This window comes from Pistacia vera, unplaced genomic scaffold (genome assembly GCF_008641045.1).
Source record: "Pistacia vera cultivar Batoury unplaced genomic scaffold, PisVer_v2 Contig124, whole genome shotgun sequence".
NCBI classification, from domain to species: Eukaryota; Viridiplantae; Streptophyta; class Magnoliopsida; order Sapindales; family Anacardiaceae; genus Pistacia; species Pistacia vera.
In genome coordinates this window covers 1,153,259-1,225,347 of record NW_022195293.1, presented here as the reverse complement: position 1 = coordinate 1,225,347, position 72,089 = coordinate 1,153,259, and the positions used below count along the sequence as shown (strand labels likewise).

At 38.3% G+C, this 72,089-nt stretch overlaps 3 protein-coding genes and 1 long non-coding RNA gene across 6 annotated transcripts; 2 read left to right on the top strand and 2 right to left on the bottom strand.

Moving 5' to 3' along the window:
- Positions 1-19,446: 19,446 nt before the first annotated feature.
- Positions 19,447-20,834, top strand: LOC116118431 (protein TPX2-like). 2 transcript variants are annotated; one of them, XM_031404426.1, is made up of 7 exons: positions 19,447-19,505; positions 19,608-19,664; positions 19,892-19,921; positions 19,994-20,095; positions 20,216-20,275; positions 20,350-20,444; positions 20,527-20,834. In XM_031404426.1, the coding sequence occupies exons 1-7, from the start codon at positions 19,473-19,475 to the stop codon at positions 20,654-20,656; spliced, it is 507 nt and encodes a 168-aa protein (XP_031260286.1). In that variant the 5' UTR covers positions 19,447-19,472; the 3' UTR covers positions 20,657-20,834. The 2 variants fall into 2 exon arrangements, with proteins under 2 accessions (XP_031260286.1, XP_031260293.1); XM_031404433.1 differs by lacking the exon at positions 19,892-19,921.
- Positions 20,835-30,535: 9,701 nt separating this feature from the next.
- LOC116118209 lies at positions 30,536-35,655 on the bottom strand. 2 transcript variants are annotated; one of them, XR_004126122.1, is made up of 5 exons: positions 35,369-35,655; positions 31,433-31,622; positions 30,933-31,078; positions 30,735-30,839; positions 30,536-30,573 (listed from the first exon to the last, which is right to left on the bottom strand). It is a non-coding gene; the product is annotated as an uncharacterized LOC116118209 (long non-coding RNA). The 2 variants fall into 2 exon arrangements; XR_004126123.1 differs by having other exon boundaries at positions 30,933-31,040.
- Positions 35,656-66,153: 30,498 nt separating this feature from the next.
- On the top strand, positions 66,154-68,260 carry LOC116118193 (alpha-ketoglutarate-dependent dioxygenase alkB homolog 6-like). The gene is made up of 7 exons (XM_031404165.1): positions 66,154-66,361; positions 66,447-66,507; positions 66,618-66,656; positions 67,089-67,201; positions 67,340-67,583; positions 67,664-67,710; positions 67,843-68,260. Exons 1-7 carry the CDS (start codon positions 66,254-66,256, stop codon positions 68,026-68,028), a joined length of 798 nt encoding a protein of 265 aa, XP_031260025.1. The 5' UTR covers positions 66,154-66,253; the 3' UTR covers positions 68,029-68,260.
- Positions 68,261-68,530: 270 nt separating this feature from the next.
- Positions 68,531-69,106, bottom strand: LOC116118185. Its single transcript, XM_031404155.1, has 2 exons — positions 69,004-69,106; positions 68,531-68,912 (listed from the first exon to the last, which is right to left on the bottom strand). Exons 1-2 carry the CDS (start codon positions 69,068-69,070, stop codon positions 68,632-68,634), a joined length of 348 nt encoding a protein of 115 aa, XP_031260015.1. The 5' UTR covers positions 69,071-69,106; the 3' UTR covers positions 68,531-68,631.
- Positions 69,107-72,089: the final 2,983 nt, after the last annotated feature.

The window sequence follows — 72,089 nt, the reverse complement described above, 5'->3', positions numbered from 1 at the left end:
TTAGCTTGATAATCTCCAAAATCTGGTTAACAACCAGCATGAGTCGCTATGGATGCTGAGCGTGGTTGATCCCATTTCTCTGGCCAACCGTAACCCAGTGGCAGAGTTCATACTCAGCCTCATTGTTGGTCGCTTGGAACTAAACGGAGGATGCCATGAATACGGGTCCCTTCGGACTTAAGAGAAGAAGACCTACCCGACCCGACCCTTTTCCTGTTCGAAATCCATCAATGTATAGGCTCCAGCTCGACATAATCTGAATAGTTTCCTGGTTGACTCGCTGGCTTGTTGCTCGAATTCCTCGATCGTGATATGAGAATTCTGAAATGAAATCGACAACAGCCTGCCCTTTGATGGGTCTTTCGCTCTCTATTTCAGATCGAACTAGCTTAGTTCCATGGCCCATTTGACAACTACCCGACGCCTCAGGCTTCTGAAGGACCTGTTTGAGTGGGTAATTGGTCATTATATGAATTGTATGGGCGTGGAAGTAGTCGCAACTTTCGGGAAGCGATCAGCAGGGCGTAAGCTAATCGCTCCATTTATGGATACAGCACTCGCATCCAGCAGACGCTTGCTCGTGTAATACTAGCCATTGAACCCTGTCCTCTCCCAACTAATGTTGCACTGACCGCGTACTGAGAGACAGACAGATCAGGAGAGAATTTCTTGTAGGAGAGGCTTGGACAGAAGTGGGCTTGTCGAGGTGCTCTTTAATGCTCTGGAATGCTTGTTCACACTCCGGAGTCCATTCAAACTTCTTATTGGCCTTGAGTAGTTGAAACGGCAAGCAGTGATCTGTTGCCCTTGATATGAAGCGATTGATGCCGCTATTCACCCATGAGACTCTGAACCTATTTCGGTTGGTCGGGCTCTTCATATCGAGGAGAGCTAGATTTTCTTGGGGTTGATCTCTATTCCCCTCTGGTTAACCATATACCCCAAAATTCCCGAAACTCCGAAGGAACATTTAAGGGGTTCGGCTTAATTCTGTACTTCTGGAGGATGTCGAACATCTCAGCAAGATACGCCATGTGATCTGAAGCACATGCAACTTGACTAGTATGTCATCAACATAGACTTCCATCGACTTCCCGATTTGCTCGGAAACATTCGGTTAACCAGCTGTTGGTAAGTTCCGCCACATCTTTTGGCTGAAGGGCATAACTATGTGCAATACAGCCCTCGATCTGTAACAAATAGGCATGCTCTTCGTCCGATGCATACACAAATTTGATTGATCCCAAGTATGCGCCATAAAACTCAGCAGCTCATGCTAGAGGTGGCTCCATGAGCTGGTCGATCCTTGTAGGGAAAAAATATCTTTTGGACATGCTTTGTTGAGGTGGGGTGAAGTCAACACAAGTCCACCACTTGCTGTTCGTTTCTTTACTAGAATCAGGTTGGCAACCAACTTGGATAGAGCGCTTCCTAGATGGACCCATTCTGAAGGAGATTATCTACCTCGACTTTCAAGGCAGCATATCACTCTAGATTCATGGTTCTTCTCTTCTGGGCGGATCGGCTTGGCTTCGCTGTCGATGTTCAGCATGGTAAATGACATTCGGGCTGATCCCACCATGTCGACATGCTCCATGTGAACACATCGATGTTTTCTCTGAGGAAGGTGGTCAGGTCATTGGCGAGCTGGGTTGAGATTGATTCCATCCTCACACTCGACTCGGCTCGTTCTGGCGATTGAGCTGAAGTTTATCTTTTCAATTCTCTGAATTTGTGTTGTGTTGGAACTAGAATCAAGTATTCATTTTTGTTCCGTTAATTTTTCTTTGATTAATTGTTGGGATGATTGTTGATGGCAAGCAACTAGTAACTCAAAGTTACAACATTAGACTAAAATCAAGTACACATTACTGCTTTTAATGAACATTTCATATTATATGTTTGATGCCGGCACTTATGAGATTATTCACAGAGAAGATTTACTGATAACAAAGGGTTAATTCTCATGTTTAAATTCAGAGGAAACTCAAGAATTTTCAAGCAGCTGTATATCACCTCAACATATTGTTTGTGTGAAAAGGAAGAAATTTGGCACTTCAACTGACGAGGACACTTAAAAATTTCCGAAAACACATGCATATGTGTTAAAAAACTCATGAATATGATGTAAAACATGAGACCTATCGCTAGAGCATTGAGTAAATCTACTGTGTTTGACAATTTAACCTCTGATCAAGTGCTGTATAAGAGGCTCTAAGGAATTTAGTTGAATTGATCCATAGAGCCTCATTCTTTAATACTATCAATGGATTCCATGGATGTTTTATTTTTATGTAAACATGATATTAGAGATGTAAGCATGTAAATGGAATAGGTAGATGTGGTTCCATATTACACTCTTCGTTATGTCTTTTTCATGATTATGATTTATTTCTTTCATTTACCTTAAAGCTTTGGATCACTGCAATTTGTGGATATTCATATGCTTGAGCTTGCTCATTGCAGTTTAGCTTATTCATCATCACCAGCAGAATGTTGTTCCTGTACTAGTACAAATCATTTACTAATTGTTGATGCGTGATTTTGACACCAACTAATTGCACGTGGGAAATGCTGAGCTGACTCAGAAGACACATTAGAATATGAGATATTGGGTTGAAATGAGTAAAAGATGGAGAACAATGTTTAAAGTGGTTCGGATGCTTAAACAAGTGAATTCTACGTCCACTGATATTGTATTAATATATGAGATCAGGTCACGTTCAGCGAGCTGACTTACAAGTGATTACAAGAGAGAGAGAGAGAGAGAGAGAGAGAGAGAGAGAGCATATATGCACTATTCCAGAGAGAAATTAGCTAACCCCATAACTGGGAGAGAAATCCTCTATTTATAGAGGGATGAATTAAGGTAATGATTACTAAATCTATGAGTGGGTCAGATTGCCATACAAATCATTCCTTGTGTCTCATTGTTCACATGTTCGAGTGATTTACTCGACTTGTGCAAGGATTGGACACGTGGACGGTCTCCAGCCTTTCATCAATCTGGCGCGCACTTACTACACTGGCAGGAGCATGCTGCTCAAGTCACCACGCGACGTGGCTGCTCCTGGATGGCTGCAGGACTTACCTAAGCTCTGACCGCTTACACTGACAGGGCTCTGCGTCAGCCCTACTTTTCAAACATAACAGAAGTCCCCTAGTTTTTACGGTTTGAGAATCGAACCTTGGAAACTACATATTATACCTTGATTTGATGTGTTTGAAGAGATACTGGTCGATCCGATCTGCTGACAAAGAGGTCGAGGAAACATTTCCATGCAGGCAACCTGAAATGGCCTTTACTCTAAGGGTCAGCGACTTATTCTTAGACCATATTCAGTGCCATAACGATTACTCTGGTCTTTATCCGAGGTTCACGACCTGATTGCAGTTAGCGAAATTTTTGCCGAAGGCAAGGGATCACGTTGCTTCGCAACTGATACACATCGATCGAAGAGTCACGTCACTTCGTGACTGACAAGAAGAAGAGTGTTCTTCATAACGACGTCTTCAGATGTTATCCGTTGCACTTTTGCAGCTGCTACATTTAATGAAATACCTTTTGCTTTGACAAACGTGTCCTATGCGCAATAAGTGTCAACCATGCGTATTAAATGCGAGCCTTGTTGAAATGACATTCCCTATCAGAGCATTAAATGCGAACGTGGGCGCATTTAATGTGGAGGGGGGAAACGTGCCGTCGCTTGAGTGTTTCAACGGAAAAGAACGACGATTTGGTTTTTCGAAGCGTGGCAGTCACTCATCTTCGCTGATCTGCGACACATGGTCGCGATCAACGGTGAGATGCGTTTTCCACCCAAACATCATTTGCCTTAGGGAAACCAAAGCGCCACTTCCTTCACTATAAAACCCCCAGGTTCACTTCAGGTAATGTCACAATACTCATCTTCTCAGAGAGAGCAAGAAACTTCCGTGAGCCTTGGTTCTTTGTCTATCAGACTGGTGTGCGCTTGATATTTGGAGCAAGAGGATTAATCTTCTCATTTCAAGAGGTAAGGATGGTCCCTCTGCCACTTTTATTATTATTTCTTGCTTTTGATAGTTGCCATGCGATGACAGTCTGCTGGTAGTTGATCGAAGATGAAATCTTCTCCTTGGGTTTGAGCCATTGATAGTGGCTCTACAACATTTTTTTTAGGGTTTTTCTAGGGTTTAAGGGAGCAAGTATTTACTTTTTCCTCCACGTCATCGTACGAAACAGTGTACGAGGACTAAGTGATTCCCTGCATGTCGCTTTTCTTTTCAGATCGTAGAAGAATGGACTCTCCAACGACTAGAATAGATGAGGGAACCAGCTCGTCAGTACGTGATGTTCTTGCAGGCCCCTTTCAGGAGATTTTATCGATGATTACTGCTGAGGAGATCTAGAAGATGGTAGACCAATACACTCTTAGCGTAGAGGTCTTCCAAGATAGGATACACACAACTCAGAATCCGCCAGAAGGGATGGCTGCGATCTCCGAGAACATTTTTAAAAGTGGGGGGTTGATCCCTTTTCGCCCTTTTGTCAGGCCGGTCCTAGATCATTTCGGGATCGCACCGCTACAGCTTACGTCAAACACGTATATGATAGTCGTGGCTATGTATATGTCGTTCGACGAAAATAGATAGGCGAGCTAACCGCGTTAGAGCTCGGTTGCTCGTACATCCTGAAAAAGAGTAAGGACAAGGATTCCTACTATCTCTATAAGCGACCTACATCGAAGCGGGAATACATAGTTACTTGAGCAATGTAGGGGCGTGTGAGACGAAGTTCTTTTTCTTTCGATATGATGGCATTTGCCAATTTCGGGAGCCGAGTAGGTTCTCATTTTCTTTTGAGGGATCATTACTTCGCATCCATATGCTAACAAAAAAGGGGTTTCTGAGATAGAGGTTCTCGAAGTTGTCCTGTATGCCCATAGGACTTCAGGAAGGTCATCGGCCCAATTTCCCTTGGCTACGCCAAGTTTGGCCTTCAGAATGTGCTTGATGGTCTTGTTGACAGCTTTAACTTGACCATTTGCTTACAGTTTTGTGACTGAGGCAAATTTTTTATGGATACCTAGCTCATCACAAAACTGCTTGAATTCCTCGTTATCGAACTACTTCCCATTATCAGATATGAGGAATCCCATAGCGGCACACAATGTTCTTGAAGACAAAGTCCTTGAGCTTTTTGGTGGTGATCAAGGCCAATGGCTCTGCTTCAACCCACTTGGTGAAGTAATCTACCACGACCACCGCATACTTGACCCACCCTTTATCAACTGGCATGGGACCAATGAGATCGATTCCTCACATGGAGAATGGCCAGGGGTCTGGTCATGGTTATCAGTTGGTGGGAAGGAGCTTGCGGTATGTTCACGAACCACTGGCACTTGTCACATCTTTTGGCAAAGTTGTAGGTGTCTTCTTGGATTAGAGGCCAGCAATACCCTTGACGAAAAACTTTGTTGGCGAGAGATCGTGCGGCTGTGTGATTACCGCAGATCCCTTCATATATCTCCCTCATGATATAGTCTACTTCTTCACCGGTTACACATTGGAGGTGAGGGGCGCTAAACCCTCGCTTGTATAGTTGGTCTTCTATAAGTGTGTAACGAGCAGCTCTGGTTCGCAGGGTCCTTGCTTCAACCTTGTCGTTGGGCAAGGTTTCATCTCAGATATACTGAATGATAAGGGTCATCCAGGAAACTGACTTTACTATATTCACGGCCTGTTCGGTCGAGATGACATTAGGGGTCTCTATGAACCGAACATGAATACTTTTCGGTGCATCTAAGTCCAGCGACGAGGCTATCCTTGCCAAGGCATCTGCCACGGAATTGCTATCTCTAGGAATCTATGTGATCGTGAAGTGCTTGAATGGCTCGAGCGCGACCCTAGCTTTCTTTAGGTAGTTGATCATATTTTCTTCCTTAGCTTGATAATCTCCCAAAATCTGGTTAACAACCAGCATGGAGTCGCTATGGATGCTGATCGTGGTTGATCCCATTTCTCTGGCCAACCGTAACCCAGTGAGCAGAGTTTCATACTCAGCCTCATTGTTGGTCGCTTGGAACCTAAACCGGAGGATGCCATGAATACGGGTCCCTTCGGGACTTAAGAGAAGAAGACCTAACCCGACCCGACCCTTTTCCTGTTCGATAATCCATCAATGTATAGGCTCCAGCTCGACATAATCTGAATAGTTTCCTGGTTGACTTCGCTGGCTTGTTGCTCGAATTCCTCGATCGGATGATATGAGAATTCTGAAATGAAATCGACAACAGCCTGCCCTTTGATGGTTGCTTTCGCTCTCTATTTCAGATCGAACTAGCTTAGTTCCATGGCCCATTTGAGCAACTTACCCGACGCCTCAGGCTTCTGAAGGACCTGTTTGAGTGGGTAATTGGTCATTATATGAATTGTATGGGCGTGGAAGTAAGGTCGCAACTTTCGGGAAGCGATCAGCAGGGCGTAAGCTAATCGCTCCATTTATGGATACAGCACTCGACATCCAGCAGACGCTTGCTCGTGTAATACACTAGCCATTGAACCCTGTCCTCTTCCCGAACTAATGTTGCACTGACCGCGTACTGAGAGACAGACAGATACAGGAGGAGAATTTCTTGTAGGAGAGGCTTGGACAGAAGATGTGGCTTGTCGAGGTGCTCTTTAATGCTCTGGAATGCTTGTTCACACTCCGGAGTCCATTCAAACTTCTTATTGGCCTTGAGTATGTTGAAGAACGGCAAGCAGTGATCTGTTGCCCTTGATATGAAGCGATTGAGTGCCGCTATTCACCCATTGAGACTCTGAACCTACTTTCGGTTGGTCGGGCTCTTCATATCGAGGAGAGCTTAGATTTTCTTGGGGTTGATCTCTATTCCCCTCTGGTTAACCATATACCCCAAAAATTTTCCCGAGGAAACTCCGAAGGAACATTTAAGGGGGTCGAGCTTAATTCTGTACTTCTGGAGGATGTCGAACATCTCAGCAAGATACGCCATGTGATCTGAAGCAACATGCAACTTGACTAGTATGTCATCAACATAGACTTCCATCGACTTCCCGATTTGCTCGGAAAACATTCGGTTAACCAGCTGTTGGTAAGTTCCGCCAACATTCTTTTGGCTGAAGGGCATAACTATGTAGCAATACAGCCCTCGATCTGTAACAAATGAGGCATGCTCTTCGTCCGATGCATACATCAAAATTTGATTGTATCCCAAGTATGCGTCCATAAAACTCAGCAGCTCATGCTTAGAGGTGGCATCCATGAGCTGGTCGATCCTTGGTAGGGAAAAAATATCTTTTGGACATGCTTTGTTGAGGTTGGGTGAAGTCAACACAAGTCCACCACTTGCTGTTCGGTTTCTTTACTAGAATCAGGTTGGCAACCCAACTTGGATAGAGCGCTTCCTAGATGGACCCATTCTGAAGGAGATTATCTACCTCGACTTTCAAGGCAGCATATCACTCTAGATTCATGGTTCTTCTCTTCTGGCGGATCGGCTTGGCTTCGCTGTCGATGTTCAAGGCATGGTAAATGACATTCGGGCTGATCCCGACCATGTCGACATGCGTCCATGTGAACACATCGATGTTTTCTCTGAGGAAGGTGGTCAGGTCATTGGCGAGCTGGGGGTTGAGATTGATTCCAATCCTCAACACTCGACTCGGCTCGTTCTGGTCGATTGACACTTCAGATAAATCCTCAATTGGCCCACTGGAAGGACATTCTTGGATACGAGGATCCATGTTATCCTCGGTTGGGCCAAATTGTGGTTCGATCCGACTGATCGCCATTGCCTGTTTGGGAATGCCACACGGGATGCCTTTCCCTTTGCACACCATCTGCATTGCCCTTACATAGCAGTCGCGAGATGTGCGCTGAGATGCACTAACTTCCCCTATCCTCGTTAAGGTGGGGAACTTCATCTTGAGATGGTAGATCGAAGTGACCGCCTTGAAGTTTCTCAGTAGAGGTTGCCCTAAGATGCCATTGAAAGCGGAGGGGCAGTCCACTACAAAAAATTCAGTGATCTTGGTCACCTCGTCAGAGTCACCCAACATGACTGGAAGTGAGATCGTTCCCTTGGGGATCAGGTGATCCTCTGTAAAACCATATAGGGGAATAGAGGCGGGCTTCAGGTCGGCCTCATCTAATTTCATTCTTTCGAAAGCTTGCTGGAACAAGATATTCACAACGCTTCCGTTGCCCATTAACATTCTGTGGACATTGCAGCGCCCTATCTGGGGTGTGATGACGAGAGCATCATCATGGGGATGATGCAATCAGACTGCATCTTTTTCGGAGAAGGTAATTTCCTCCTCTCTATGAACCTTTGGTGGTCGCTGCGTTGTGTTCATCACGCTGATAAGGTTGTGATGGGCTGCGCGAGCATATCTTTCCTGGGCACCTCACAAATTCCCTGCGAGATGCGGTCCTCCAAAGATTATTGCTGCATTGCAGATACCCTTGCGATCACGACGCTTCTTACCCGGTTCCTCTCGATTCTTCTCCCTCATGGGAGCAGAGTCATCAACATACTCTTTGAAATGCCCCTACTTAATAAGGTCTTCAATTGCCTACTTGAGAGCTCGACACTCATCGGTGTGATGTCCATTGTCCCGATGATAGCAATAGTATTTTTTACTGTTTCTGGCTGAAGGGGTCTTTTCATGGGCTAAGACTTCCCAAGCAGGCCAGCCTTTTTCGACTTATCGAGAATGGCCGAGACAGATGCATTCAGAGGGGTATATTGATTCTTGTCGCAATCGCGACGAGGAACTGGAGCATAAGACTTCTTGGGCTCAAACTGTTGTTTCTTTCCTTTCTGCTGATCGTCATTTGCCCATCTGCGATCAGTCCTCCTATTTTCCCCCTGATCAGGTGCACTACCTGAAGTGCCGGGGTCGTGGTGATGGAGGGCCACCACGGAGTTCTCAATATGGAGGTATTCTCCGTAAGACTGTAGAAGCGGGTGAGGGATACATCGTCTTCTGATTGCAGCTCTTTCAACAGATCTGTCTGCGGACGAACTCTCGCGATGATGAGAGTCCGAACGGACTCTTTGGGAGTGTGAGCTACTTTATGGAGCTCCCTGTGGAATCTATCAATGTAAGATTGGAGGGATTCATCCATCTCCTGCCTTATGTTGCTGAGGTAGCTCAAAGGTATTGAGAACTTCCTATTCGCTTGGAAGTGTCTCAGGAATGTCGAGCTCATCTGATTGCACGAGTTGATCAATCCCGCTGGGAGCAACCTAAACCATCGCTTGGCATGTGAAGTTAGAGTTACTGCCAAGCAACGACATTTTGCCAAGTCAAAAACTTGGTGAAGTTCCATCAGGTCATTAAATTCGTACAGATGATCCTGCGGATCAGAAATCCCATCAAACGTCCGCATGTCGGGCATTCTGAATCTCGATGGGAGAGGGGCGGCTAATACCATCGGAGAAAAGGGATACGCCTCTACAACTTGCCCTCGCTCATTTTGCTGAGCCTTTAGCTGATCCAGAGCTCGCTGCAGCTCCTCAATTTGAGGTAACGGAGCTACCTGTGGTCACTTTCCGTAACGTGGGTTCGACCCTCACGGTTATGGTTAAGGAATGACTGTAGGTCAGATTCCTCCTCGCCTCTGTCGGCAGTTTCGACCAATCTCGACACATGCTAGCTAGAGCCGTGTGATGGCGCTAAATGATTCGGGGAACCTTCACGACCTCTGCAGTGGTACGAACCGACCCGCGGAGTGTGGGAACTTCCCGCATGACGACGATTGGAATTGTTATTTTGGCGATAATAGGAATCTCCCCGCCTTGCACTTTTGTAGGAGTGCTCGTGCTCGTGTGACGTGGCATAAGGCGGCTTAGGTTGTGATATATCACTGAACCTTAACACCACAGGTATTCTACACGGGGCACAATCGGTGTTCGCTGGACCCTTAGAGCCTTTAGGCCCATTCTACGCCAATTGTTTTTCCTTTCTTTGACGTGCTACAGTGCGCGTGACACAAGCTATTGCCCTTTTCCATGCTTTCATACGACCTGCAGGAGTTTTTGGCAGTAGCACCGCATCATTTGATTCGAGTGGCGTGACTCGATCCAATCGGTCCAGCCTTCGGTTGACCGTTTGGAGAGTATTGTCGAACCTCTCCAGGTAGCTCATGACAGCTGGGTCAAGCCGTGAGCTCAAAAGGATATCCCCTACAGTATTTTGTAGGACTAAGGGCACCTCGGGAGAAGTGTCCTCTTGTGCATGGGGGATCTCTTCATCTCTATGATTGGTTCGCTTAGATTCAAATCAGCAAGCCATTTGCTGTTGTGGGACCGATTAGTCAGAGATTCTCCTGATGAAGGACGAATACTAAATCAGGCCCTCCTTCTAGTGCCAAATTGTTGATGCTTGATTTTGACACCAACTAAACGCACGTGGGAAATGCTGAGCTGACTCAGAAGACACACGTGTATGGGGGTATTGAACTGAATAAAAGATGGAGAACAATGTTTAAAGTGGTTCGGATGCTTAAACAAGCGAATCTTATGTACACTGATATTGTATTAATATATGAGATCAGGTCATGTTCAGCGAGCTAACTTACAAGTGATTACAAGAGAGGGAGAGAGAGAGAGATAGCATATATGCGCTATTCCAGAGAGAAATTAACTAATCCCACAAATGGGAGAGGAACCCTCTATTTATAGAGGGATGAGTTAAGGTAATGATTACTAAATATGTGAGTGGGTTAGATTGCCGTGCAAATCCTTTCTTGTGTTTTGTTGTTCACCTGCTCGAGTGATTTACTCGACTTGTACAGGGATTAGACACGTGGACTATCTCCAGCCTTTCATCAATCTGGCGCGCACCTACTGCACTAGCAGGAGCATACCGCTCACGTCAGCAAGCGACGTGGCTACGCCTAGATGGCTGTAGGACTTACCTAAGCTCTAACCGCTTACGCTGACAAGGCTATGCGTCAACCCTACTTTTTCAGGCATAACACTAATTATAAGCAATTTGACTATTGGATTCATTAGAAAATGAGATAACTTGAATAAAAAAGTTCAAGGAGCTTCACAATAATTCTTCTCTGGAAACCGGAGAGCATATATAGATAATATTTGAACATAACTTGCGTAGACAGACTGCACTCATGCACATTAATTTATGTCTAATATTGACAAATGTGCAGTCAATTTAAGAAAAACTCACTAGAGACAACTACAGTTTTTGGCGATCTCAAGTGTTGTTTGGAGTAGGAGCTCATGAGTTGGAGGATCACTTAACAGGTTTAGTTCCTTGTACCGCCCCTTTGATACTAGAGAAATGTGATAATGCTAAGAATATTGCTGATAATCAAACTGATGAATTGGTTGCAAAACAAAAGATTAATCCAGCCTATACTTTATGGAAACGAACTACTAAATTTCTTGTAAGTTGGCTGTTAGCGTCTATCTCTGAGAATATGTTTAGAGTTGTTTCTAAGTGCCAATATGCTGCTACTATTTGGTTTGCACTAGAAAGGGAATTCATATATAACTGACTCTAAAGCACGTGCACTTCACCTAAAAAATTTGCTTCAAAACACTAGTACAGACAGCCTCAGTATCAGTGATTACATTCGGAAAATGAAAGGGGTAGCTGATAGTTTATCGGCTAGTGGCCAAATTGTCTCCGAAGAGTATTTACTTCAATTTGTTTTAAATGGGCTAGGACCTGAGTACGACGCGGTGGTTGTTAATCTTACATCGCGATTAAAGTCCAAAACTGATTCAGTTTCATTGCAGGAAGCACAATATCTCTTACAGAAGTATGAAATAAGATTGGAAAATATAATTCGGTTGAGTTTCATAGCAACTCTGCTCATACTGCAGCTACTGTCAATGTTAACTCCACTACTACACTTAATAGTAATCAGTATATGGCTGCTAATCACATCAATACACCGCCCAACTATGGTCCATCATTAAACGCACTGGGAAATCACAATCTACAAGATGTCTATCCTATTGCTGCTGCACAGATAGGACAATCCAGTTCTGGTGTTCAAATTGGTCAACAAGGTTTTTTAGAGTTTAACACTAACTTTGGACCTAGTTATGGTAACCTTAGTTATTTTAGACCTACTCAATTCAACAATTATGGCAGAGGTCATGAAAGAAATAATGGCAAAGGTAAACCTGTCTGTCAAGTGTGCAATAAAACTGGCATATTGCTGGTCAGTGTTATCACAGGTACAACTTAGCCTATAGTGGCTATATGCAAAGTTATGGACCATAAGGTTTCTATAATAACTATAGTGGCCATGCACAAAGCCCTGGATCTTAAAACCTTTATAATAATATCAGTATGCAACCACCTGGAGTCATCAATTCTTCAACCATGTATAATGGCTCTGGTCAATTTGGCAGAACATATCCTGACAATTTGTATAACAATTCTAGTGGGTTTCATGTTCCTAGTCATCAAAGTTAGAACTACATGCATGGTGTCAACTCCTCAAATGTTCCACCTTCAGTACAACAAGGTTTTGGAAATATTCAGATGCCACCTCAGTCATTAGTCCAAGCTACTTTTGTTGGTCAGAATATGAATTCTGTTAACAATTTTGGTCAGCCTTCCAGCTCAGCTTCATTTGCATCAAATTCAGCTTCTTTTGCTGCTCAAACTAATATAGCAAACCAGAATAATGGTTGGTCAGTTTACACAGCTTCAGCATCCACTCCACAAGATCCCATATGGTACATGACTCTAGTGCAACAGATCATGTTACCTCTGATTTGTCTCAGCTAAGTATCAACAAAGACTATGATGGGTCTGATCAACTCCAAGTAGGAAGTGGTGAGTTTCTACACATTACACATACTGGTTTTACTTCCTTACCTAGTACCTTACAAAATAAATGCTTACATTTAAAGCATGTTCTTTGTGTACCTAGAATAACCAAAAATTTGCTTAGTATATCTAAATTCACCAAGGACAATAATGTTGTTGTTGACTTTAATGCAGATTGTTGTGTTATTAAGGAAAAAGTTACCAGAGCACCCCTGCTGCAAGGAGAGCTTAGAGCAGGCCTTTACCAACTGATTCTTCCATCCAACTTTCCTTCTCACTCACACTCAAACACATTGTCTTTGAATTCATCCTATAATGTTTCTCTTGCTGATGATATTCCTGTTGGTTCTTCCAATTGTAATACAAATAATCACACATTACAAAACTCTCTTGTATGTGAGTCTGATGCATCTTGTACCATTGCTTGTTTACATAATAATAAAAGACACACTTTTACCACTACTATTAATACTACTGATGGTGATGCTTTTGCTATTAGATCTGTTAACAAAAATGCATATGTCAATGTTTCAAATACATATAGAATTGATGCTATGACCTGGTACATGCGATTAGGCCACCCTCATTTAACAACCTTAGAAAGGATCTTAAATAGCATGACAAAACATGAATCTCTAGACACCAAACCAACCTTACTCGTACCATTCTGTGATGTCTGTCACTTAGGCAAAAATGCATCACAATTCCTTTCCCATGTCTAACTCAATAGTAATTGTCCCGCTTGAACTTGTTCATAGTGACATATAGGGTCCTGCCCCTTTAGTCTCTACTGAAAGTTTTCGATATTATGTGCATTTCTTGGATGATTTCAGCAGGTTCACCTAGTTATTTTCACTTCGAACAAAAGCTAAGGTCAAGTCTGTTTTCATTAAATTTCATCATTTGGCTGAAAGACAATTTAATTGTAAGTTGAAATGTCTCCAATCCGATCAATGAGGGGAATACAAGGGTCTTTTTTCATACTTGCTAATGGTATTCAATATAGATATTCATGTTCTCATGTGCATCAACAAAATGGTCGTAGTGAACGCAAACATAGACACATTATTGAAACCGGTCTCACTTTGTTAGCTCATGCTTCCATGCCATTACACTTTTGGTGGCTTGCCTTTGAAACATTTGCATTTCTCATTAATTGCATGCCATCTTCAGTTACCAATAACGTGTCTCCTTATCAATTGTTATTCAACAAAATTCCTATCTATTCATTTTATGAATTACATTTTAAGTAGATTTTCAAATCAATAAATTCTTAAAAAATCTAAACATAATTCGGCTAAGGTTGAGTGAAGCCCAAGCTAACTTTACTTGATGCCATTGGACCTGCTCATGTAAAGCCCAAGCTGACTTCCAATCAAACAGAGCTTGGGCTTGATTTATAGTAAGGCCCAAATCAACCCACTTGAGTCACTAGTCCTTCCTCGTTTGAATTCAATCGTGCAATTTCAAGTTTTTCCCAGAACTGAGCGACCATTATCAACATTTCATTTCATTTCATATCATTTTCACCCTTCCAACCTTAGATCTTAAATATGAAGCTTTAAATCGTTAAAAGAAGTAAGCAACACTTTAGTGAGAAACGGCAAAATGGCGATGTAGTCTCCTTTTAGCATGAAGTAAAATGTAGTTTAATTTCATTATGGCTTCCATTTGGAAAATTTTCCGACTGAGTTAATTTCACATTTCGTTTTTTTGTGTTTTTTGGCTACTATGATTTGGTAAAGATCTCCAACACTCTATCATTTATTTAAGGTACAAGAAAAAATATAAACTTTTAGTGTATGTTTGATTCACGACATTGCATATTAAGATTGTATTGTATTGTATAGAACTATATAATAATAATACCATACCAAATATAGTAGGATGATAAGTGTATCATTGTATTACATTAATTTGTCTTTAGTTTCTTAATTAAAATTTTGACACGGATTAACTAAAATTCAATAATTAATTTGAAAACTTTAATTTACTTTTAATTTATATTATATTAATTATTAGAAACGTTACAAAAAAAAAAAAAAAAAAATTATTTATTAACGCAAAAAAATTAAAATTAATTTTTATTAATGTTTAAATCAATAATAATCTATATATTTTTAAGTAATTAATTAACTCATGAAAACTACTCCCTCCGTTTTTATATAAAGGTCGTTTTAAGTTTGGGCACGATTTTTAATTAAAAAAAAGGGTTGTCTCTCCTACCCAACTTTTTCCCTTGATTTTGCAGGTGGGAAACTTTCCCGCTACATATTTAAATAATTTACATTTGTCTTATTTACGCCAATTGTAACGCCCCGCTTGAGGTACATAGTTAAGATTTGTTATATTACTTAAATGTTTATTGATCTAGCTTCAATTGAGTTTGTATGTTGGTAGCTTTGGTTGAAATTTGTTGAGATTTGAGGAATCTTGGTAGTACAGTCTTCACCGGGGTGAAGAATAGTCTTCACCCCAGCGACGTCAGCTCTGTGTTGCGATGTTGGTTCTGTAATTTTTTGCCGGGGCCACGAAATTTGCTTCGTCGCGGCGACGGGACGGCATAAAAGTTTTCTTGAGAGTTCTAGAGAATTCTCCATAGGGGTAAAATGACTATTCTAGCCCTAATTAGTAGGAAAAGTGGGGGTAAAATGTAAGAAAATTTCATGGAGAATAGGTTAGTGTGGGGGTGTGAGAGTAATGAATCAAAGGATATAGATGGAATTTCTAAGGAAGAGTAAGGGCAAAATGGGAAAGGATGGTTATAATATGAGCTAAAAAGGGATTAAGTGTAGTAAACCCTCATTTCACCCATTTCCACCGCCATTGCCATTCTCTACTTCCTTTCAATCCTTCATTCAATTTTCCAAGATTTCTAAGGAGTTTTAGGGAGCTTTTGGGGTAATTTTAGTAGAGTTTGAATCTAAAGCATCCTAAGGTAAGGATTCTTGCTTTAGATATGAGTTTGCTTATAGTTGTATTGAGTCTTATATTATTGTTATTGTTATAGTTGTAGAGAAAAGACAAGACAACAAGGGAAATGAGAAGTGTTAGAGAAGTCACTTACCCACAAAGTAAGTAAATCCAACCCAAGTTGAGATTTAAGAACTCCTTTGAGTAGAGACTTATGTATGAATGAATGAATGATTGTGTATGTATTATATTTGTTGAGATGAGATGAGATGAGATGAGATTATAGTTATTGATGAGTATTGAATGTATTGGAATATGAGAAGTGTTGAGATTTTATGACGTTGAGTTGAGTTTGATTGAAGTTGAAGGGAGTTTGAGTAAACCCTATAGAAGTGTTTCTTTCATTGACAGGAAATTGGAGTTTATGAGAGAGTTTTCTCCCATATTGGGAAGGTTCAAGAGAAGAGAAGAGTTATTGTTAACATAGAGTTTTATATGCACATAAGTTGTATGATGAAATGCTTGAGTAAGGCATGAGTAAGAGTAGAGAACCTTAATTATTGCTACATGGCATAATTGCATTTCATGAGTATATTAATGAGCATGAGTAATCTATATGCATTAATTGCATTAGAGAAAGAGAGTAGAGAAAGAGTAGAGAATTTTGAGTGTGAGCTTCATTAAGAGAAAAGAGAGAAAAAGATAATAGAATAGGTTGTGCGATGGGGAACCCGTGAGTTATGGGTAGAGTATTCCCGCATGTACGCCGCATTGAGAGAGCGACATGAGTATGAGAGAGAGAAGTGGTGTAGCCCGTGAGAGTGCATGCGGATGAGGGCTATACCCGAGAATACCTGAGAGGGAGTTTATACACTCACATGGCCAAAGGTTCCGAATCCATGCATAACCGAGTCCTATCGGCTAGAATGAGTAGAAGTCACGTAGAGCAGGAGCGAGTCCCGGCCATGCCTCCGGTAAGATGAGGCCGTGACTACTAAAGAGAGGTAGTAGAAAAGAGTTATGAAGAAGAGAAAATAGAGAGAAGTATAAGAGAAAGAGTTACTGAGCATTGTAAGGAAAGAATTAGAGAGAGAGTTACGGGGTTAGATGAGGAGAGGATTTACTTACTGAGCATTGTTTTAATGCTCACCCTGTTGTTTCCTATGTTTTACAGGATCTAGGTAAGGACATGGTCGAATGGGCGTCGGCAAGCGAAGGGAAATGGCTACACTGTACACCTTGTTTTTGATAGTTTTGTACATGATAAAATTTTGTATAAAGAATGTATATGTTTAATGAAAGAAAATTTTGGGCCCAATTTTTTATACTATTTTATATGTATTTTATCATGTACATGTTTTATGAGTATTTGAGTAGAAAGCGACTATTACACCTTCAAACCCCTCGACTCCACACAGTAACCTGGCGAAACTTGGCTCCTTAAAGTCGAAGAATTGACCTCCAGTAAAGTCCGAGTCGGGAATCATGTCTTTAAACTTTGTTCCGAAAAAGAGAGAGAAGATGGAAGCAGAGACGCAGAGTAGAGAAAGAAGAAGTGGGCGATGGAAAATATGGAAGAGATGAGAAGAGGGGAAGAGATAAGATAAGATAAAGAGAGACAGAGGAGATGTGGGCCATGACGAAAAGTGGAGAAAGGACAAAACAAGGAGCGACTTTTAATTTGAAAAAATAAAACACCCTTAAAACGACTTTTATATAAAAACAGAGGGAGTATTAGAGTAAATGAAATAATACAATACATCCCTTAACCCATCCTTTTACTTGATATTAATTAATGCAAAGTATTTACTTGGTATATATATTCAAAGATTCATAATGAATTAATTATTTAAAAAAATGTGATAACTCATCAATTAAAATTCAGGAATCTTATTTATTAATTGGATAATTTATGAAAATTAAAAAAATTAAAAATTAAAAAAAAAATCTGCATAAAATTTTTCAAATATTGGAGACAAAATAACCATTAATTAATCCTTGGTACCTTATAGGAGGCCTTAATTGATGTTCAAGTAAAAGTCATCATGGAAAAAGGTCATAATATTGCACCTTTAGTACTATGAATGATTTTCATTTACTTGTGAACCTCTTTGCCAACAATAATGTTGCACTTTTACTTTTACTATAAATGATTTTCTTTTACTTTTGAACCTCTCTCCCGACAATAATGTTGCACTTTTACTTTCACTTTTACTTTTACTATAAATGATTTTCTTTTACTTGTGAACCTCTTTCCCAACAATAAAGTTGCACTTTTACTTTTTACTTTTGAACCTCTTTTCCAACAAAATCATCAGCGTGAGAAACAAGAAATGAAATGGTGTTGAAGTTGTTGTGAATTCGACTGTGTGAGGTTTATCCATTCAGTGTTTCTTCAATTAGTTAAAAGCCGTATAATATTGATTGGTTATGTCGTTTTATGATCATAAAACTTGAATTTTAAGCATATAGTTGGTGGTTTAATTTTCGAATCAACACCTAACTTTAACTATATGACGTGCATTCATAGTAATCATAAGCCTAAATTATACCACGCCTAATTAATTATAGTAATAATAAGACTGATTTACATTTTCCCACCCAAAATTTGGCGAATTAACCATTTCTCACCCAAGTTTCGGTTGTGGTGCGGCTGTTACACCGGCCTTCCACAGCTGAGGGCCAAGCCAAATGAAGACCTTTTTCACTCCCAATGTGGCCATGGTGTGGCCAAGCGCCAATAGCGATGGCTCTGGGTCTAGCCTGGCTGAGTAGCACCCTCTATGACCATAGCTGTCAATTATATTTAGTTAGTGTTTTTTTATTTTTTATTTATTTATATAACTTTGTCTTTGAGTTATTTTTCTAATTTAAGATAGAGATTGGGGTTTATTTAGAAATTTTTCTTAAAGTTATATATATTGAATAAAAAGACGTAAATACCTATTGATTGTTAAACTTTAACATTTGAAATTTAAAATTGGGTAGAATATTGATAGTTTCTAAAAGTTGGGATGAGAAATTGTTAATCCAATAAAGTTAGGGTGAGACAATGTAAGTGAGGCTAATCATAATAATTAAAGCTTGTTTAATTAATTAAATAAAATATGCTCTTGGTTAGATAACGGCCTTAACAAGAAATGGTTGAAAGTGGGTGGTTAACAACCCTTTTGCTCTTTTTGCTTCTCTCAGGAGATCTGAATTAGTTGGAGGAAAATGAACTAAACTGAAAAACAAATAGTCCACTCACTAATTAATAATCTTCAGGTTTAGACAACTCAACTGTGTTACTTGAATCACTCACTAAACCTTGCTTCTCAAATCAGGTCATCGGGAAAATGTTTTATGAAAATATTTTGGTTTGCAATAAGTAGCTGGGTTGTCAGTTGGTGAAGTGAGTATGTTTTGAGCAATAAAAATATGAAGAGTGATGTGATGAGTTAGTTAAAAGAAGAAGGAATTTAAATAAAAATAAAAATTGAATAGCAAAGAAGAGAGCTGAAGGAATATATTAGGACAAATATGTATGCATGAGAAGGAAATTTAATCAGACAGTTTGGTGCAAGAAAGAAATTGCAATATGCAAATGCTTGTGATGTTTGAACAAAACTAAGACAATTACAAATCTCCAAACCTTAATTGCATCCCTTTAAATGCTCATCATTTCTCTCTTTTGTTTCAATGTAATGTGTTTAATATAATTAATCCAATTTAGCTACTTGCTCCCCCCAAAAATGGAGAAAGCAAACGCCAAGTCAGCACTCAAGGTTATTTAGTTTATTGTTATATTTATTATATATATATATATATATTTATAATTCTAAATTAATGTTTTTCTTTTAATTTGTTTTTGTTTCAATATTAATTAGTTTGTGAAGGCTGGTTCACAGTCTGCTGTTACATGGAGTTCTACTGCTTCAGGAATGGTGAGATCCCTGCACGTCTGACATATACTACATATACAAACGAATTATACAAATTATTCCCTCCAAACTATTCAAACGTTAGAAGTAATTTTATAAATAAGTTGTCATAGCTAGCCATGCTGGAAATTACATGGGTAATTTTGGTTGATTGGTTAAAATTATTTGATTGAAAGGTTAATAAATAAAATAACTGATTTGAATTGAAATATATTGGATTTGGTGCACAGGCAAAAGATCAGGAAGTGAACAAATATAAGGTAACTTTATTATATACTTAAAAAAGTCAGTCTTGAAACTGTGCTTGAATTGATGTATGTCCAATATAATAGGTTACACCAAAGGCGGCCACGACAAAGGACAACACGAAGCCGTTAGAGTTCACACTCCATACTCAACAAAGAGCTGTGAAACGAGCTATGTTCAACTATTCTGTGAGCAGTCTTAATTTATTTATCATCCTATTCCTATCCAAATTTTACTTTGAGCTTTGGATATATTGTATTTGAAAGTTAAATTGAGAAAAAAAAAAAAAAAAAAAATCAATCATACAGGTTGCAACCAAGTTATATCTCATGGAGATACACAAGAAACGAGTTGAGAAGTTGCAGAAGGTAGCTATTTATATTTTAATTATTATATTTATTTTATAATAGTTAATTAGTTTTTGTATTAATTTGAATAACAGATGTTAGAAGAAGAAGAGGTACGTTTGATGAGAAAGGAGATGGTTCCAAGAGCCCAATTGATGCCTCATTTTGATAGACCTTTCTTCCCACAAAGGTATACCAATACATCTATTTATTCTTTTTCTGATTAGAGAGAAACTTAACAATTTGATGATGGTTTGTTTTGTGTTGTGAAGATCAAGCCGGCCATTGACAGTTCCAAGAGAGCCAAGTATGAGAATGGTGAATGGGAAGAGCTGCATTATTAGTGGGAATGAACTCTACGGTTTTGGAAACTCTCATGCTAATTGGAATTCTATTAAATAAAAGCAACTGATGAGAATGCACCCAAATAACTCTTCTTAATGCTTCCTTCATTAGTCTCATAGTGTAGCTCTTAATTACTAGATTAATTTTAATGACTTTCATTGTCAAAATCTCCTCTAGTGAGTGTGTGTAATAGTAGCAACTCCTGTACTAGTCAAATAAAAGTGAAGTTTTGATTTGATTGGTGTAAATCATGTTTTGATATTAATGGACAAATTGATTTTACCTGCATATCACTTTTCATCAAGTGTTGCAACCACATATATAATATAATTCAATAACTGTATCATAATTTGGAACTACTACCTTATCCCTCCCGTAAAGAGTAAAGACCTCGTCACAAGGGAGACTCAAATCTAGGACTTCCACTAATAAAGACTTCGTCACAAGTGAAACTCGAACTGAGGACTTTGCCAAGACTGAATAACCTCCCTCCCACTAGCCCAGTTCTTTAAGATTTGAACTACTACTTAATTACACTTAAAACACTTGTATAGGACTTAATATATATACACCTTATCCCAACCATCAGATCAATCTAAGATCTAACGATAAAAAAGTCATATAATATAAAATTTCATCAACGGGTTATGTAAAATTTTATTATAGTACATTACAATAAAATGAAATAAAAAAAAAAAAAAAATTACTCATTAGTGGGGCCCAATGCATTGTTATATCAAATAAAATTGTTAGGGGCTACGTAAAATTACATTTTACTCCAGTATAAAATATAAAACCCCAAGAAAATTACCTATTAACGGGACCAATGCATTGTCATGTCATGTAAAATTTAACGGAGGGCGTGTTTGATTGGGGTAATCTCATGTTAAGGTCATCTTATATTACTTTATTATCACATTTGGTTGTCAAATAACATAAGATTTTGATAATCTTTCAAAATCAATAATAATTACTGTTGGTAATATAGGAAGTAATCTAATTACCTTTATTTTCTTATATATTTTAAAATTACTTAGTAATCTTAATTTTGTTACAATTTTACCATTTATTAATAAAATTTTAGAACAATAATACCCTTGTTATCTAAACAATTTATAATAAATTTATGAACAATTTTAACCTCATATTCAAGATTTTTAAGACAAAACTACCTTTGTACTTCAACCAAATTACCTAAGACCACAGCCACCCCCAGCCACCTAAGACTATCGCCAGCCGCCGGCCACCACTGCCAACTATCGACTACCGCTAGCAGTCATCAGAATGGTGCACAGTCGGCTAAATCTGGTCGGTCGTGCGCTAGTAAGGCCTTTTTCGGCTATGGATATGTGATCCATGTCTAGAAATTGCCAGATTTGACTGTTTCACTGTTAAAGATGTGGCCGTAAAATGGCCATGGATTTGTGATCCATGGCTGAAAACGGCTTTGTCGACGCACAGCCGGCTAGATTCGACTAGTCTTGGGCCATTTCAGTGACTACCATGGCGGCCAACGATGGTGGCTAGCTGCCGATAGTGGCTTGGGGTGAGTGGGGGTAATTTTGTTACAAATTAAAGTTTTATATGACTATGATATTCTAGCAAAATTTCAAATGTAGGGGACTAAAAGAAATGATTCAAAAAATAATAATAAAAATAATATTATATTAATTTTTAAAAAGGAGGGCATCTATATAACATACCTGTCAATTTATCCTCCCAACCAAAATATCAATATAATATATCCACTAATTTATTCTAATCTAACCAAACACATTTTCCTAAGCATTCCCAATAATCTTTCAAGAGAATCTATTTTTCTATTAATATAACATTTCCAGTACTACAACATTCCCTAAACCAAACCACTTGCATTTAACTCTAATGCAAAATGTAAAAATACACACCCAAACCCAATGCAATGGTTTCATGTCAAATTTTATTAGGAATTATGTACAAGCAATTACATTTTAATCCAATACAAAATGTAAAACCTCAAGATTTTACGTAATAGTGGGACTCAATTTGTATTTTCTCCTTCTCATGTATTTCTGAAAATTTGCAGAAAAGTACAAATGAGCGGTAAAAGAAAAAAAAAAGGAATCATTTCTATGGACTTTATTGATGGATTTTACAACGCATGAGACACCAGCTATCTCTTTACACGCCCTGGCGGGGGTTTAATCTCCGCAAACCATGCGTATATAGTCATAGATCGGTAAAACCCCACTAACAGTTTTAATTGACTCCGGTTCTACTCATAATTTTCTTCATCACGGGCTTGCCAAAATGGCTGGTCTTAAGCCTGAAATTGGATGTTTACTTAATGTGGTGGTCGCTAATGGTGAAAATTATCAAGCCCAGGCCGCTGCACTAACGTGCCATTGACGTTGCAAGGCATAACAGTAGAAGTTGATTTTTTCTTGCTGTCCTTAGAAGGTTGTGATGCTGTCCTGGGGCCCAATGGCTGTGCACACTAGGTCCTATCTTATGGGATTTTGGTCAAATGCAGATGCAATTTAATATAAATGGAAAAAAAGTGCTGCTACAAGGATCACCTTCCTCTGGACTTATTGCTCTTGAGGGAGAAATCATTCCTAAGACTCTAAGGCAAAGTCAGGGCCAAGCAATTCTGTTGCAAGTCTGTGCCACCCAACCAAGTTAGACTGTAGACACAAGTTCTGAGGTAACATCCAGTGTTGAATTTGATTCCTTGCTGACCAAGTTTGGTGATTTGTTTGAGGCACCCACAGGGTTACCACCACCACGCACTCATGATCATAATATTCCCCTCCAACCTAGAGTAGGTCCAGTTTGTGTTCGTCCATATCGTTATCCTCATTTCCAAAAACAAGAAATTGAGCAAATGGTGGAGGAGATGTTATCTCAAGGAATAATACGACCCAATCAAAGCCCATTTTCCTCTCCGATACTGTTGGTGAGAAAATATGATGGGAGCTGGAGGTTTTGTGTGGACTACAGGGCACTTAATCGAGTGATAGTGAAGGAAAAATTCCCAATCCCAGTTATTGATGAGTTATTAGATGAGCCATGTGGTGCTAAATTTTTCACAAAGCTTGATCTCCGATTTGGATATTTTCAGGTTCGTATGGCTTCCCGAGATGTCTATAAAACAACCTTTCTATCTCACCATAGGCACTTTGAATTCCTGGTAATGCCCTTTGGGCTCTCTAATGCTCATTCTATGTTTCAGTCTCTTATGAATGAAATTTTCAAAGCTCATTTACGGAAATTTATTTTGGTATTCTTTGATGATATCCTAATCTATAGCCGTACTCGGGTTGAGCATGAGCAGCATGTCAGAATTGCATTTCCTATTTTGAGAGCTCATTATCTTGCGGTAAAAAAAAGAGAAATGCCAATTCGGACAAACCTAAGTTCAATACTTGGGCCATATCATCTATGAAAAAGGTGTAAAGGTGTGGATCCAGAGAAAATTAAAGCAATGGTGGATGGCCGAAACCTACTACTGTTAAAGCCTTGCGAGGTTTTTTGGGACTAACCGGTTATTATCGTAAGTTTATTACAGGTTATGGAAAAATTGCAGCACCGTTAACAACCATGTTACGAAAAGATGGTTTCTCTTGGACTCAAGATGCAAATAAAGCATTTGAGGAGTTGAAGCATTCCATGACCTAGGCCCAAGTATTAGCATTGCCCAACTTTGATCTTTTGTTCATAGTAGAATGTGATGCATCCGGAAATGGGTTAGGAGCTGTCCTTATGCAAGAACAACGACCGATTGCATTTTTCAGCATTGCCTTGAAGGGAAAGAGCCTTTTGATGTCTACCTACGAGAAAGAGTTGATGGCACTAGTTTTAGCAGTAAAAAAATGGCGACCATATTTATTGGGACGTCATTTTGTGGTGCAAACAGATCAACGAAGCCTCAAATTCCTTTGGCAGCAGCGGATAACAACAGAGCCACAACAAAAATGGCTAATAAAGTTAATGGGCTATGATTTTTCCATTGAGTACAAGAAGGGGAAGAACAATGTGGCAGCAGATGCTTTATCAAGAAAAGAGGAACTTAATGCAATCTCTAGCCCTTTGCCATAATGGTTAAAGGCCTTCAAAGTTGAAAACCAGTCACACCTAGGGTTGCGGAAATTCATTAGTTACATGCACAGGGAGTGGCCCTCAAACCATGGGAGAATTGGGATGGAATTATGTTCTTTAAGGATCGCATTTACCTACTTGCAAATTCAAACTTAATTCCTGTCATTCTCCAACAGATACATGGCAGAGGGCATGAAGGTTTTCACAAGACTTTCCACAGACTAAGGGAAGTTTTTTATTGGAAGAACATGAAAAAGACACTAACAGATTACATCAAGCACTGTGATGTTTGTCAACACCATAAAGTTGACCACCAAACTCCAGTTGGCCTTCTCCACCCATTACCCATCCCTACACAGGTATGGACTGACATTTCTATGGATTTTATTGATGGACTACCCCCATCAAAGGGAAAAACAGTAATCTTTGTGGTGGTGGATCGGCTATCCAATTATGCACACTTTATCCCATTAGCACATCCTTACACGGCCCCAAAAGTGGCACAAGTATTTTTTTTAAATATATTCAAGCTTTATGGTATGCCAAACTCTATTGTGTGTGACCATGACTCCACTTTCTTGAGTGTTTTTTGGAAGGAGCCTTTTACTCTGCAGGGGACTAGTTTCAACTATAGCCCGTTTTATCATCCGCAAACTGACGGGCAAACTGAAGCTGTAAATCAAACCTTGGAGATGTACCTACGTTGTTTCACAAGTTCCAAACCTCATGAAGGGGTGCACTGGCTTTCTTGGGCTAAATCTTGTTATAACACAAGCCTACATGCTTCTACTTGCAAAACCCCCTTCGAAGTGGTGTATGGCAGGTCGGCACCCAACTTTCTCACTTATGTCCCAGGTACAGCGAAGGTTGAGGTTGTAGATCAAACATTGCAAGCTAGAGATCAAACTCTTCGCGACTTAAGATCTCAACTTCAACAATCCCAAGCCAGAATGATGTCTGCATATGATAAGGGTAGAATGGAGAGGGAATTCATAGTTGGTGATTGGGTATATCTGTGCCTACAACCATATCGACAAACTTCTTTGGTGTTCTGCAGGTCACAAAAGCTTTCACCATGTTTTTATAAGCCTTATCGGGTGTTGGAGCGAGTTGGTGCAGTAGCTTATCGATTAGACCTACCTCCGGGAACAAAGATTCATCCTGTGTTTCATGTCTCCCTCCTTAAGAAGCAGCTGAGTGTTCGAAATACGGCAGACTCAAGCTTGCTGATTATGTCAAAAGATTCAGGATTTCTGCAGCCTCAACCCACGGCGATTCTGAATAGTCACCAGAGAGGCCGTCAACGTGAACTACTAATCCACTGGCAAGGTCTTCTAACTACAGACGCTACGTGGGAAGAAGAAGACTCTTTCAAAGCAAGGTTTCTTGATTTTACTAGTCCTTGAGGACAAGGACCCTTTTCAACAGGGGAGGAATGTCACGTGTCTGCATTATGGTCCTTTTAGATTTCCATTATTTTAGTTGTTAAGTCATCTTGTATATATCGTAAGTAGAGTCAGTCAAATGTTTTATTTCTTTAAGTTGAGTTGGTCAACATGTTCTTTAGCCACCACTCTTTAGTTATTTAGTTGGGTATCTGATAGCTATTTAGTTGCTATTAGTGGGTATGTGGTGCTGAGTCGTGCTTATGTTTGTAAGTTTATAAATTCTATAGATCATGAGTAATAAAGATATCAGAGAAAATTCCAAAACTTGTTCCTTAAAGTATATTGTCCATTTTTTCTTTCTTTTGATTAAATCCTGATCAACAACATAGCTCAAGGTAGAGGACGGGGTCATGACATTTTGGTATCAGAGCTAGGCATGGCCGAAGATCAACGGCTTGAAGGACAGGTGGAGAGCTTGAGTGCAAGTCAGGAAAGGCTCATTAAACAGATGGAAGAATTAGTGTTAGCAATGAACTCCTGATTGAACGTGTCGGAAGAAGGTTCCATCAGTAGGAATCGAGGACCACGAGGATAGGGTGGTGTCGGGGATGTAGGTGGAATGGTGGTTAATTAATGTTAGGATCCCACATTGAAAGGGAAAATGGTGGGCATATGTGGGTTATAAAGGCTTGGGCACTCTCCTTTGGCAAGTAGGTTTTCCAAAGAGAGTTTTACCCAAGCCCATAAAAGACCCATGGCCCAACCCAAATTGTTGAGTTATTGGAGTGAGTTCCTATCAATGGTATCAGAGCATGATCCTACGCACGCGTGGCAGGTTGACCTTGGGCATGAGCTACTACCCCAAGGAAAGGAGATCCGCGAAGTCACTCAAGGGGTAAGAGGCCAACGTGGGGCCCACACAGTATAGCCCAGTAGGCCCCCCGAGGGGTCGAGAAGGAGAGTTGTTGACAGACTTCTAGGCGAAGTAAGACCCAAAGGGAGGGCAGTAAAGGCCGATGAGGGCGGGCGCTCTTTGGAAAGAAGACCAACGAGAGCATTGGGTCTCGAAGCGTGGGATATATGTATATATTCTATTCCACCATTTTTCCAATTATACAGCTTAATTTTGTTTTCTCTTGTTGAATATTTTGTTGGTCTATGCTATAAAATTTTGGTTAGGGTTTAATGCGTTTTATTTGTATTTGTAAATTTCTCTGAACATAGAATTAATCAATTACAACATAGTTCATTTTATTTTTAAATTCTTTTACAAGTTTTATAAATTCTATAAATTTTACCTGTTTAGAAATATGAATTAATTATAAATAAGTAATTGATTGATTTGAACTCTAATATTTTTTTTTCCTAAGACTGAATTGAATGCATCAGAGTTAATTTAGAGTTTTAAGTTTCACTAGTTTGAAGGAATATTTTATTTAGTTGCTATGTTAACTTACGGACATAAGTTGGTTTGGTTGTACTAAGGCTTCATTTGGCTTACATTTGGGAATACTATTATTAGTATTCCCAATAAAGTTAAACAGTAAAATTGTAAAAACTCACAATATTATTCAACTTTTTTTAAACCCCTTAAATTTGTTAATTTAATTAAATACCCCTAAATATTTTTTTAAAAATTGCAAAAAAACCCCCAACAACCCATATTTACCAGATTCCGGCCACCACCGCCGGAAAATGGCCGGAATCTAGTATAATGGCGCACTACTAGCTGAATCTGGCCTGTAATGTGTCGAAAAAGGCCAGATCTAAGGCCAAAGATCTGGCCATTGACGACCAGATCTTTGGCCGTAGCCAGTCGTCAACGACGGCCAATAGATGGTCATTGTTTACCATCAACGACGGCGATATCGCCAGATCTGGCCGTTAATGGCTAGATCTAACCATAGATCTGGCCTTTGCCGGCCAGATCCACCGTGGATCTGGCCAGAAAAGGGTATATCGGCGCACGACCGACAAGATCCAGTTGGTCATGCATCTATACGACGACTCTGGGCAACCCTCTGGCGGTGGTGGCCGGCTGTCCATATTTAATGGGTAGGTTGGAAGTGTTTTTGTTAACTTTTAATGTTTTATTATAGGGGTGTTTAGTAAAAAAAACAAACATATGGGGTATTTTTATCAATTTCTAAATCCTACATTGTAATACCCACCCAATTCAACTTTTTTTAACTTTTTTTAAAAAACTTTTTTAAAAAGTGTAAAAAAGTGAACCAAACGAAGCCTAAGTACTTCGTTGTTCTGTTTTGCTGTAGGTCAAATCAAATATATTTAGTTTTTTTAATTCCCTGTTACTTATACTTTGATTGATTAATATTTTTTTTAGTTAATAATATTTTTTGTACATATACCCTTTTTTCAGTTTTGAGACATGGAAGTAAAAGATTTTGGTAAAGTAATTGACCAACCATTATTAAGTTATATAGATAATACTTATGAACTTGAAGTACCACATGAGCGGAAGCCAAAAGTAGGTCAAGAATTTGCATCATTAGATGATGTACATGATCTTTACAACATATATGCTTAAGAGGCTAGATTTAGTGTTAGAATTAATTCAAGCAAGAAGAACTAAGAGACGAATGTCATAGTAAGGAAGGAGTATGTGTGCTTTAAGGAAGGAACAATAATGAAAGGAGAAGTTAGTGAAAAAAAGAGATGTCATGGGATAGTTAGAGGGGGTTCTAATGCAAAGCTTGCTGTGGTGTGGACAACATCTGGGAATTATGTTGTTAGTATATTTGTAGAAGCTCATAACCATTCCTTGACAACCCCAAGAAAAGTACATCTATTAAGATCTCACCGTAATGTTTTGGTTGCCCAAAAAACTTTGACTCAGAAATTTTCAGCAGCAAATGTTCCTATGCATCAACAATTTAGCACCCTATAATTAAAGGTGGGGAAAATAGAAAATATTGGATGCACACAAAAAGATATATAACACCATGAAAGGGATTTGAGAAATGGAATGAAAGGACATGATGCAGAAATGTTATTTGAGTATATGCAAGATGAGCAAGAGAAGAATTCTTCTTTCACTTTCACCATATAGGTAGACAATGAAGAACAAATTACTCATTGTTTTTGGGTTGATACAGTATCTCATTGTGCTTACAAGTTTTATCATTTATGGCGATGTGATTGTATTCGATTCCACCTACAACACCAATCGGTACGGGATGATTTCGCTCCTATTTTAAGAGTTAATAATAGTGGTCAAACAGTGCATTTTCTTATTCAATCTTATCTGATGAAACCATGTATTCTTTTATCTAATTGTTTGATAAATTTAAGAAGGTAATGTCAAGTGATCCATCGAAAAATGGTCATTATTTTCCAAGAAGAGTTTTCTACCCTTAATATATATATATATATATATAATAAAGCTACAGACACCGGCATTTTTGCACCGAAAACGTATACCGGCCTAGGTGTCCCTCTGACTCACACCACGCGTGATTAAACTATAATTATTTTTCTAGTGAACGGTCGTCCATCAAATATGGACAGCCGTTCACTTACATGGACTCCCGTCCATATTATATGGACGGGGGTCCATTTACTACGGACGGGCGTCCCCATTTAAAGGACGCCCGCCCATAAGTAAAATACAATAAAATATTTTTATAAAAATTAGGAACGGCCGTTCATCCTTTATGGACAACCGTCCATTTATTTTGGACGAACGTCCACAAATAAGGGACGCCCATCCTTAACCCAAATATGAAAATTAAAAAAAAAAAAGAAAAATTGGGGACCCTGTCCATAAATTGTGGACGGGCGTCCCTTACGTTTGGATAGGCGTCCATAAGGAATGGACATCCATCCCTTATTGTATTATGGTTATGTACAAGGACGCCCGTCCATACTTTAAAAAAAAAAAAAAATTGTAAACAAAAATAGCAAGCCCCTCTTCTTCTTCGTCTTCATTCCCCATCTTCTCTCTTCTTCTTCGCTCTTCTTCTTCGTCCACCTTTGTTCAAGTGCCCAGCATTATTGTCTGAAACACCTTGTCTCTCAATACGAAACTATGCGATGGAAACATTGAAAGTCACGTTGATTGGATTACACTTACTGAGGTCCATAAAATGTTGTTGTCGAGTAAATTACAGATTTCGTTGTTATGAAGTATCTGTATGAAGTAGCAGTTCGATTTGCCTGACGAGATTGCGGCCGTGGCGGCTGTCAAAACCAATTGACTGAATTTGCATTGACACGTCCTGTAAGTCTAGCAAGGAACAGTACAAAATTTGATCGATGTCTGAACATATCAACCATCAAAAAAGATTTTTCCTGGATATATATACTGGGAGAATACCATTATAAGGAATTATGTTTTATTACTGGCTGTGTCTAGATTTTGTCGTGTATTCAAAGGAGAATTTGGTTTACACTAAAATTTTTCCCTTTCTTATTTTTTCATTCTCTTTTTCTGATGAAGTTTCTCAGNAAACACTCCTGGAATCTGCCTACGGTGCAACAATCTAGCTGCAGCACCAGAAAAGTCAGCATCAAAATTCAGCTGCACCAAAAAAATTCTGCATTTTCTCCAAATCCAGCCAATATGCAAATTTAAATTCAACAATATTTGAAATTTCAATCACTATTCAACAGCCAAAATACAAATAGAGTTGTACATGAGAAATCACCATAATACAACGTAAGAGGTAAAATGAAACCACATTACTCATGTAACACCCATATTAGTCCTAAACAAACTACAAGAGGCACACATGCTTGGGTATCCAGCAATCCTGCAATTATATAACAGAAGCCGTGTTATTTATCAATAAATGGAATAAAAATAGTAAAATAGTCAACAAAATGGATAATTACTAAGCTTTTACCTTCAAGCTTTATCTTCATTTTCTTGCTTTTGCAATTTCTTCTCTTTTACTTTACGAACAATTTGTTCAACCTTTGATTACTTTCTTTTGAATGGAGGACGACCTTTGCTGCGAATAGCTCGTGGAGTAAGAATATGACTGTTCCCCTATTTTGAAGCACCATCAACATTGTCACATTTCGTTCTACTATGAGCTGACAAGTTTTCTCTTTTATGATGTAAACAGAATACCATAAATAAAAGATACATTGTGTCAAACATTTGCTCTCTAATTAGCATGCATCGACATTCAATGATATATTACTAAAACATAAATTCGGTCAAAAATTTACTTAACCTATGCTTTACAATTGCTACGGTGTAACACAAAGTTTTGGCAAAACAAAACTTACTAAGGGCAAGCACAACATTTGCAACATGAGCTACCACATCATTAAATGATTTGAAGAAAATTTTGGCTTTGAAAGAGAGTTTGTAAAATCATAATGTGCGAAAGATAACCTAATTCTCAATAAGCTATATGCCATTAGTATTGACTTAGGAGTATGCAAATTGATTTCATCTTGAAATTCCACAGCTAGATCAACTCGTAAAGTTCAAGAAGACGCTTGCATTTTGAGTCTCAGTTAACTTTCTTCCCAAGCGAGGAGGAGCTGGACGCTTCAGTGAACGTTTGACTACTTCTGCACCTCTACAACACATACAAATGAAGCAGACATGAGGCGTAGTTCTTAAACAAAACAAACAAATTTAAAGGTATATAGGAGAAAACAACAGTTGAACAGAACTCTATACTAATAATTCCCATGAATATAACCAGATTATCGATTTCATGACAAACACCGAAACTGCACACCTACTTTGTAGACAAGTAGTTTTACAATACATAAAGAGCTTTTACAATACATAAAGAGCTATTAACCCATCTTCAGCAGCATACATATTGGATAAACTTGTTTTCCCAATTGCATACATTACATGATTTATTATGCAAATGTATAGATAACATAGTACAGGGCACTCACCCAAGATTTTTACAAAGCTAAAATCCTATAACTTCATAGACATTCTCCTAAAGTTAATGTTCTAACCAAAAAAAACCTGTGCAAACTATCTACCAATATCAAAATCCAAGCAGCAATATTCAAATCACAGGAAAAATAAACATAAGAACAAAATTAGGAACATGTTACATGTATTGTTACAAACGATTTTCCAGCTTTTTTGCGCGGCTCATCCATGTAGGTTCCTATTCTATCAAATCCTAAGTTTTGGAAGTACACACAATAAGAAATTAACTCACTAACCCAGCCAACAAAAACAAACGACAAACATAATAGGGCAAACATTATTATAAATTCCTGTTTTTTATACATGAATCAATGAACAAAAGCACCATAATAAAACCATTTTCAAGAAGAAAAAAATTACCTTCAGCAGAAGCAGCTGAAATTTTCCTATAAAGCACTACTTGGTGGGGAGGTCCGCCGTTCAGGGTGTTGCAGCGGTTGGGAGTGGTGGTCGCGCGGTTGATATTGGTGGTGGTATTGAAGGCTTCGGTGCTCAGCGGCGGTGGCTGTGGTGTTTGAGCTCCGGTAGTATGCGGTGGCAGTGGTGTGCCTGTGCTTCGGTGCTCCTCCGCATGCGGTGCTGGGGACGTCGGCCGTTCAGGGTGTTGGAGCCGTTGAGGGCGGTGGTCCCGCGGTAGGATTTGTATCCACAAATTGGGAATTTTAGGTTTGAATTTTTATTTTAATGTTGAGGGTATTAAGTAACGTGGCCCACATGCCACGTCAGTCTGTAGGATGTTAAAGATATTTTTGCTTTAAACCTTTTTTTTCCTCTTTGGGCCCCACAGAGATTCTTTTTGTTAGAAACCTTTTTCCTCTTTAGGCCCCGAGATATTTTTTTATAAACCTATTTTTCCTCTTTGGGCATCCCGGCCCTCTCTCATTATATAAGATTTTCTTCTCTTTACATCATTTCAAACAATTTGAGTATCACCTGTAGCCAGAACTGACTTCACATTTCTCTCTCTGTTGTAATTATTTCCTCTATCTCACACAGAAATGGAGATGAGCAGCAATGCGGCGTCGTCTGTGAAAGACTCGAAGAAGAAGAAGGTATCCTTTAGAGAAGCGAAAGGAAGGCTATACATTATCAGAAAATGTGTGGCCATGCTCCTTTGCTGGCATGAATAGTGAAGCAATAGAAAAATAGTTTTACTCTCTATTAAGAATTACCTGTTTCTTCTTCCGAAGGTAAATAGCAAAGAGAATTAATTAATAATATTTATTAACTCTCCTCTCTGCATGATTTTATTGTCAACTTGAGCTTTTTATGTACATGGAAATTACAAATATGAGGTAAATGCTTGATTTCAGGTTTACATGAATCTCTACATCATTTTAATCTTAATGGTTATGAGCATTATTATTCAACCAGAAAATTAATTAAATACATCAGAAAAATGGTTTTGAAATTGCATATATACATATGTATGAGAGACTAGATTTGGTTTTATTTAATCAAAATAGTCTATCACCACATTTATTTTGTTTTGTTTTTCTAGAATTGAAAGAAGAAAGCAAGATGATGAATGCCAAAATTATTGTTCGAAGTCACTTGCATGAGTACTTTACCCTGATCTAGTTCTACTTCAACCTTGCAAATCCCAATTGTGCTCCTATATAGTTATCTCCATTCTTTGAATCATGATATTGTTTTTCATGATCTCGACAATCTTCAACTTCTCAATCGGATCGATATAACTCATCCAATCAAGATGTCTAACCTCTAGTTGAGGTTCATCATCTTCAAAGAATCTAATGATTTCTTCTTAAATAAAAAATATCTTCAATTTCCTAATTAGATAATCTGATCATTATTGCTTCATCTTAAATGAAGATCTACAAATTTTTTTTGTTTGTTTTGTTGAATTACAAAATTTTGATATCCCACAACTTCTAAGGCTTCGGATGAATCTTCAAACACCTATTTTGTGTACAACTTCGAAAGCTTTAGTTAAATCTTCAACACTTCCTTTGTAGATTTTCATTAGAATGTCTCATACATTATATATATATTTCTTGATGTTTTTATGTAGGCAATCTCCTCAGAAGCACCTCCTTTGTAGATTTTCATTAGATTTTGCTTGTTTTGTTGGTATCACAAATCTCTGATCTACAACCTCCTACAGATCTTCATATTCCAAAAGAGTTGCATTTGAATTCTCAAAAACCCAAAATAATTTTTTCCATCAAATTGTGGAATATTTATAGGGAATTAAGAATCTTCAAAAATCCATATGTCGAATTGGCTCTAATCATTGTCTATCCTGCTTCTAATTGATCATCTAATGTTCCTTCTTACCTAACTTGTAATAATAAAAGTAGACAACTTTATGAAAAATGACATTTTCCCACCCTGAGTTTTAAAATATCACTTTCCCGCTCAAAGTTTATATTCAGTTACTACCCAAAGCTGATTCCGGTGATGAAAATTCTTTCCATCATCACCATTTGAACCTCTAGTCTCTTTTATATAAAACCCTTCCCACACCGGTACCTGATTTCTCGCCAATTGCTGGCCACCGCAAAAACTAAAGTTTCCTATGCTTACCTGATTTTCGGTTGATTCCAACAACGAATATTCAATCGGTTATCACCATTCGATCCACCAGCCTCAACTCTACAAAACCCCCCTTACCCTGACTCCTGATAACTCATAGAACTTCGGCTGAGAAAGTAAAATGTATTTTGAGTATTAATGAAATATAAACTTTGGGTAAGTAAGTGGTATTTTGAAACTTTTTGAGTGAGAAATTGAGAAATTGTCATTAAGACAAACCTTGAGTGGGAAAAAGTCGTTTACTCTAATAATAAATATAAAAATATAATTGTAGAAATTTGACTTACAAATGGAATGTAAAACTTGTATTCTATAACGTGAAACTTGTAAACTTCAAACAATGTAAAAGTTATTAAATAATACATATAACTTGTAACAATGAATGTAAGGATATTAACAAAAAATATTATTCGCACAAAGCTAAAATCCTATAACTTCATAGACATTCTCCTAAAGTTCATGTTCTAACAAAAAATAACCTGTGCAAACTATCTACTAATATCAAAATCCAAGCAGCAATATTCAAATCACAGGAAAAATAAACATAACAACAAAATTAGGAACATGTTACATGTATTGTTACAAACAATTTTCCAGCTTTTTTGCGCGGCTCATCCATGTAGGTTCCTATTCTATCAAATCCTAAGTTTTGGAAGTAAACACAATCAGAAATTAACTCACTAACCCAGCCAACAAAAACAAACAACAAACATAATATGGCAAACATTATTATAAATTCGTGTTTTTTATACATGAATCAATGAACAAAAACACCATAATAAAACCAGTTTCAGGAAAAAAAATTACCTTCAGCAGAAGCAGTTGAACTTTTCCTATAAAGCACTACTTGGTGGGGCGGTCCGCAGTTCAGGGTGTTGCAGCGGTTGGGAGTGGTGGTCGCGCGGTTGATATTGGTGGTGGTATTGAGGCTTCGGTGCTCAGCGGCGGTGGCTGTGGTGTTTGAGCTCCGGTAGCATGCGGCGGCGGTGGTGTGCCTGTGCTTCGGTGCTCCTCCGCATGCGGTGCTGGGGACGTCGGCCGTTCAGGGTGTTGGAGCCGTTGAGGGCGGTGGTCCCGCGGTAGGATTTGTATCCACAAATTGGGAATTTTAGGTTTGAATTTTTATTTTAATGTTGAGGGTATTAAGTAACGTGGCCCACATGCCACGTCAGTCTGTACGATGTTAAAGATATTTTTGCTTTAAACCTTTTTTTTCCTCTTTGGGCCCCACAGAGATTGTTTTTGTTAGAAACCTTTTTCCTCTTTAGGCCCCGAGATATTTTTTTATAAACCTACTTTTCCTCTTTGGGCATCCCGGCCCTCTCTCATTATATAAGATTTTCTTCTCTCTACATCATTTCAAACAATTTGAGTATCACTTGTAGCCAGAACTGACTTCACATTTCTCTCTCTGTTGTAATTATTTCCTCTATCTCACACAGAAATGGAGATGAGCAGCAATGCGGCGTCGTCTGTGAAAGACTCGAAGAAGAAGAAGGTTTTGAAATTGGATTCCTGCATATATACATATGTATGAGAGACTAGATTTGGTTTTATTTAATCAAAATAGTCTATCACCGCATTTATTTTGTTTTGTTTTTCTAAAATCTCAAATAAAACAAACTTCTGATTCTATCAATGGGTTGTGAAAGATTAAGGGTGGAGGTATTTAATTGAATTAGAATTGAAAGAAGAAAGCAAGATGATGAATGCCAAAAATTATTACTCGAAGTCACTTGCATGAGTACTTTACCCTGATCTTGTTCTACTTCAACCTTGCAAATCCTATACAGTTATCTCCATTCTTTGAATCATGATATTGTTCTTCATGATCTCGACAATCGTCAATTTCTCAATTGGATCAATAAAGATGCCTAACCTCTAGTTGAGGTTCATCATCTTCAAAGAATCTAATGATTTCTTCTTAAATACAAAACATCTTCAATTTCCTAGTTAGATAATCTGATCATGATTGCTTCATCTTAAATGAAGATATACAAATTTTTTTCTTTGTTTTGTTGAATTACAAAATTTTAATATCCCACAACTTCTAAGGCTTCATATGAATCTTCAACACCTCTTTTGTGCACAACTTCGAAAGCTTTAGTTAAATCTTCAACACCTCCTTTATAGATTTTCATTAGAATGTCTCATACATTTTTTTTTTTTAATTTTATTTCTTGATGTTTTTATGTAGGCAATCTCCTCAAAAACACCTCCTTTGTAGATTTTCATTAGATTTTGCTTGTTTAGCTGGTATCACAAATCTCTGGCCTACAACTGCCTGCAGATTTTCATATTTCGAAAAGAGTTGCATCTGGATTCTCAAATACCCAAAATAATTTTTTCCATCAAATTGTGGAATATTTATAGGGAATTAAGAATCTTCAAAAATCCACATGTCGAATTGGCTCTAATCATCACCTATCCCGCTTCTAATCGTCATCTAATGTTCCTCCTTGCCTAACTTGTAATAATAAAAGTAGACAACTATTTCCCACCCAAGGTTTTCCTTAATGACAAATGACATTTTCCCACCCTAAGTTTTAAAATATCACTTTCCCGCTCGAAGTTTATATCATGTTACTACCCAAAGTTGATTCTGATGATGAAATTTTTTTCTGTCATCACCATTTGAACCTCCGATCTCTTTTATACAAAACCCTTCCCACACCGGTACTTGATTTTTCGCCAATTTCCGGCCACAACAAAACTAGAGTTTCCCATTCTTAGCTGATTTTTGGTTGATTCCCACAACGAATATTCAATCGGTTACCATCATTCGATCCACTAGCCTCAACTCTACAAAACCCCCCTTATCCTGACTCCTGATAACTCATCGAACATCGGCTGAGAAAGTAAAATGTATTTTAAGTATTAACGAAATATAAACTTTGGGTGAAAAAGTAGTATTTTAAAACTTTTTGAGTGAGAAATTGTCATTGAGACAAACCTTGAGTGGGAAAAAGTGTTTACTCTAATAGTAAATATAAGAAATATAATTGTAGAAATTTGACTTACAAATGGAATGTAAAACTTGTAATCTACAACGCGAAACTTGTAAACTTCAAACAATGTAAAATTTATTAAATAATACATATAACTTGTAACAATGAATGTAAGGATATTAACAAAAAATATTATATCTATCTTTTTATAATAAACGTAAAGTATGGCTATAGTCAAAATTTTATTTGCAAAATGAAACATTAAACTTGTCATATTTTATTTTTATAAGTTTCCTTATGTTAATGTGATTTTTTTTTATTCGCTTTATCATTTTTAGAGAAATTATAATTTATTAATAAAGAAAATATAATCAATAAATATTAAAATCTGAAAGTTTCAATATTTATTATTATGCTCTTTCACTTGAATTCCTGGCTCCACCAGTGTATATAAGTAGCGTAACTCTTATAAATATTAACGCAACACTTGTAATAGTTTACATTTTATTTATAAACGAAACATAGAACTTGTAATAGATATAACATAAAATTTATTACCGAAATAAGAATATAAAAAACTATTAAATATGTTATAAAATTATTTTTATTAAATGATTAAATAATTTAAAAAATTAATTTTCTTATTATTGAATATTGAAATAACAGGTACAGTTTAGTAATGCTAATTATTATAACATAAAATTTATCATTTATCAATTTACAATTATAATTATATATTTACTCAATTTTTTATTTAATAAATCTGATTTTTTTTTTTTATTATGGATAAAACTTTAAATTGTTTACTTCAAAAATAGATAGAAACAAATATTATTAAATTAAGAGAGGCTGTTTTATTCGTATGATGTATAAGAGGGCATTTTTGAAGAATTTCAAAACTATTGGATTTGTTTGAATTCAATGAACATTTGGGTCCTTAGTAAATTCATTAAGCATATAAAACTAGAATGTGGTCCATAATTTGCCAACAAAGTTTGAGCACTTTTACGAATTTTAATTCTACCACTCTTTGTTACATCAATCATTCAAAAATTTTCAGGATAATTCTGATTAATCTCTTGTAGATTGACTAATTATAGATAAGTTGATACACACCTGTTGTCTCTTTCATTATTTTTTCGATCAAACAAGGGATCCATTTTGGGTGGTTATCTGCTCCGTAATCATTCACATATGCATGTATGTACCCTTTCACCTATAGATACAGCCTGGGCAGTCAAGGATGGTCACTTCAATAGTTATCTCAATATATCATCATTGTTCTAAAACCTGGGTTGGCCCGGCTGGTTTAATCGGTTAGACTTGGATTCTCCGAGCCAGGTTACCGCTTTCAACAGTTCCCCAAATTCCTAACTTGATCGCCAGCGAATGAGGGGCAACCTAGTGGGTTAGAGGGGTTTTGTAGAGTGGAGTTCATTGATTCAAGGGGTGATGTTGGATTGAATTTTGGATGATGGAATCAGCTGGAATGTGGTAAGAAAAATTAACCCAATCACGGCGATATACTCAAGTCACAAGGGGCTACCAAGTGCCGAGACTAGAGAGATTTTGTAGAGTGGAGGAGGTCGGTGGTTTAAGTGGTGGTATATGATTGAATTTTGGCCATCGAAATCAGCCAGAATTTGGCTAGGAAAAGCGAAATTCTAACTATCCAAGGGTGTGTTTGCTGGATTTCAAAGTTGCAGGGACTAATCGTATTTATCAGGGGTGTGTTTGTTAGATTTTAAACTTGTTGGATCACCACTAGACCGCTAGTTTAACTGGTTTAACCGGTCAACCCGAGACTCGGGACCCAACCCCTTGGTCGGGTGACACCTCGGGTCAGGTTTCTAAACATTGATATATCCATTAAAAATTGCAATATCAATTTTTTATCAAATCCAACGAGCTTTGTGCAAATTATATATATTTTTTTTGTTTAGTGTGGCACAAAAACAAAATGATTTTATTTATTTTCATTTGCTTTCTAAAATAACCAATTTTTGTTTCCCAATATTTCTTACTAAAAAACTGAGAAAATAAATATTGAATATTGCCATGACCTAAGGTAAACATCCATTATTGATATATCAATAATTAAAAGCATATTTTGGTCAAATATTTTTAATTTGATCCAAATATAATAGTAAGATCACAATGAATGCTATGAATTTCATAAAACATTGAAATATTTATTTATAGGTTATATATTATGGTTTAACTTGAAAATACTTCATTTTTGTGTTAGCTCTATAAAATATTTATTGGCTTTAAAACGTAACCACCCATCAGGTTTAGTGTAAGTGAACCAGTCCCACAGGTTTAAACAAATAACATTACAAATCCGGACATTATAATATAATGACATTTTCATCCAAAATATAACCACCGGTAGTCTAATCGTTATCTAATACACAAAATTTGACATAAAGATACAAAAATCGTTTTGTCTTATCTAGTTATAAATAAAATATAAAAAATAATTAAATACAATAAATATAAAAAATCCGAAAAATGTTTGTCATAAAAATTATATTTTTTATCTAATAAAATTACAGCAATAAGTGTTTAAATTAGAGAAAAATATTTCTTATAATGTCAATTAAAACAAAACCCATTTGTATTGAACATCTTTATTAAATTGAAATTATATTTTAACTTGGAGTAACTTACAGTCAAGATTATGTAAATATCGAAACCAACTTAATTGTTGGTTTTGGAGAATTTAACATTATAATAGCTTTCTGCAGAGGAAGCAAAATACATTACTTATGAGTTATACCACTTTCCCACCCAAGTTTCAAAATACCACTTTCCCACCTAAAGTTTAGATTCCGTTAATACCTAAGATACACTTCACTTTTTCAACCGGCGTTTGACAAGTTACTAAGAGCCAATGCGAGAGGGGTTTGGTAGAGTGGAGGCCGGTGGATCGAATGGTGGTGATCGGTTGAATATTTGCCGCCCGTATCAGCAAAAAATCAGCTAAGAACATGAAATCATAACTTTGCAGTGGCTGACAATCAGCGAGAAATCAAGTGCTAGAGTTAGAGAGATTTTGTAGAGAGGAGACTAAACGTTCAAATGGTGGTGACTGGGACAATCGGCCAGAATCGACTTTGGGTAGTAACAAAATATTAACTTTGGGTGAAAAAGTGGTATTTTGAAACTTTTTGGGTGGAGAATGTCATTAAGGCAAACATTGGGTGGGAAAAAGTCGTTTACTCATTACTTATATATACTGGGTTGATTGAATGCATCTTAAATTATTATATGAAATATCTTCATCACCTGTGAATCTTGACGACATCTTTTTCTTTATTCTTCTCAATTTACTAAACGAGTTAATTCTTCACAGTTAGGTTTGATAGCAAGAGCCGGACAATTTCAACTGACAGGGTTAGAGTACAAAAAATAAAATTGGAAAGTTGCATTACGGGTTAAAATGTCAAGTTCAGCAAACGAGGGGGCCAACATAACAGCTGAATATTTAGGGTTGAATATGAAAATATAGCGTTAATAAAATGAAAACCCACAAACATTTGTCCTTTCCACCACAACAATAATTGAAATGTGACAACTTTCACATATACACATATATATCAATAATTGTAGTATCTATCGATCTCTCATTTGTATTGTAACCAATAAACATGTCGTTGTATATTGGCCAATAGTATACAACCCCAAATTCAATGTGATATATTTGAGAAAAGATGGAGTGGCGCCTATTCATCGTCTTCACAAAAGCTTACGACAAAAATAAATGGAGTCCTTTTTGTTGTTTTTCCGTTTGGTTTATCAAATGTTGGAATGGACTGTTTTTGAGAACGACTCTAGAATTGATATAATATAATATGCATTGACAGATTGGTGTTATCATCACATCACAAGTACTCTCTTTATAGTGGCATATATAACGAATTAAGTATTGAAATTCATAAGAGATTTCCAATCTTGGCTGCCACCGCAGTACGGGAAATTCCAGCATTACGTACAAATTACAAAGGGAGAAAGTTGATTTCTCTCACACTATACATATCAAATCAAGAGATATAACATGTTAGGTGCGGAAGCAGTTTGATACAATTGTTGGGGTGTGAAAGCAATATGCTTTGATATTACAATCATACGGATGATATTCAATTTAGAGTGGTTTGAGTGCTAATTAACTTTAGGTCCATGCGAGCTCTACACAGGAGCTCAATTTGTACTATAATAAAGATATACAAATAATCAAGGCCGAAAAACATTTTCCCACTTGAAGTTTGCCCTAAGTACTTGAAAATTTGAAAACTACGATTACCCACCATATAATGATGAGGCTTAAAATATAAGTAGATGAGTTTAAATAGATGGATGATATGAATGAAAAGAAAGGCGACACATCATGTTTAAAGGGTACTACTTTAGGCCTGAGCAAATGAATGAAACGTTATCAAGAGTACACAAATGAATATGAGCCACATTCAACCGTTTTCTTTATCGTACATTCATATCCTGTAGCCCTTTGAAAGCAACACCAGAGCTACCAGATTTACTTCATTTTCATTTTCATGTTCTGTGGTCATTTCTCTTGCCACCCTTTGGATTCGGTGAGATCAAACAGCAGATGTGAATGTCCTGTACATGGATTGAACACCGGTAAGACATGGCCAGAAATGTAAAAAGGAAACCAAAAAAATTTCGTGTCTTCAACGTTTCTAAATATGGGAAAAACCTATGATATAGGTTTTTAAGGGATGTGACTGGTGAGATAAAAGATTTTAAATTTATAAAATTTCACTGACTCTGACCCGTGATTACACAGACCGTACCAGCTAAAATACACCCTTTTTAACACCAGTGAAATGCAAATCTCTCACAAATCAGTATGGAACTTGATTTAGATTTTCTTTGGCTGATTTTTTGTAAAGAGGGGAGAAGTATTATGTGGTTTTTTGTTCCCTTATTTATTGAAGGGGAATAAATGAGGCAAATCTTTCTATTCGATTTAATGGGAGTAGTTGACAGAAAAGGTATTTAGAGACTGAATTATAGTTACTTTTACTGAATAATTGTATTACGTACTCGCCGAAGAAACACAAGTAGCTGACATAAAAATAGGCATTAAATTTAGAGACTATTACTTTTTCTGAGAATTGAAAAACCTGACTAATGCAGATTTTGTAAATGGCTACACAGCTCAGGCAAAGAGATAAATAGAAGTTAGGGTTTCTTCATTTTTTGAAGGGATTATTTATATAGGCACATATTTCAATTAGATTACTTCTTCATACGATATAATTAAATACCAAATACGTATATGTTAACACCTCATCACTCCGTAGTCCGTACTGTCTTTAGCTTGAGAGAGGAAGAGGGAGAGGGAGAGGGACAGATTAGGCTCTTCATTTTGGGGTTTGGGAATATAAAAAAAATAAGTAAAAGAAAGGTCCTAAACGACAAAATGTCCCAATACCCAACTGGTTGGTGACCCTGCAAGAGAGTGAACGGACGCAAACACAAAGCAATAATACTAAATAATGAATCTCAATTCAATGAACAAGTACTAACCCCAGATAGCGCTTTTAAGTACTCGATGTACCACAAACAACGTCGGTTTAAAGAGGTAAGTCTATCAAGAATCCTCCTCCATATCCTTAAAGGGAAAGTTTTCCGAAATTGAATCAATTAGAGAGATGGGAATAATGTTATTCGTTTTTGGTTGGTTTAAATGGCCGCTGCCCTACTACCCTTTGAAGACAGAAAGGAGAAGAAACCGTATAACTTTCTTGACTCAGATTGAGCTTGCTCATCATGCTGAAGAAGCTATCTTCATACTCAGTAATTCTGTCTTTTTTTGGAAATTACCTAAAGGTTGTAACGCCTGTTCAATATCAGTTGAAAGCTCAGAAACCTAGTTTTATACAGCCCACTCAAAATTAATGGTAGCCTTAAACCCTAGCTCTAGCAAGATACTTGATTTCTTGTCTAAATTGAGGGGTATATTTAAAAGGTTGCCCATCGGTCCCTACCATTGTTGTGCTCCAGCATTTAATGGCACAAAGCTATGTCTTTTACCACACAAATTTAATCATTTCTATGGATTTATTTATATACATCACCCACTTCTTTCCTTTCAGCTCTCTCCATCTCAATTTTGCCCTAAAAATGGTGTGAAAAGATACAAAACTATTTTGTCCCCAACAAAAGCCATGTAGCTACTGGCTTTTATCTAATCAAATTCTTTCTAATCTATTCCTTCTCTCTCTCTCTCTAGATCTGTTGCTTCATACAAGGCTGCCCTGAATCTTAGTATTAATACCTCATTTCGCCAATGGAGTTTTCTTCATCAGTTTAGAGAAGCTAGGGCTTGTACTGTCAGTTTTTCTGGGTAAAAATGTTCTCTTCCACCACCAGCATCAACCATTTTACAAACTTTTCTTTCCTCTTACCACTATTTTCCTTCTCTATTTTCTGGCTACGAGACCAACAACGTTTTGCTCAACTACCAGCACGATCCACTCACTGGTGTACTATTTCCCACAAATCCTCGGACGGCTGAATCTTTCACTAACATGCCCTTTTCAGCCAATGCTACTATGGGAAGACAAGGTATCGACTGCAAATTTTATGGGAACCTGCAAGAGGCCGGCTGCAAGGAAAGATCGGCACAGCAAGAATTTCACCGCTCAAGGTTATAGAGATCGGAGAGTGAGACTCTCCATTGACATTGCTCGCGAGTTCTTTGATCTTCAAGACACGCTAGGGTTTGACAAAGCGAGCAAAACGCTAGAGTGGCTGCTAATGAAATCAATAAATGCCATCCACGAACAAGAAATGATGAAGAAAAACAACAATGAAGAATTAGAGAGGACTGTTTCCAAAAGTAAGACACCTGTGGGAGTTTCTGAAGAGAAAGAGACTGAAAAGGTGCCTCAGAAAGATGCATTAATTCTTCCAAAGGAAATCAGGGACAAGAATAGGGCGAGGGCGAGGCAAAGGACTAAGGAAAAGATGTGCATTAGAAAGATCCATGAGTGTCAAAGAGGTTCCAACACAAGCTCCCAAATCTTGACCCGATTGAAGTTCTTCACCCAATTCAAAGCATCTGAGTCAAACATGGCGTCCTCCTCCAAGGATGCTGCGCATGAAGCTGAAGAACCTACTTTCCGTGCTCCAGCGAATCTTGCGCCTGTTTTCGAGGACTCCGTTGCATTGAAAAGGAAGCTGAATTTATCTTCAATTTTTGCTTCTCAGCAAAATCTTGGAATGTCAAAAGATGCAAGCTGCAATGCAAGCAACTGTAATCACAATTTAACTCAAAATTTGGACATCAAAAGTGCAATCCCTCACTCTACCTTTCGTGCTATTACCAACATGAATCTGTCTGCAGGTATATATGTTAAGAGAATGAGTGTATATAAATCTTTCTCAAATTTCCGGATAATATAATATCCCTTAGATATATATTCATTTTCTATCTCAATTTCAGGACTCCAAATTTATGGCAAATCTGGGAGGCACGCAACAGAGAGAGTCAATACTGATCGGTACATGAACTTTTAAAGGTGTCCTGTTAGTTTGTTTAAGTTTGTTGTACGAAAGTCAGGGTATCCTGGATGCTAGCTGAAGTTTATCTTTTCAATTCTCTGAATTTGTGTTGTGTTGGAACTAGAATCAAGTACTTTCTCTATGTTTTATAATATTCATTTTTGGTTCATTAATTTTTCTTTGATTAATTGTTGGGATGATTGTTGATGGCAAGTAAATAGTAACTCAAAGTTACAACATTAGACTAAAATCAAGTACACACTACTGCTTTTAATGAACATTTCATATTATATGTTTAATGCCGACACTTATGAGATTATTCACAAAGAAGATTTACTGGCAACAAAAGGTTAATTCTCATGTTTAAATTCAGAGAAAACTCAAGAATTTTCAAGCAGCTGTATATCACCTCAACATATTGTTTGTGTGAAAAGGAAGAAATTTGGCACTTCAACTGATGAGGACACTTAAAAATTTCCAAAAACCCATGTATATGTGTTAAAAAATTCATGAATATGATGTTAAGCATGAGACCTATCGCTAGAGCATTGAGTAAATCTACTGTGTTTGACAATTTAACCTCAGATCAAGTGCTGTATAAGAGGCTCTAAGGAATTTAGTTGAATTGATCCATAGAGCCTCATTCTTTAATACTATCAATGGATTCCATGGATGTTTTATTTTTATGTAAACATGATATTAGAGATGTAAGCATGTAAATGGAATAGGTAGATGTGGTTCCATATTACACTCTTCGTTATGTCTTTTTCATGATTATGATTTATTTCTTTCATTTACCTTAAAGCTTTGGATCACTGCAATTTGTGGATATTCATATGCTTGAGCTTGCTCATTGCAGTTTAGCTTATTCATCATCACCAGCAGAATTTTGTTCCTGTACTAGTACAAATCATTTACTAATTATAAGCAATTTGACTATTGGATTCATTAGAAAATGAGATAAATTTAATAAAAAGTTCAAGGAGCTTCACAATAATTCTTTCTAATATTGACAAATGTGCCGTCAGTTTAAGAAAAAACAGTATTGGATAGGGATTATATGCATAAACTTTGAATCCAAAATACAAACTCCATATATTTTGCCATATTCTATTTCACTGGATTTTGGAGGAAAAAGTGAGCACATATCTTTTGAATTTTGAAACTAGCAAGATGTTTTGGTCAAGTCTGAAGTTTACTATGATCTGTAAAACCGTGGAATATGGTCCTTTCAAGTCTTGAAATTGATTTAAAATTTTGACCATAGTTTGTGTTTTAATGTTTGAAAACATTAATTAAACAGATTATCTATGTTTAAGTTGAACTTTATATCCTCTAATGCCTCTACTTTAACATTACAAAAAAGTTAGACCAATAGCCACGCATAATCATGACGGAGCATGATCTATATATATAGAACATATATAGCACTTCACTGTGAGATTCTAATTAAACTGAATATATGCTATTACGTCTTAATTTCTACAAAATCAAGATATTGATTTTATTTTTAGCCAGTTAATTGCTTATAAACTAAAAATGTTATGCTTGAAAAAATAGGGCTGACGTAGAGTCTTGTCAGCATGGGGTGGTCAGAACTTAGCAAGGTTCCGCAACCGTTCAGACGCGGCCACGTTGCATGATGACGTGAGTAGTATGCCCCTGTCAGTGCAGTGGGTGAACGTCAGGTCAACAAATAGTTGGAAATCGTCCACGTGTCCAATCCCTGCACAAGTCGAGGAAATCACTCAGGCAGGTGAGGAATGGGACGCAGAGAAGGATTTGCATGGTATCCACCCCATTTGCAGATTTAGTAATTATTACCTTGATTCATCCCACTATAAATAGAGGCATTCTCTCTCATTTGCGGGATTGACTAATTTCTCTCTGGAATAGCATACTCTCTCTCTCTCTCTCTCTCTCTCTCTCTCTCTCTCGTATTCTCTAAGCTGTAACTCAGTTCGCTGAACGTGACCTGACTTTACTCTCATTAATACAATATCAGTGGACGTAGGATTCGCCTTTTGAGCATCTGAACCACTTTAAACATTGTTCTTCACCCTTTACTAAAACAAATACTTCCATAATCACGTGTGACTTCTAAGTCCGCTTAGCATTTCTCACGTGCGAATAGTTGGTGTCAAAATCAAGCATCAATAGTTTGGCGTTAGAAAGAGGGCCTGATTTAGTACCTGTTCTTCATCAGGAAAATCTTTGACTAATCGGTCCCACTCCAGCAAATGGCTCGTGGCTTCGAATCTGAGCGAACCAATTATGGCAACGAAGAGATCCCCCAGGTACAAGAGGACACTGGTCTCGAAGTGGCCCCAACCCAGCAAAATATCATGGGGGATATCCCTTCAAGCTCGCGGCTTGATCTAGCCGTCATGAGTTACTTGGAGAGGTTCAACAATACTCTTCAAACAGTCAGCCAATGGCTAGACTGATTGGATTGTGTCGTGCCACCCGAATCCAATAAGGTGGTGCCACCGCCGAAAACGCCTGTAGGTCACGTTAAAGCGAAGAAAAAGGCAAAAGCCCATACCACGCGCTATAGAAAGGGAAACCAAGTGGCGCATAGCAGACCCAAAGGTTTCGAGGGACCAGCGAACATCGATCGTGCCTCGAGTAGAATACCTGTGGCATTGCGACTCGATGACATGTTGTGGTCTGAGCCGTCTCGCATCACGTTGCACAAGCACTCCCACAAAAGTGCAAGACGGGGAGCTTCTCATTATCGCTAAAATGACGAGTTTGATCATCGTCGTGTAGGGAATTCCACCGTCCGCAGGTCGGTTCGTACCACCGCAGAGGTTGGGAAGATTCCCCGAACCACTCAATGCCATCACACAGCTCCAGCTAGCGTGTGTCAAGATTAGCCGGAATTATCGGCCGAGGCGAGGAGGAATCTGACTTGCAGTCTTTCCTCAACTGCAACCGTGAGGGTCGAATCCACGTTGCAGAAAGTGATCCCCAGATAACTCCGCTACCTCAGATTAAAGAGCTACAACGAACTCTGGATCAGCTTAAGGCTTAACGAAATGAGCAAGGGCAAGTCGTAGAGGCGTCTCCCTTTTCTCCAGCAGTGTTAGCTGCTCTCCTCTCATCAAGATTCAGAATGCCTGACATGCTAGCATTCGATGGGAATTCCGATCCGCAGGATCATTTGTACGAATTCAACGACCTCATAGAACTCCACCAAGTCTTAGACTTAGCAAAATGTCATTGCTTGGTGGTAACCCTTACCTCCCATGCCAAGCGATGGTTCAAGTCGCTCCTAGCAGGATTTGTCAGCTCGTGGCCTCAAATGAGCTTGACATTGTTGAGACACTTCCAGGCGAATAAGAAGTTCTCAATGCCGCTAAGCTACTTGAGCAACATAAGGAAAGAGAGAGATGAGCCCCTCCAATCTTATATTGATAGGTTCCACAGGGAGCTCCACAAGGTAGCTCACACTCCCAAAGAGTCCGTTCAGACTCTCATTATTGCGAGAGTTCACCCACAAACAGACTTGTGGAAGGAGCTGCAATCTGAGGACGATGTTTCCCTTACCCGTTTTTACAACCTTACAGAAAAGTACCTCTGCATTGAAAACTCTGTGGCTGCTGATGTGACTAAATCAACCTTAGCAAGTGCACTAGTCGTGTTCAAGTAATAAAGTGATGAGTTTGAGTATCGTCTCACAGAGATCAAAGCAAATATTTGTAATTACCTAAAACTACTTACACGTTATTTGAGAAAACGAAATCTTAGAGTGTAAAAGTAACGGATTAAAAATAACTAAATTAAACAAATAAATAATGTGATGAACTTTGCAATATTAATGAAGTTAGGGTACAGATTTCCCCCTAATTATGCTTGACAACCACTCTTAATACCTGTTTGTGCTATGAATTGGTAGGATTCTTCTAAGGCCAATTATCCTTATTCAGGCATAATATTCAACTTAATACAGATCCCTATTCGGTTACTCTGAAATTAAGAAGCATAAATTCATCAATCCCTTACGACTAATTCGCCCTATTCGGTTATGAATTAGATGGACCACAAATTAATCCTAGAATCTCTATTCAATTACTTCTAGTTTTAATATATTATGCAATATTATTCCCATAGAACAGTTATGAATATGAATTAAGCAATAAACCCTAACTTCTCTATTGAAAACATCATCAAGGTAATTGAATCAATCCAACATTCATAAAGCATTAAACCTAAACTCTTGCACAAATTCATAAACATAAATCTGGTATTAAGAATAAAAATTGTTCAAAACATAATTAGGGCTTCATCCTCCCCTAACAAAAGAGATTTACTCCATCCTAAGAACAAAAAAATAAATAAAGAAGAAAGAAAACATAATAAGAATTGAAAAAAAATAAAAATCAAACTCTTAAATCTGATCTTCAGTCTTCAAGACACAAGAATGCGTATTCTCCTCTAAAAAATATACAAAATTCGTCCCTTGACAACTGATCTCAATTATACTTAAATACCCAAAAGATTCCTAAGTGAAAAAGGAAAGAAAAACTGATAAAAACGCGCTAATAGTTTCCGCCACAACCTGGCCGTAGCCGAATTTAAGTCACCACAGCCTAGGTCATGGTGCTTCCTGGTCTCTTTGTTTTCTCTTTGTTCCATCACCATGGCCATGGTGAACTACCAAGGCATTGCCGTGGCCTTCAAGACTGAAGCGCAATCTCAACTTCTTCAAGCTTTAAGTCCCAATTTCATTCCAATACTCCAATCTACTTAATCAAAGCCTAAAAAAACATAAAAGTTATCCAAATCAATAGGTAACCATTCATATCTTAAACTTAACAAAAACAAACATAAAAACAAAGGAAACAAATGAGAAGTTAACTAAACTAACATCAAAACAACCTTAAAAACACTCAAATTATGTAACTTATCAGCTATGCTCAACCGCCACGACCCTGGTCCTTCGGGCAGTGCTCCCGATCGGAGGGAGAATAGGAGTGCTGATCGCAGATGGGCTAATGACGATCAACGAAAAGGAAAGAAGCAGCGATATAAGCCCAAGAAATCCTACGTCCCAGTTCCTTATCGCAATCGTGACAAGAGTCAATACACCCTTTTGAATGCCTCAGTATCGACTATTCTGGATAAGTTAGAGGAAGCTGGTTTGCTCGGAGAGCCTGAGCCCATGAAAAATCCCTCTTCAGCCAAAAATGATAAAAAAGTACTATCGTTATCATCAGGATAATGGGCACCTCACCAACAAGTGTCGGGCCCTCAAGCAAGCAATTGAGGACCTCATTAAGCAGGGGCACTTCAAAGAGTATGTTGATGATTCTGCTCCCATTCGGGAGAAAAATCAAGAGGAACCAGGAAAGAAGCGTCATGGTCGCAAAGGTCTCTACAGTGTAGGGATCATCTTTGGGGGACCACATCTCGTAGGGAATTCGCGAGGTGCTCATGAAAGGTATGCCTGCACAGCCCGTCATGACCCCATAAGTGTGATGAGCACGACGCCGCAACCAACAAAGGTTCGTAGAGAGGAGAAAATCACATTCTCTAAAAAAGACACAGTACGATTGCATCATCCCTACGACGATGCTCTCGTCAACACGCCTGAAATAGAGTGGTGTGAGGTACACAAAATGTTGGTGAACAATGGAAGCGTCGTGAACATCTTATTCCAGCGAGCTTTTGAAATGATGAAACTAGATGAGGCTGACCTGAAGCCCGCCTCCATCCCTCTGTATGGTTTCACTGGGGATCATCTCATTCCCAAGGGGACGATCTCGCTCTCGGTCACGTTAGGTGATACCGACGAAATGACCAAAATGACTGAGTTCCTAGTAGTGGACTATCCATCTGCTTTCAATGGCATCTTAAGATGACCTCTATTACGAAGCTTCAAAGCAGTCACCTCGATCTACCATCTAAAGATGAAGTTCCCTACCCTGACGGGGATAGGGGAAGTAAGTGGATCTCAATGCACATCTCGCGACTGTTATGTAAGGGCAATGCAGATGGCGTACAAGGGAAAAGGAACTCCAATCGGCATCCTTGAACAGGTAATGGCGATCAGTAGGATCGAGCCACAGCCTGGCCCAGTTGAGGACAACATGGACCCTTGTATCCAGGAATACCCTTGCAGTGGGCCGGTTGAGGACCTATCTGAAGTATCGGTCGATCAGGGCAAGCCGAGTATTGAGAATTAGAAGTAATCTCAACCCTCAGCTCACTAACGACATGACCAGCTTCCTTAGGGAAGATATCAACGTGTTCACATGGACTCATGCCGACATGGTCAGGATCAGCTTGAATATCATATGTCATGCCCTGAATATCAATAGTGAGGTTAGGCCGGTCTACTAGAAGAGCAGAACAATGAATCCGGAGCGATACGTTGCCTTAAAAATGAAGATAGATAATCTTCTCCTAAACGGATTCATTCGGGATGCACTCTACCCGAGCTGGGTTGTCAACCCGGTCTTGGTAAAAAAGCCTAATGGCAAATGACGGACCTACGTTGACTTCACCGACCTCAACAAAGCATGTCCTAAGGACAGCATTCCCTTGCCAAGAATCGGCCAGCTCGTTGATGCCACCTCTGAGCACGAGCTGCTAAGTTTTATGGATGCCTACTCGAGGTATAATCAGATTCTGATGTATACGTCGGACGAAAAGCATACCTCTTTTGTTACATATTAAGGGCTATATTGCTACAAGGTTATACCCGTCGACCTAAAGAACGCTGAGGCGACTTACCAGCGACTGGTTGACCGAATGTTTTCTAAGCAGATTAGAAAATCAATGGAAGTCTATGTTGATGACATGCTGGTCAAATCGCACGTCGCTTCAGATCACATAGCGGATCTGGCTGAGATGTTCAGTATACTCCGGACGTACAGAATGAAGCTCAATCCTCTCAAGTGTTCGTTCAAAGTATCCTCAGGAAAATTCTTGGGATATATGGTTAACCAGAGGGGAATAGAAACTAACCTTGAAAAGATCCAAGATCTCTTTGATATGAAAAGCCCAACCAACCGAAAATAGATTTAGAGCCTCAATGGGCGAATAGCGGCACTTAGTCGCTTCATATCAAAGGCAACGGATCGTTGTTTGCCATTCTTTAATATACTCAAGGCTAAAAAGAAGTTCGAATGGACTCTCGAGTGCGAACAAACTTTCCAAAGCATTAAAGAGCACCTCGAAAAGCCACCTCTTCTGTCCAAGCCTCTCCCTCAAGAAATTCTTTTTCTGTATTTGTCCGTCTCTCAATATGCGGTCAGTGTAACTCTAATTCAGGAAGAAGACAAGGTCCAATGGCTAGTATATTATGCGAGCAGATGTCTGTTGGATGCTGAAATGCGGTATCCAGAAATAAAGCAGTTAGCTTATGCCTTGCTGATCACCTCTAGGAAGTTGCGACCTTATTTCCACGCCCACACAATCCATGTATTGATCAACTATCCACTTAAGCAAGTCTTCTAGAAACCGGAGGCTTTGGGTAAGTTGCTCAAGTGGGCTATGGAACTGAGTCAGTTCGATCTGCAGTATAGACCGAAAGCAATCATTAAAGGGTAGGTTGTTACCGATTTCATTTCAGAATTCTCATATCAACCGGTTAAGGAATCAGAGCAACAGGCCAGCGAAGTCACCTAAGAAACCGTTCAGAATCTATCGACCTGGAACCTCTATGTCGATGGATCCTCGAACAGGAAAAGGGACGGGATAGGCCTTCTCCTCTTTAGTCCCAAAGGGACTCGCATCCACGGTATTCTTCGATTTGGGATCAAAGCGACCAACAACGAGGCTGAGTATGAAGCTCTGCTAGCTGGTCTGCGGTTGGCAAAAGAAATGTTATCAATCGCGATCAGCATTCATAGCGACTCTATGCTGGTTGGTAACCAGATCTTAGGGGAGTATCAGGCCAAGGAAGAAAACATGATCAATTATCTAAAGAAAGCTAAGGTTGCGCTCGAGTCATTCAAGCACTTCACGATCACGCAGATCCCCAGAGATAGTAACTCTGTCGTAGATGCCTTGGCAAAGATAGCCTCATCGCTGGACTCAGATGTGCCAGAAATTATTCCTGTTTGGTTCATAGAGATCCCTAGTATCAACTCACCTAAACAAGCTGTGAATGTGACAGAGTTAGTTTTTTGGATGATCCCAATTATTTAGTATCTCCGGGATGGAACCTTACCCAATGACAAGATCGAGGCAAGAACCATGCGAACTAAAGCTGCTCGTTACACACTTATAGGAGATCAATTGTAAAAGCGAGGGTTTAGCGACCCTCTCCTCCGATGTGTAGCCGATGAGGAAACATACTACATCATGAGGGAGATACATGAAGGGATCTGCGGTAATCACACTGTCGCATGATCCTTCGCCAACAAAGTTGTTCGTCAAAGGTATTACTGGCCCCTACTCCAAGAGGATACCTTTAACTTTGTAAAAAAGTGTGACAAGTGCCAACGGTTCACGAACATACCGCGAGCTCCTTCCCACCAGTTGATAACCATGACCAGCCCTTGGCCATTCTCTATGTGGGGAATCAATCTTATTAGACCCATGCCAGGGGAGGGGTCAAGTATGCGGTGGTCGCAGTGGATTACTTCACCAAGTAGGCCAAGGCCGAACCCTTGGTCGTGATCACATCCAAAAAGCTCAAGGACTTCGTCTTCAAAAACAAAGTGTGCCACTACGGAATTCCTTATACCCTCATCTTTGATAATGGGAAACAGTTCGATAATGAGGAATTCAAGCAGTTTTGTGATGAGCTGAAAATCCATAAAAAGTTCATCTCAGTCGCAAGACCGCAAGCAAATGGCCAGGTTGAAGCTGTCAACAAGACCATCAAGCATACTTTGAAAGCCAAACTTGGCGTTGCCAAGGGTAATTGGGTCGACAACCTCCCAAAAGTCCTATGGGCATACAGGACAATCTTCAAGAACCTCTACTTCAAAAACACTCTTCTCGCTAACATATGGCTGCGAGACAATGATCCCAGTGGAAGTAGGGACTGGTTCACTTCGGAAAGACATGTTCAATGAAACAGACAATGAAACGCTTATGTGTGCAAGTCTGGATCTAGTTGAAGAGCATCGTAGCAAGGCTTAGCTGAGAATAACAGCCTACCAACAGTGCACGAAAAGGTTCTTCGACTCTAAGGTTAGGAGAAGAGAATTCTAGGTCGGCGACCTTGTTCTGAAAGAAGTCCTTCTTGGTACAAGAAAACCAAGTGCGGGAGTATTGGGGTCAAATTGGGAAGGTCCATACCGTATCGCTAAGGTGATACGACCGGGGACTTATCACCTTAAAAGGCTTAACGGTTACAAAGTACCGTGAGCTTGGAATGTTGAACATAATCTCCCCTATTATCAATAATTCCAAACTCATTTTCTAAATTCCTTGTAAAGATTTGCTCTTTTTAGCCTTGTAAATAAGATAACTCTTATGTAATATTATTTCTCGCATGTATGTCTTTCTGTTCGCATATGTATCGTTTGTACAAATACTATCGCAAATAGTTAGAAAGCGACCTTGTGTCCATATGTGTAATATTTGTGATATACGAAAAATTATAAGTAGTCACGAATAATTAAGGAAATAGTCTCTTTATTTATCATAAATTGAAAAACAAATAAAGATATGCGAGCACATGAACAATTATGAAAAGTAGAAGTAGAAACCATCACTGGCCTTCTTTCCCAAGTCCCGAAGGTGCGACCTTAGTATCTCCAGGTTAGTCGTCGACCACTTGGTTGACCGTAAGTTCCTCCGAGACATACTCCTCCGAATGCTCGTCCCCTGGATCAGGCCCCTGACCTTCCTCCTTGTCATCAGCCTGTGTCATGGAAGTGATGATCGTCTGGTAGTCATCCGAGAGGTCGGTAAGGTCTATGTTCAGATTCTTTGGTCGCAGGGCATAAATGGACTAGATCGATCAGTCGGTAGCTCTCCTCTCAATTTTTAGCTCTTGTCGCTTCATTTCTTCGGTTAACGAAGCGACACGTCCCTAGGACAATTGAAGTTCTACTTCAAGTGCTCACATCTACTTCTTGGAGGTTTCCCATAGCTACGCCCTGTCCTGTTCTACTCACAAGGCCCACTCGAAGTTCGTTCGTAACTCCAGCTCTTTCTCACCAGCCTACTTGGTGAGTCTGGGCACTGTCCTTTTGAGCTCTTTGACATCCTCACCCCGCTTCTCCAGCTCGGCCTTCAGGAAATCCACCGTGTAGAGTGCAGCATTCCTCTCCGACAGATATTGGTTCGTCTGAATGGTGGATAGGTTCATCTGTGTCTGTGTAGCCTTTAAGTCCTATTTCAGCCGCACGTTCTCTTCTTTCAGCTCAATGAGCCCCTAAGCGGCTCCCAGTTGAGTCTTCTGTTGGGCCAAGTGTATGGCGAGCAAGGACTGCATAGCAAAGGGAACAGGGGGTTAAATTCCTTTCCACTGAAAAAGTAAGGGAAATATAAGAAAGCCCTCGAATGAGGATGAACCCTCTTACCTGTCTTTGCAGCTAAAATGCCATGGTCATCAGGTCCACAGGGTTAGAGGCCACGAACTACTCAAAATCCTCTGCGAGTTGGCACTCTAAAAGGGTGAACATCATTGGCTGCAAGTACTCCGGGAATTGCCCCATAAAATCCAACATAGGCATGCCCGTCCCCGCGACAGGTGGTGTCTTGCCCACTGGTTCCTTGCCCACTCTCCTCCCAGGAGCCACGACCTCTCCTTGCCCCCTGTGCGGACCCTTAAGGGCAATTGTAATACCGGTCGTGCCCTTGGGGTGCCCTCCCGAGCGGAAGGCCTGGTAAGGCTGCGACCCCCCAGGCTGAATGCCCAAGCCATTCGGCTCAGACTCTGACTCCTCGACTAGAAGCTGCTTCCACTTCTTAGATTTCTGGGCCACGGTCTTCTGCTTAGGATGAGCAGTCGCAGGCTAGGAAGCATCTGTTGGCTGAGTCGGCGCCCCTGCTGGCGTCCCTCTTATTGGGATTCATGGATTTTGGATATGGAAATGGTGTAACATGGATGAACAAGATGATGGATACAAGGTAGAACACAAACATAACACATAAGCCCAAAAAATTTCAAGGTAAGGATGAAATATTACCTACTCCTTTGCTATTCAACACTTGAATCTTCTTTCTTGGAATCTTAGTTCTTCAAGTGAACTTGAAGAACCTCAAAATCTGATCCACACAAGTCAAGGAAGAGAGGGCCGAGAGAGTGAGAGAGAAAATGAGAGAGTGATTTTGCTTTAATTGATTCAATTCAATTAAAATGGTATAAAACTTAATTTATATACCATGGGCACAAAGTGTAATTTTAAGTTGTTTTGGGAAGGCCTCAAACAATTTAAAATTAACTTGAGAATAAACATTTATGTCAAGTCCTTGGTTTTATGGTTAATTCATAATTAGACCAAATTTTAATTCCACTAAATATTCTAACCCTTTAGAATAAAACCAATGCACTTTTGCCCCCATCATTGAATCCAATTCAATAATAATATTTAATAAATCCTTATTACCCTTGGTTAGTGCTAGTTATTCATGGATAATCATTTCTCACCAATACATTAATTCAGATGTAACCGTTTACGTCTGAACATCATTAATCTGATTAATGATATGTATTACTCTCTCTCCTTGAGCTTGGTTTTATGTGTGACCATTTTGGTGCATTGTGATCTAGCCGTGGGCCCAATATCTGATTTTGATATGTTTCGTTATAATTCTTTTTAATCGAAACTCCCATTGATTATGGTAGACGTCTAGCAATGTTCCATAACCCTTAAACCACAATGAAGTGTAAACTCCAATGAACCTATTCTGATCGTACGCACCGTGTAGTCAAATCCTTCCATTATCTAATCCTGATTAAGAATGGTTCATGGTTAGACTTGGCAAAACGGGTGTAGACCCGCGAGTTGACCCGTACCCGGGTAAAAAATATAGGGTACAGGTCCAAAATATTATACCCAATTTTTTTAGACCCGTACCCGGCCCAGCCCGTATAACTGATGGGTTATACGAGTGAACCTGTGGGTACCCGTTTTTCCAAATCTAAAATGAATCCCTAATTTTAATTTTTATCACGCGCGCCTCTCATCTCTCACTCTCAGTCTCAGTTACTCTATCGCGGCCGCATCTCATCTCTCAACTCTCAGCAACTCAAGTCTCCGCCTCTCAATCTCTCATCACTTCATCAGTCAACTCATCCTTGTCGGCTCATCTCCTCTCTATGACGCTGGTAAACAATTCATCTCTCAACTCTCAGCAACTCAAGTCTCCGCCTCTCAATCTCTCATCACTTCATCAATCAACTCATCCTTGTTAGCTCATCTCCTCTCTCTGACGTTGGTAAACAATTCGAGTGCTGCAAGAAATTAACAACTTTACTTTTTAATTTTTTATGCATTTCTCTCTTCGCAATGTATTATAGCTTTAGCCATATGGGTTTTGTCTTTTTCCTTTTTATTTTTTGAAATATTTGGGATTTTAAAGTTCTTAGATTGTTAAGGATTAATATACAAATGGGTTGTGTTATCTTCAAGTTTTCTTATTTGGGTATTTCTTGATTTTCTTCGTATTTTTTTCTAGGTGTTCATTTAGTGTAAGGTTATGAGTGGATTAGATTATGTTTAATACTTGTGTGTGATTCCATGTTGATATGTTCTGAAATATGGTGAATGGATATGGCAATTTTTTTCAATAATGCTTGAAATAAGAGAGAAGATTTAGAGTTTTTAACTGTTGTTATTGTCTATCATGTTATTTCTGGATTTTGTTCATTCTTTCTTAATCCGAGTGTTGTTAGTGAATTTTGGTAATGTTGTATATACATAAGCTGGGATATTGGCTTTCATTTCATGCCATAGATTTTGGCTTGTTGGGTACATTTTCATCCCCTTTTTCATTTGTGTTTTTTTTTTTTTTTTTAATAGCTGCTAGTGAAAATAAATAAATATATATATATATATAACCATGAGAATTAGAGAAATGAAATATAAAATGTTTCCCTTGGTTAGAGTTTCGTGTTGATAATGTTACAATGTATAATAAACTAAAGTAACAAAGTAAAGAAACAAAATAATATGTACAAGATACTGGATTAATTTATTTATCTATTATCTCTGTTGAAGGAGGCCATAATATTTATCTAAAATATATCACTTGGCTCATAACTCAAAGCTTATATTTAATCCTTTAATGAGTTTGATAAATAAATGCTCACTTTTAATAAACAAACAAACAGATGCGAATGGTCATTCACCAATTTTGGTGGTGTAACTGTCATAATTGAAAACTATTAGGGGTAAAACTGTAAAAACTAAAATCCGAAAAGAGAAAAAACGGGTCCACCCGTACCCGTATAGGGTAGGGCACGGGTCCAATATTTTAGACCCATATAAGGACCCGTACCCGTTTGACCCGACCCGTACCCTGCCCACCCACCCGTTTTGCCAGGTCTATTCATGGTATGTCAAAACCTTTAACTTAATCCTTAATCGAATTGTCAATCGATACAATGGAACTCGTCAACATGAAACTACTTTTCATCTGACATTCATTATACTCTGGCCAGAGATTTCCCTTTTCCAATGTTTATTGACATTCGTTTGGGAACTCGAGATCGAACTATTTTGAGTTAACGGATCCCATCTTGACCATCACTTGTCCTCACACATGAATAACATATGACCAAACCGGCTTATTACACAAGACATGACTAGTCTCGTGCTTATACACCATATGAACCATATGCATCCTATGTTGAATCCAACCGCGATGTCTCAAGTCTAAGAATCAGTGATACACTAGCACGATCCTACAATGCATCATTGACCATATCCATGTGATTCATCATAATCGGTCGTATTCGATAAACAATTCACTAACCGTTTATCCATGCTAATGCCTTAGTGACATACCTCTTATAATCACCTACACTAATACCATCACATGATATTCAATGGAGACATTCAGCATACCTACTATGCAATGTTATTGCCCAATTAACATTACTTGCGGAGGGAATTCTTTGATGATTTTATCTTCTGAAGATCCGTGTCATCCGGACATTTCACATGCAATATTAAATATAATATAATATAAATGAAGCAGAAAATCAACATGTGAAATAAGAACACTTTCTTTTATTCATAATACATTTACAAAATATAATGTCCTCAAATCGACAACACGATTGGTTCCTACGGCATATACTAACACCCCCAACGAGGGGACCGTTGGGGGCTACCCCTGCTGGTCCAGTGGCACCAACCCGACGAAAGGTGAACTCCCTAGCTCTCAGCAACCTAGGCACTTTGGGTGGTGTGGTCACTGCATGCGAATATCGTTAGCAAAATAATTTGTTGCATGCAAACAATAAGGTTGGCTAAGGTTACAGACACTTACTCGATAAAGATTCCAAGGTCACTTCAGGTTGAAAAAGCCGTATTTTCACAACTTGGGGGTTGTCACGAGCAGCCTCGTGTCTCAACTCTGTTCGGGTAGAAGACCGAAGGCGGTCATTCTGTTAAAGTCAATGAGAGCCAACAACCTGGTTGTCTTGTTTACTACGAAGAAACTAAAGAGTTCGTTAGCAAAGATTAAAAGAAAGAAAATTCGCCAAGTAAAAGAAAGGAAAACCTACTCAGCTCCCTAAGCTGGCAAATGCCATCGTAATGGAAAAAGAAAAATTTCATCTCATACGCCTTGACGTTACTAGGGTAACTGTGTATCCCTCCCTTGATCGTAGATTGCTTCGAGAGGTAAAAAGAGTCATTGCCTTTGCTCTTCATTAAGTAATACGAGCAACCGAGCTCTAGTGCAGTCAGCTCACCGAGATCGTTCTCGTCGCACGCAATATACATAGCCATGGCTATCATATAAGCGTTTGGCGTCAGCTGTAAAGGTACAACCCCGAAGTGATCGAGGATCGACCTTAGGAAATGATGAAAGGGAATCAATGCTTCACATTGAATATGTTCTCGGAGATTGCAACCATTCCCTCTGGCAGATTACGAGCTGTATACGTCCTATGCTGGTAGACATCTACGATAATTACGTATTGGTCGACCGTTTTTTGAATTTCCTCTCCTGTGGCTACCAACAAGATTTCCTGTGAGGGACCCGTTGGGGCGTCCTGCACCGGCGAGCTCGTTCCCTCATCTGTCCTGGTCACTGAAAGGTCAATTTCTTCTACGGTCTGAAAAAGAGCGACATGCAAGAATTACTTAATCGTCGTACAAAGTTTTATATGATGATGTGGAAGAAAAGATAAACAATGTGTCTTCTTTAAACCTTAGAAAAACCCTAAGAATCCTTAAGGACCACCCCCAAAGATTCAAACCCTAGAGGAAAGCCTATTCTCCGTTCAACCACCCACAAATGCCCACCGTTATCACATGGTTATCGCCAAAACAGAAAAAGAAAAGTAATGGAAGGATCTTCCTTACTATTGGGTGTGGGGATTGAACTTCCTGCAGTAAACGTCAAGGGCGCACCAATTTGAAGGATGGAGAATCTGGTCTCACGAAAGCTCATTGCACTTTCTGAAAAAGTGAGTATTGTGACATTGCTTAAGGTGAGCCTGGCATTTTATAGTGGAGGAAGTGGCGATTGGTTTTCCCAAAGCCAAGCGACATTTAGACGGAAATCATCTCTCGCCGTTGATTGCGACCACGTGTTGTCAATCAGCGGAAAAGAGTAACCGTCACGCTTCGAGAAACTCAATCGTCGTTTCTTTCCGTTGAAATAATCGAGCGATGGCTCGTTTCCCTCCTCCACATTAAATGCGCTCTCATCCGCCTTTAATGCTCTGATAAGAAATGTCGTTTTAGCACGACTTACATTTAATGCGCATGGCTGACACTTATTGCGCATAGGACATGTCTGTCAGAGTAAAAGGCACTTCATTATTGGATTAGCTGCCAAAGCACAACAGATAACTCTAAAGAGGTCGTTAGGACAAAACACTCTTCGTCGCATGTCAGTTGCAAAGCGATGTGTCTCCTTACCTTCAGCAAAAATACGCTAAGTATAACCAAGTCGCGGACCTCGGTTAAGATAAGAGGCGCATGAATACGGTACTAAATAAGGTCTGACCCAGGTCGTAGACCTTGCCAAGGGAGACCACTTCAGGTTGCCCATAGGGAAATGTTTAGCGACCTCCCTACAGCCAGGTCGGATCAATCAGGCGTTATTTGGAGCATAGCAAGTCAAGGCATAGTTGTGAAGTTCTCAAGGTTCGATTCTCAAACCTTAAAAACTAGGGGACTTCTGTTATGCCTAAAAAAGTAGGTTTGACATATAGTCTTGTCAAAATGGGGTGGTCAGAACTTAGGAAGGTTCCGCAACCGTTTAGACGCGACCACGTCTCATGATGACATGAGTAGCATGCCCCTGTCAGTGCAGTGGCTGAATGCCAGGTCAGCGAATGGTTAGAAACCGTCCACGTGTCCAATCCCTGCACAAGTCGAGGAAATCACTCGAGCAGGTGAGGAATGGGACGTAGAGAAGGATTTGCATGGTATCCACCCCATTTGCAGATTTAGTAATCATTACCTTGATTCATCCCACTATAAATAGAGGTCTTCTCTCTCATTTGTGGGATTGGCTAATTTCACTGTGGAATAACATACTCTCTCTCTCTCTCACTCTCTTGTATTCTCTAAACTATAACTCAGTTCACTGAATGCGACCTGACTTTAGTCTTATTGATACAATATCAATGGACGTAGATTCGCCTTTTGAGCATCCGAACCACTTTAAACATTATTCTTCACCCTTTACTAAAATAAATACTTTCATAATCACATGTGACTTCTAAGCCCACTTAGTATTTCTCACGTGCGAATAGTTGGTGTCAAAATCAAGCATCAACAAAAAGAATGCAACTTATTATGCCATTTGTATTAGCATGGACATAAACAAACAAAATTCATACTCTTATAGTCATTAACAATCTTGATCCCACTAAAATTTATATTGACCCCACTAAAACTATCTATATTTTATTGAGCCCACTAAGATATTTTCATATTTTATTGATCTCAGGATTCCAAATACTCATATTTTTTCTTCACGTTTTCTCTTTTCTTCTCTCATACTTTCTCCTTCCTTTATAAGTTTGAAGAAGTGATATTCTGGTGATTGTAGGTACAATAGGTGTAGTATTTGAAGAGATGTATATTTTAAAGGGGAATATTGGACAAAACAGGAATTGTTGATCTAAAGAGATGTTTAGTTTAAGGGGGAATATTGGACAGAGCTTACAACCTGGATCCTGGGTTACATTTATAAAACTAGAAAGTTATAGGAGTGTGTTTGTTAACATGGTCTAGGTTAAATTGTGAAAAACAAGAAGCTATGTAAAACGCACCGTTTTATGTTTTAAGAAACTATAAAAATGTAGTTGTCTTCTCTTCTAAATCAATTAATGAAATACCCAAATTTTCTGCATTTTAAGTTCTCTTCTTCGAGTGTTTTACATTCTTGATTCTCTTGAAATTACTTTCATGGTATCAAAGCCTAGAAAAATGTCCATGGCTAATTCGAATTATGAGCTGTTAAATTCTGGTTCGAAATCTGAAATTGAACAAGCTGGCTTTGCAAACTCAACAAGCTCAACTACTTACTCATCTCTTTCAACACTCAATATAAAGTTAGTAGAGAAGAATTACATTTATTGGCACTCACAAATTTTACCAGCCCTTGCCTTTTATGAGCTTGATGGATTCATTATTGGTGAATCCACTTGTCCTTCTGTGTTTCAATTTGAGAAGTCAACAGAATATGAGCAGTTAATGAAGAAACCAAACCCTAGCTATTTTAGTCGGAAATGAACTGATCAATTTCTTGTGAGCCGGTTAATTTTATCAATTTCAGAGTCTATGTTTAGACATGTAGCTAAATGTACAAGTTTCTATGAAATATGGAACACACTGGAGCTACATTTTCAGTCTTTTTTGAAAGCGAGAACTTTGCATTTGAGGAATCTGTTACATACTACAAAAAAAGAGTCTTAACTATTAATGAATATGTTTTGCAAATGAAAGACTTGGGTTATGAATTGATAGCAAGTGGTGTACAAATTGAAGAAGAAGAGTTGCTCTTATACATACTGGTTGGTCTAGGACCGGAGTATGATACAGTGGTAGCTAATCTGACCTTTAATAGTAGTCGTGCAACTCTCTAAAAGGCTCGATTTGTCCTTCATAAACATGAGATGCACTTAGAAAGACAAAACAATGCTTTGTCAAACCTTCACGATCACTTGGCCTCTGTGTTACTAACATCTAAGTAAAGTCCCTTTGATAATTTATCTTAGCCGTTGAACTCTTTACGAGTTATGTTTTAGAATTCTCATGCTACAGTTCAACCAGGATTGTCTCAATATCATCAAACTAGGTCTTATTCTTCGAATACCTTGCCTGGTGGTGCTTCAACTGCTATGATTCCTCATTTTACATTAGGATCTCCTGAGTTTGGAAGTTCAGAGAATTTATGAGGTATTATTTGATCTCAACATATAGTTGCCTCTCAATTCTTTACTCCTAGTACTCCTTTGTTCAACGTAAATATGATAAAAGGCAGAGGTAGAGGAAGAGACTACTTAGGCCAAAGCTATTTTGTCAAGTTTGTGGGAAGACATGCCATTAAGTTCTACGATGTTATCATCGATTTGATCATGAGTATCAAGGTTTTAAAACTCCTGGTTATAACCCCTCAGTTCCTATATCAACCTATACTCCCTCAGGTTCAACTACAAATGAATATACACATGCACTGTTTGCTGCTAATTTTGTACTTTTAGGACAACCTCAATAGTCAAGATAGGTGAGCTATCGGTGGACAAGCTTGTCCACCTGTGTAGATTAAAGAAGAGTCAAGACCAGATATATTACCTCTCCAAAGCGAGGAAAACGTGTCTTAATGGTTTGGTCGGAGTCCTAAAAAAGTTGGGAAATTGGGATTCCCAATATTTCTTTTATGAAACTGGGGAGACCGACAGTTTTGCCTCGGATGCTAGTAAGTATTCTAGTCTTCGTACAAAACTAAAGGTTTTTTAGTCAGACAACCGAGCTAACCCAACATTTTCTTTGTCTTACAGTAAACGTCGACCAGAACTTTGCCACCGTAGAGAACCGATAGCGGCTCTAACGTTTTAGCGAGCTTCCTGGTAGTGAGCACGACATCACCCAAATCATTACACTTCCTCACCTACAAGCGTACGATTTTTGCAACGACCCTGCAAAATTTTACACTATTTTTTAGAAAGGTAAGTGTTCAAAGCTCGTTTTTTACGTCTTTCCTTTAGTAGGTTGCTTATAATTCTGTTTCTTTTGCAGATATATGGGCCGACAAGCCGAAGCACCTAAAAAGAAGGATGACAACTCGCAGAGCTGCCAAGAACCAGCGGATAATTTCAGTGAAGAAGCAGCTCGCAGGTCTTGCTAGGGTGATTGGGGCAGGTTCTTTGCGGTCAGCCCCAAGTGAGTTGGTGGAGAGCTTGGGGGGCCCAAGTTCTAAAAAGCTCGCAACTGCTTTCAAAACAGTTGCCAAACAAGATGTACTTGAGCTCCACAATGGCTTGATGAATAAACAAATCGAGCCAGTGGGAGGCTCGGGGAAGAAAAACTCTATTTGTAAGAAAGTTTGTATTGATGTGGCATGCCACGTTACTTGATACTCTAAAACTTAAAATAACTTTTTTTATTTCAAACCCAAAATTCCCAATTTGTCGATAACCCTAAGGGGGCGTTTGGTTGGGGGTTAAGTGGGATTACTAGGGTAATATCATCTTATATTACTTAATTACCATATTTGGTTGTCAAGTAATATAAGATACCGGTAATCTTCAAATATCAATAGTAGTTACTATTGGTAATATCTGAGGTAATCTGATTATCTTCATTTTCTTAGGTATTCTAAGATTACCAGGGTTATCTTTTTTTGTTACAATTTTATCCCTTATTAAAAAAAAATTTTGGACAATAATACCCCTACTTTAAAACAAATTTACATTAATATCCTATTTCAATTTTACCCTTGTTTAATTAAAATTTTGGACAATAATGCCCTTATATTTAAAATTATTTACAGATCACCACTGCCACCCAGCCACCACCACCACTGCCACCCAGCCACCACCGCCAACAGTGGGCCAACCACCACGGACCACCGCGGGAAAATCGTCGGAGTCCCTAAAAAAGAAGAAAATTCTGTGGAAGGCTCCGGGAGGCTTCGCCATAGCCGTTTTCGGCCATCAATAAGGCTCCGAGAGGCTTCGCTATAGCCGTTTCTGGCCATATTGATGGCCGAAAACGGTCATATCAGGCCAGATCTGGCCGGAATAGATCTGGCCATTAACAGCCAGGTCTGTGGCCATTAACGGCCAGATCTGGTCCAGATCTGGCCGATAATGGCCAGGGATCTGGCCTGATATAGCCGTTTTCGACCATCAATATGGCGGGAAACGGCCATATCGAAGCCTCCCACAGAATTTTCTTCTTTTTTAGGGACTCCGGTGGGACTCCGGCGGTGGTTCGCGGTGGCGGCGGGAGGTGGGGGTGATTTTATCATAAATTAAAGTTTTATATAAGCGGGGGTGTTTTAGCTAAATCTGAAATATTAGGGGTTAAAAGAAATTATTCAAAAATTAATAATAAAAATAATATTATATTAATATTTAAAATGAGGACAATTTAGTAATTTAAATAATATACCCACCAATTTATTCCCCATAACCAAACCTATTAATATAACATACTCACCAACTAACCAAACATATTTTCTTAAAGATTCCCAGTAATTTTCCAATATAATCTATCTTTCCAGTAATCTAACATTCTTGAGCCAAACGCCCCCTAAATGAAATTCCCTCGTCAAATTCTCTCCCAAATTTTACAAACTAACCATCAAAATTTGTAATTCCCCTAATAAAATCTCTCCGTCAAAATTTGAAACCCTAACCACCCCAGCGGACGACCGCTACCAGCCGCACCTTTCAACGAGAGCGCTTACAGATAAAAAAGTAATAATAATAATATAATAATAAATAAATAAATTAAAATTAAAAATTAAAAAAAAAAAAAAAAAAAGAAGAAGAAGAGGAGCTTCCGTTCGATAAGAAATCAGTCTGTTAAAATTCGTGGTGTGAGGTTGTCTCTATATTTTTGCCAGTAAAGTAGTGACTTTTGAACAGGTAATGCAAGGAAGAATGGATTTTGATGAGTGTAGAGTTGGGGATATACCGACTGTCATGTACGTTCCCGGCTTCATGTCCACCACTGAAGAAACTCACCTCCTTAACAATGTAAGCATCTCCATGTAGTAGCCATTATTTTCTTTCATTTTTCTTTGTTTTTTTCATTGATAATTTAACTTTTTCATGTCTTTAGATATATGGAGCTCCTGTGTCAAAGTGGAAGTCTTTGAAAAGCAGGAGATTACAGAATTGGGGTATGTTCCATATTCACATTGCTTCTCTTTTTTTATTTTTTTATTTTCTCTATAATCTCTTAAAAGCTGTAATTTTTACTAATTTGCTTTCTGCTTATGGATGATAACAGGTGGTGTTGTCCACGAAAAGGGTCTACTGCCTCAAGATTGTAAGATTTAAATGAAAGTTGCTTAAATATTTATCAATTTTGCTTCATTCTTTTATCTATTCAAAATATTCCTCATCTTGCATCAATATTTGATATAGCTTTCCTTATTTCAATTTTAATTTGGGGTATGCATAATCCTCAAAATTTAACCCATAAACTTTCCCAACTGCCAACACTGTAGAACTTAGTAGATGCAAGTTAAGCCAGAGCAAAAGTGGGTGATTCATTCCTTAGCAGGGAGTGATAGGGTGATAATCTTAAGATGCTGTAGACTAAAATTACTATTCACTAATCAAGCAGTCATTCATGGTTGGTAGTCAGGTGATTATACATTGAGTTAGCCATGGCATGTTGCTCACTGCTTATCTAATTTTCCTCTTGTGGATACTACTTCTGTGAATGTAAAAGTAATTGTCTTCCTCTCTCTTGTAGTGCCTCCTTGGCTAACAAAGATCACACAACGAATACATGAAAAATCAGGGCTGTTTCCCTCTGCAATCAATCACATTCTCACCAATGAATACCTTCCAAACCAAGGAATAATGGTTTGCACTGAGCTCTCCTATAATCTTATTTCATTCATTCTTTGATGTCAGTTATGATAATATGACATTATTATTTTCTGGTTATGTTGAATTTTTGATCTGGGCATGAGTTCCTTATCAACATTATTGTCATTACAGCCACATCAGGATGGACCTGCATATTTTCCGGTGGTAGCAATATTGTCTCTTGGATCACCTGTTGTGATGGATTTCACTCATTCAAAATTTAGATTAAGCACAAGCGCATTGAAGAACACTGTTGACGACAAGAATTCTAATGGAGAAGTTTTTGAGACAGATCAGTGGAAGGATAATCACCATCCCTTCTCTGTCTTATTGATGCCTTGCAGTTTATTGATCTTCAAGGACGATGCATACTCAGGCAAGTATATAACTCATGGTTGGATGGGGATTTAGGATAATGCCCGTCCTGAAAATTTGACGACACTGTTTGGTTTGCAGATTACTTGCATGGTATTAAAGATAATGATGTACAAGAATATGGTGGGGTAAGACTAATACATTGGATGGATGAATTTAAAATATGATATCTATTAAGTTAACTTGTGTTTCTGAATGATTTGGCATGTCCCCTTCTTCTTTTTTTTTTTTTTTTTTTTTTTTCTCGTGTCCTTTTTCAGGTAGTAAATGTGAATGAAATTGTAGCATTGACAGCTCAAGAAGTTGGTTTGCCATTAGCAAGCTCAGAAAAGGCTGTTGAAGTGATGAGAGATGAAGACGCCAAGATTATTACTAGAACTAAGACAAGAGTTTCATTAACGTGTCGATTGGTCTTGAAGGTTCACAAAAATCTGTTCAAGTTTTAGAATTCTCACAGTTGTACTTTGTTTCTGTAGTCTAACAAGTTCATAACTGTTTCGAGCATTCACTTGAAATATTTAGCCAGTGCCTATTAGTTACTTAGAAGAAAGATGTACTTGAGTGAAAGTAGCAGGACTTTAGATGTCTTAAACATTGCATAAGCACCAATGGCAGCAGCAAACCTCAGATCCTGTAATATTTATGTTTTACACAATATGACTATTCATTCTCTTTCAAGTTTATTTTATGTATTAAACAATGTAGCAATGGCACACATAATTCTATTGTTTTAAATATAGCCAGACTGCTTGTATATGTTCCATGAAATATAAGGTAACATATGTCCAGAAGGACCAGAGCTAGACGATAATACAAAATGCTTACATAATATAACAAGTAGTGTTTTCTGGAACCAGAAATCTGGCCAGTGAATCTCATGATTTATATTTTATGAGTGCAAAATCACCCTTATAAGCATAACATAACATTCACGGACTGAAGCATCCATCCAAAACAACATTGAGACTTCATTCATTAACTTGCCACCAACAATAAAAATGTACTAATCTGACAAATTTCCACCACTAAGCATCCATCTCCACAAAAGGCTATACCGGATGGATAATAGCCAATAAAATGCAGCATTGAAGCTGCAACTGCAGAACACACTGCACAAAACAGCCAAACTGCTTAACAAAACCCTGCACAACCAGCCAAACTCCCCTGAATGAACCACAAATCTGCTGCTGCAGCTCCAGGCTACTCCAGAATTCTGCTGCAGCAGCTCCAAACAGACTTCTGGGAACTGGAAAAATGCAGTTTTCTGCTGCTGCATCTGGAAACAAAGCTCTCCTGAATCCTTTGTTTGGCCATGCACCAAATCCAGCCACTGCAATACAACAACCAACATACCCAAACAGCCAGAACACCTCGAGGGCAGACCCAAGCTGCAAATCCAACACACAAAAAACTGCACTTACTGTGAAAATCTCCTGGAAACGGCAAGAAGCTACAACTCCAAAAATCTGCAATTTCCCGATACTGCATAAAACAAAAAAAAAAACACAAAAACAGGTCCACACTTCACTTGAAGCAAACAAGCACTACACCAAAAATACTCCTGGAATCTGCCCACAGTGCAACAATCTAGCTGCAGCACCAGAGAAGTCAGGATCAAAATTCAGCTGCACCAAAAAAATTCTGCATTTTCTCCAAATCCAGCCAATATGCAAATTTAAATTCAACAATATTTGAAATTTCAATCACTATTCAACAGCCAAAATACAAATAGAGCTAGTACATGAGAAATCACCGTAATACAATGTAAGAGGTAAAATGAAACCACATTACTCATGTAACAGCCATATTAGTCCTAAACAAACTACAAGAGGCACACATGCTTCGATATCCAGCAATCCTGCAAATATATAACCCAAGCCGTGTTATTTATCAGTAAATGGAATAAAAATAGTAAAATAGTCAACAAAATGGATAATTACTAAGTTTTTACCTTCAAACTTTATCCTCATTTTCTTGCTTTTGCAATTTCTTCTCTTTTACTTTACGAACAATTTGTTCAACCTTTGATTACTTTCTTTTCAATGAAGGACGACCTTTGCTGCGAATAGCTCGTGGAGTAAGAATATGAAACAATATTTGAAAAATTTTTGGGTTTGAAAGAGAGTTTGTAAAATCATAATGTGCGAAAGATAACCTAATTCTCAATAAGCTATATGCTATTAGTATTGACTTAGGAGTATGCAAATTGATTTAATTTTGAAATTCCATAGCTAGATCAACTTGTAAAGTTCAAGAAGACGCTTGCATTTTGAGTCTCAGTTAACTTTCTTCCCAAGCGAGGAGGAGCTGGACGCTTCAGTGGACGTTTGACTACTTCTGCACCTCTACAACACATACAAATGAAGTAGCTGTGAGGCGTAGTTCTTAAACAAAACAAACAAATTTAAAGGTAAATAGGAGAAAACAACAGTTGAACAGAGCTTAATACTAATAATTCCCATGAATATAACCAGATTATCGATTTCATGAAAAACACCGAAACTGCACACCTCCTTTGTAGACAATAAGTTTTACAATACATAAAGAGCTATTAACCTATCTTCAGCAGTATACATATTGGATAAACTTGTTTTCCCAATTGCATACATTACATGATTTATTATGCAAATGTATAGATAACATAGTACAGGGCACTCACCCAAGATTTTTACAAAGCTAAAATCCTATAACTTCATAGACATTCTTCTAAAGTTAATGTTCTAACCAAAAAAAACCTGTGCAAACTATCAACCAATATCAAAATCCAAGCAGCAATATTCAAATCACAGGAAAAATAAACATAAGAACAAAATTAGGAACATGTTACATGTATTGTTACAAACGATTTTCCAGCTTTTTTGCGCGGCTCATCCATGTAGTTTCCTATTCTATCAAATCCTAAGTTTTGGAAGTAAACACAATCAGAAATTAACTCACTAACCCAGCCAACAAAAACAAACAGCAAACATAATAGGGCAAACATTATTATAAATTCCTGTTTTTTATACATGAATCAATGAACAAAAACACCATAATAAAACCATTTTCAAGAAAAAAAATTACCTTCATGCGGTGCTGGGGACGTCGGCCGTTCAGGGTGTTGGAGCCGTTGAGGGTGGTGGTCCCGCGGTAGGATTTGTGTATCCACAAACTGGGAATTTTAGGTTTGAATTTTTATTTTAATGTTGAGGGTATTAAGTAACGTGGCCCACATGCCACGTGAATATCATGCCACATGGATTGCCACGTCAGTCTGCACAATGTCAAAGATATTTGTGCTTTAGACTTTTTTTCCTCTTTGGGCCCCACAGAGATACTTTTGTTAGAAACCTTTTTCCTCTTTAGGCCCCGAGATATTTTTTTTATATATAAACCTGCTTTTCCTCTTTGGGCCTCATTATATGAGACTTTCTTCTCTTTACATCATTTCAAACAATTTCAGTATCACTTGTAGCCACAACTGACTTCACGTTTCTCTCTCTGTTGTAATTATTTCTCTCTCTGTCGTCCGTGAAAGACTCGAAGAAGAGAAGTGAAAGGAAGGCTATACATTATCAGAAAAAGTGTAGCCATGCTCCTTTGCTGGCATGAACAGTGAAGCAATAAAAAAAAAATTTAAGCTCTATTAAGAATTACCTGTTTCTTCTTCCGAAGGTAAATAGCAAAGAGAATTAATTAATTAATAAAATTTATTAACTCTCCTCTCTGCATGATCTTATTGTCACCTTGAGCTTGTTGTGTACATGGAAATTACAAATAAGAGGTAAATGCCTGATTTCAGGTTTACATGAATTTCTACGTCATTTTAATGTTAATAGTTATGAGCATTATTATTCAAACATAAAATTAATTAAATACATCAGAAAAATGGTTTTGAAATTGGATTCCTGCATATATACATATGTATGAGAGACTATATTTGGTTTTATTTAATCAAAATAGTCTATCACCACATTTATTTTGTTTTGTTTTTCTAGAATTGAAAGAAGAAAGCAAGATGATGAATGCCAAAATTATTGCTCGAAGTCACTTGCATGAGTGCTTTACCCTGATCTTGTTCTACTTCAGCCTTGTAAATCCTAATTGTGCTCCTATATAGTTATCTCCATTCTTTGAATCATGATATTGTTCTTCATGATCTCGACAATCTTCAACTTCCCAATCGGATCGATATAACTCATCCAATCAAGATGCCTAACCTCTAGTTGAGGTTCATCATCTTCAAAGAATCTAATGATTTCTTCTTAAATAAAAAACATCTTCAATTTCATGGTTACATAATCTGATCATGATTGCTTCATCTTAAACGAAGATATACAATTTTTTTTTTTTCTTTTTTTTGTTGAATTACAATATTTTGATATCCCACAACCTCTAAGGCTTCAGATGAATCTTCAACACCTCTTTTGTGTACAACTTCGAAAGCTTTAGTTAAATCTTCAACACCTCCTTTGTAGATTTTCATTAGAATGTCTCATACATTTTTTTTTTTTTTTCATTTTATGTA

Excerpts from the sequence above, each read along its gene's own strand:
- LOC116118431 (XM_031404426.1), top strand. The coding sequence starts at position 19,473 with ATGGAGAAAGCAAACGCCAAGTCAGCACTCAAG. Across the intron at positions 19,506-19,607 it reads ACGCCAAGTCAGCACTCAAG|TTTGTGAAGGCTGGTTCACA; the intron begins GTTATTTAGTTT and ends AATATTAATTAG. Across the intron at positions 20,445-20,526 it reads AGACCTTTCTTCCCACAAAG|ATCAAGCCGGCCATTGACAG; the intron begins GTATACCAATAC and ends TGTGTTGTGAAG.
- LOC116118193 (XM_031404165.1), top strand. The coding sequence starts at position 66,254 with ATGCAAGGAAGAATGGATTTTGATGAGTGTAGAGTTGGGGATATACCG. Across the intron at positions 66,657-67,088 it reads GGGTCTACTGCCTCAAGATT|TGCCTCCTTGGCTAACAAAG; the intron begins GTAAGATTTAAA and ends TCTCTCTTGTAG. Across the intron at positions 67,202-67,339 it reads TTCCAAACCAAGGAATAATG|CCACATCAGGATGGACCTGC; the intron begins GTTTGCACTGAG and ends TTGTCATTACAG.
- LOC116118185 (XM_031404155.1), bottom strand. The coding sequence starts at position 69,070 with ATGCAGTATCGGGAAATTGCAGATTTTTGGAGTTGTAGCTTCTTGCCG. Across the intron at positions 68,913-69,003 it reads GTTTCCAGGAGATTTTCACA|TGGCTGGATTTGGTGCATGG; the intron begins GTAAGTGCAGTT and ends GTTGTATTGCAG.